General features: G+C 50.0%; 3 protein-coding genes across 7 annotated transcripts in view; 2 read left to right on the top strand and 1 right to left on the bottom strand.

Annotated features, from left to right (window-relative positions):
- SPATA2 (spermatogenesis associated 2) overlaps positions 1-7,360 on the top strand; it is an 8,804-nt gene extending 1,444 nt beyond the window's left edge. Inside the window, exons 2-3 of the mRNA XM_082065135.1 lie at positions 1,480-1,905; positions 3,658-7,360. Of these exons, the coding sequence (XP_081921261.1) occupies positions 1,588-1,905; positions 3,658-4,911 (1,572 nt within the window). The 5' untranslated portion in view covers positions 1,480-1,587 and the 3' untranslated portion in view covers positions 4,912-7,360. The remainder of the gene's footprint in view (positions 1-1,479; positions 1,906-3,657) is intronic.
- Positions 7,361-23,186: 15,826 nt separating this feature from the next.
- LOC309446069 (opsin-5-like) lies at positions 23,187-28,760 on the top strand (the record flags this gene model as incomplete). Its single annotated transcript, XM_082065470.1, has 5 exons — positions 23,187-23,274; positions 24,906-25,068; positions 25,163-25,290; positions 27,119-27,447; positions 28,206-28,760. The coding sequence occupies 5 exons, from the start codon at positions 23,187-23,189 to the stop codon at positions 28,758-28,760; spliced, it is 1,263 nt and encodes a 420-aa protein (XP_081921596.1).
- A 5,834-nt stretch (positions 28,761-34,594) lies between these two features.
- On the bottom strand, positions 34,595-55,479 carry SLC9A8 (solute carrier family 9 member A8). Of its 5 annotated transcripts, none has more exons than XM_082065691.1 (16): positions 55,439-55,479; positions 54,826-55,004; positions 53,646-53,726; positions 48,810-48,868; positions 47,085-47,168; positions 46,251-46,352; positions 45,685-45,719; positions 44,939-45,082; positions 43,535-43,673; positions 42,633-42,738; positions 41,512-41,628; positions 39,958-40,040; positions 38,193-38,304; positions 37,670-37,890; positions 36,463-36,609; positions 34,595-35,240 (listed from the first exon to the last, which is right to left on the bottom strand). In XM_082065691.1, the coding sequence occupies exons 1-16, from the start codon at positions 55,444-55,446 to the stop codon at positions 35,133-35,135; spliced, it is 1,725 nt and encodes a 574-aa protein (XP_081921817.1). In that variant the 5' UTR covers positions 55,447-55,479; the 3' UTR covers positions 34,595-35,132. The 5 variants fall into 5 exon arrangements, with proteins under 5 accessions (XP_081921817.1, XP_081921818.1, XP_081921820.1 ...); XM_082065692.1 differs by lacking the exon at positions 55,439-55,479 and adding an exon at positions 55,127-55,153; XM_082065694.1 differs by lacking the exons at positions 53,646-53,726; positions 54,826-55,004; positions 55,439-55,479 and adding exons at positions 50,028-50,271; positions 50,360-53,543.
- Between the last annotated feature and the right edge of the window lie 14,066 nt (positions 55,480-69,545).

Genomic DNA, 69,545 nt, shown 5'->3' with positions numbered 1-69,545 from the left:
TGCTAAGGAACAGACATCCTGTTGTCTTTGTCCACAGACTTCATCTTGCACAGCTTGAGGAGGAAAGATCTGGGGAGAGAGAAGGGTTTGCTCCTGTCCCTTCTGCTCAGATGTGAATTTAGAGCTCCACATTTCCTGTGATTCACAGCTTGTCTCTTGACATGGGTGCGATTTCTGATTGTGGAAGGCTCGAGAGCAGTGTGCCTTTGAGCAGACATTGAACTGCTGGTTAACTTTGCCCATGCGGGGTTGTCACTAAGTGCAGCCTTTCGTCAAGTAATATTAACTGCTAGGCTGTTGATTTTTTTGTTTGTTTGTTTTCCTGCCCTCTCGTTTGTTGGTTTGTGGTTCCTCCTCTCCCCCATGTATTTTGTGTTATGGCTCCTTTAGTTCAGTTAATTTTGCTTTTAGCAGTGATTTTCATTTGAACAGGAGTGTGTGGGGGCATTGATCAGTATTCTAGCAGCTGCAATTAGTGTTGGGTGGAAAGTCTTTTCTAAAGTGCTGTTTCAGACTGACTAGAACCGAAACAGCATTGATTTCCCCCGCCTCCCTCCCTTTGGTTCACAGTTGGGAAGTCCGTAAGGGCTAGATTGCATTTTCATTTAAAAAACAAAGCTTGTGGTCTGTGTTCTGATCGCAAGTTCCTCAGGAGATGGAGCCTGTTGGCCTGTTCACTACCTTGGTTTTGGTGAAATAGCATTAGGAGGCTTCTTTTGTCACCGCATTTTTCTTTGTAGTATGTGAGCTTGGTGAGGTAAAAAGGTAGATCAGTGAATGCATAAAAACAACTCTCCCTGCAAACAAAAATGTGCATGATGTAAAACCAGAATGGTTTTGCTCGGTTCTAATAAAGTGTTAGAAATAGAAATGCAAAGTTGATTAATCTGCTTAGTCTACTGGCAGTCATGTGCAGCTGGAGGAAAAAAGGTAGATGCTTTCCCAGGTTGAGCAAGATGAAGCTGCTTCGTGGGATCTTTTTAATCTTTGTATCACTGTGCAGGGCAAAAACCTCCAACCAACCAACCAAAAAAACCCCAAAACCAAGTCAGACAAACACCAAAAAACAGTGACTGATTAAAATAATGTCTGTGTAAGTTGTTTAAACTGAAAGGGTGAAATAAAATGCAGAGAAGCAGCTCGGAAAGCTCATGATCCTCCCTCCAGTTTTTTGCTGTGAGTTGCTTTTGCCTCGGTTCCTACACCAGCTGCTCCGTATCAAACTCTCGGTGCCTTGCTTCATGTAGGCTGGTTGTGCTGGTTTGGGCGGATAACTGGAAGGGGAGTAGAGAATGACAGCGAAAAGCAGGACAGCAGCATTTCTGTAGACTCTTGTGCTTTTTCGGAAACATAAAGAGGCTGTTCCGGGAGCTGCGGCTCCGTGAACCATTTTATAGAGTCCTGTGGAGATAGATGCTGGGGACATCTGGGATTTATGCAACTGTGATGACTTGTCTTTGTTTTCAATCTTTATTCCAGAAGAGTTGCCATTACTGAAGATTCTTAATGCCAGATAATCAACCTACTGCCGAATAACCATGAAAGGGGCGAGGTAGCTGCCCAAGTGAGAGATAAAAACTGATTTCAATGGATACAAAATACAAAGACGATTTATTTAGGAAGTATGTACAGTTTCATGAATGCAAACTGAATGCCTCTGACAACAAGCAGCGTCCTATTAACGATGAGTATCTGCGAGTGGCAGCGGCAGCCTTACTTTGCCTTCCCAAAATCGATCCCTTTTATAGATTCCGGCTGATAAAATTTTACGAGATGGCTGAAAACTCGCTGAGATCTGTGAAATCCTCAAGTTTACATTCTCTCCATAATGCATTCAGCATGCTCGAGACAGTTGGAATTAATCTCTTTCTCTACCCCTGGAAAAAGGAGTTCAAAAATATTAAGGTAAGACATTTTATGTGTGGCTATAGTGACAACATGATTGGTTTTTCTTTTAACACATTTTGTGCATGTCCTTTAAAGGCCTTTTTTTTTTTCCTTCACCTATTTGCATGATGTATGTATTTGTCCATATACAGCTGGTAAACAGAAGCCATAGGAAAGTTTCTGTATAAAATAAGTGAAGTTTGTGCTGGTGAGAGTATCCTGAGAGCAGAAGTACAAGTACTATCTGCATTTATAATGTAACCATAAAATAGAGGAAGAGCTTAGTTAAGGTTTTTGTTCAGCCTACCCTGCTACAGTGTCTTCATTTCTAATGTGAGATGCTTTCACTAGGCCCAGTGGTCAAGTTGTGTTTAAGCTCAGTCAAAATTGGATTTGTTTGTTTTGCACCAGCTGTTAATGGAGCACAAGCACTAACAACCAATGCATGCTTTCAAGTGGGTGCTTTGCCGGGGTTCCCACAAGTTATGTGATAATGGTAAAGGAGCTTCTCTGAAAGAATTGTTTCCAGAATATCTTTTATCTGCTTGTCAGTTCTCCATTAATGAAGTTTTGATTTTGATGTACTTTCAAATTATTTACCTATGCCAGGATCTCAGAGGGAAAAGTAGGAACTTGTATATTGCTCAGCTTAGGTGCTGGGAGTCAGATAGAAAAATCAACAGCACAGAACTCACTGTTTTGTCTTGTACCTGTGCTTCTGTGCTTATTCAAAACTGCTGCAGCATTTCAGTAACGAATGCTGCAGGTGCCTGACGAGAACAGGTTTGAGTCTGGCAAGCTGGATAACACCACTGCTGGTATAGGTGTCTCAAGTCATGTGCAGGTTTTGTGTGCTAGTGATGGGTGGTTTTGTTTGTTTTTCTGAAAAAGTCTCTATTTCACCATTTAGCAGAGAACTTGAACATTATTAGAACATTTGAGAGTTCTCTGTGTTTCCAAGGGGAAACTACTTTCTTTAAAATCTCTCCATCAATCTTCATCGTTATGCTTAAGTTGTGCCCTTGGGAATACTGAGTGATCCACCGAGGATGTCTCTGGGTGCGCTGCCGATCTTGGCTTTGGCTGTGCGCTGTGGGTGCAGCGCCTGCTCCGTACAGAGAGGTGATGGGCAGGCACCCCGGCTGGCACCGGGTTCAGAACGTACCTCAGGTATGCTGTGTACGAAGGATATTTCAACTCGCACAAACTCATCTTTGTTTTTGGGGACTTCTTTAGTGGAAGTTCTTCACCTAATATAAAATAAACCAGGCATAATACTGAAATGGTATAATAATAATATGCAAGAAAGTGTGCACCTCAAATACACTTGAGGCTGAGTGAGAGAGGGCCTGGGTGCTCCCGCAGTGATTGGAGTCCCTGTTCTCTCTACTTGGCCCCTGCCAGGGGCGATACATGAAATCTCTGCCTTTTTTCTTTTCATGGCACACTTACTTTTAAGTGCAAGCATGTATGCATAAAAGTAAATGTCAGTGTATAGCATAGTGATTTAAATCAACAGAGAGGATGTTATGCTAATCAGGATTTCAATTTGAATGAAAACTCTCCTACTTTGAATTTGCCTCATGTGGAATTTCCATCTGCTGAGCAGGAGGATGCAGAAATGGAGCTCATCTTGCCACAGGAGTTGCATGTGTTCACTGTCTTCTTTATTTAATTCTATAGAATATGTCACTGAATAATCTGGATGTCTAGTCCACCACTGAATTTGTAACCTAGTTTTCCTTTTATTTCCCCCCCACCCCCTCTTAGACCTACACTGGACCCTTTGTTTATTATGTAAAGTCTGCGCTAACGGAAGATGATGTAAGGCAGATTCTGAACTACATGGGCTATGTCCAAGAACTGGGAACAATGTATAAGCTCAAAGAGCAGGTTGATGCCATTCAAGTGAAAATGGTTTCATTTGAACTCTTTTTGGCCAAAGTGGAATGCGAGCAGCTTCTTGAAATTCACTTGCAAGTGAAAGATAAAGGTTATTCAGAGATTGATGTCATAAATGAACGAAAAAATAGCACTGAAGATGTTAGAGGCTGCTCAGAAGCCATGAAGCGGCGTGCAGAGTGCAAAGAAAACTTAAACACTTCCATGGCGCGAATGGTCCTCCAGAAATCAGCCAGCGAACGGGCCTCTAAAGATTATTTCAAGCCAAAGGTGAGCAAACCTTCTAAATCAGTGGACACATATGATAATTATTGGGAAAGTAAGAAACCACCTTTGATGAGCTCACTGAGTCTCAGGAAAGAGCCAATTTTAGTCGATGCAGAAGATGACATTAAAGATGAAATTATCCGTCCGTCACCCTCTCTTCTGACAATGTCGAGCTCCCCGCACGGGTGTTCAGATGAATTCTTGCCAACTTCATCTCATCACAACGGCATGCTAAGAACAAATGCCCCTTACAGCTCCTATTTTTCTCCTCAAGAGGACTTAGATTTATATACTGATCCCGATTCTAGAAGCGTGTTAAATTTTAAAAGACAAGACGCTATTAAGCCTGATGTGTGGCTGTTAAGAAATGATGCCAACCCTGTTTACCACAAACGCACCCACCTCGCCAAAGAGCCAGCTTCCCTCAAGTGCCAAAACTGTGGCGTACCTTGTGGCACTTCCCTTTGCCAAAAGTGTGACAGCCTGTTTGGCTCCAGGCAGGAATATCCAGCAGTGAAACAGAGCACCTATTCAATCAAACCGCTTCCAAACGACGGCTTGTCTCCCGCGTCTGCTCTACGGGAGAAGTCTCAGTACGCGTCACAGACTCAGAGCCAAGAGAGAGCTGCTCAGTTCAGTTCCAAATCCAAACCTTCGGGCACCTTGCGCTGCGGCTTTTGTAACCGATCCGGAGCTGCCAACACTTGCACGTTTTGCTCCAAAGTCTCATGTGACACTTGCCTCAACGCTTACTATTACGATCCCTGCTGTAGGAAAAGCGAGCTTCACAGGTTCATGCCCAACAATCAGCTAAACTATAAATCGTCCCAGCTGTCCCATGTAGTTTATAGATAGACTCGAGGAGGCTGTTTGGAGGGGAAGGGGAGGGGAGAGGAAAGGGCTATCCTAACTCATGTACTGACTCCACTGATGAGAAACTACACTGACCTCTTACAAAAACATCGTGTCCAAATATTTGGAACCATGGTCCAGTGATCAGGTGCCAGTTCTTGATTTTTTTTGTGGCTTCACAGATGCTGCAGATACATTAGATTTCATGCTGCTATAATTTAGGTAACTCCTAAATGATCGTTACTTTTCAATTTAAATGGGGGAGAAGAACACATTTTTCTTTAAAACTTGGCAGCTGTTGCATTTTAGAGAAGTGGCATTGCACATTTCTATTCCATTGCAGTCATCTCCTTGCCCAAATAGAACCATGCAAGGCTTGAAAATAACATCTAAAAACTAAGATTCTCATTTTCTATGAGTGATGAAGCCACTGCCAGTTTTTGATAAAGTATGACTTTAAATGTGACAGAAATACCTGAATGGCTTGTTTTGCCAACAAGGACTATTTTTTGGAGCGTGTCTGCATTTCTTGATCTCCAAAATGCAAACACCACAGCATCTCTTCCTTTTGTCTTTGTGTTTCTTCCTTCTCCCCTTATCTCCTGGTTGTTTATCTCAAGCTTATATGATCTGAATCTGGACAATACGTGCTTTATTTTTTTGGTGTTGCCAATATCATCCTACTGGTTTTTACTGTATGGTATTTTAAAAAGGTGAATGTGTATTCATGTCACTTCAATTATGCCTAGAGTGTTGTCCTTCCAGATGGGTACTCATTTTCTTTACTTCCCGTTGCACATGTATTAAGTACTGTTCTTTGTACTGTAAATAGGTGATTTGGAAACAGTTTATTTTTAATAAATATTTAATATGTTGAGTTCTTAAAAGTGGTAAAATCATTATAACTATGAAGTCTCTCTGGGTTTTGTGTTCAGGTGACTTTTTGTTTTTCTTTGTACTGTATTTCATAGCTTATTATGGTCACTGTGCAGACTGTTCTTGGCTCTGAGCAGTTCTTGGTTCTCAATCTGACTTTATTTTCCCCTCTGGTGAGGCTGCCACGAGCCTGAGTGGAGCCTTGTCTAAGAACGTCAGGATTTTGGTTCTCGGCGCACGCTTTTCCTTTGTGGTTATGGGAATTGTAAGTATAAATGTTACGCTTGCTTCCAAATTCACTGCAAAGTCTGTCGTGTCATCCAGCAAGTAAAGCACCGGCCTGGTTAACAATCAGAGCTCATTTGTGACTCCTGGGGCAGTAAACCCATCACTTACGGATGTGAATCAGGTGATGATATTTCTCTGTATTGGCACACAGGAGCCCCAGCCGAGAACCAGGACTCTGCGCTAAGCTCTGTACAGTTTCACCCCCAAACACCACCCCATTATGAATAGACTTTAGTTTTTTATCAAAAGGAAACCCACGAGAATCCTTCTGACTTCCTTATTCCCACTAGCTCGTTAGAACAAAGCGTCAGGCAACCTAATCTGATGTGCAGAATTAAATGTGTTTAAACTATCTGTAAAGAACTCTAGCTGAGATAGAAACTATGTAGTCCACTTTGCACTAAAACGATTCACTTAGGTTTTTGTTTTTAAACACTGTTAGAGTCTAGGCTTCTAAACTTAAATGTCCATTGATCCCTGTGTGGCAGAAACATGCATGAATGATCATTTGTCTTACATTTTTTGGGTGGGGGGAGGGCTTGAGGTGGGTAGAAGGGGAAACTATATAGGCTAACGTTGTAAAATACCTAAAATAATTTTAGCCATAAATGGGTGTCAGAAATGTTATGGAAATAAGATGAAACCGGGTCTTACAGAGGGCTGAGAACAATGAGTTACTATTCAGTTTGCACTAAGGAAAAGCGAATGGCACGTGTTTGGCCATCGGGGAAACTTCGCAATCAAGCGACAGCAACTGAACCCGATGGTACAGGCGGGTGTTGCCGTGCTGACCCTGAGCTGGGCTGGATATTGGTTGGGTGAATGATTTTAAGGTTTTCAAAATCTTGTATTTTTTTTTATAAATATATATATAAATATGACACAAATGTAGATACGTTATGTATATAGTGAAGAATTTAAAATCAATTTTAAAATACAGTCTAAGGGTGGTTTTCATTTTGGTGGTGAATTAGGTTCTGTCCATCCTCTGACGTGTGATGCCTGTTTGGCTGCTATACGGTGTATCCTCTAGTTCACGAGTTCACTTTCCATATGGCTACTCACACTACAGTGAATAACTAAAACTGTGATGCCACGTAATTTTTACGGTGAACATAGCAGGGACTATACTTGCTTTGAAAAAGAAAAGTCCTGTGTATATATGTCATGGAATACTGTAGTACGAAACTGTATTGAATTGAAGTGATACCATGCTCTATTTTTGTGTATCTTACTGTATGAGGTTGCTGTGATTGATACAGTAAAATATATGCTAATTTAAAATGCAGGTGTTTTGCATCTGATTTGTTTAAATGAATTTGTTTTGAAGGAATTGAAAAATAAAGAGGCCTTTAAGAAAAGGCTTAACTCTTTTCTTAAAGTCGCGTGCATGATGCTGTCTGTTTCCCAACGGCGTTTGGCATGCAGAAATGAGCCGGTGCCCAGAGGTGATCCTGGGGGCCAAATGGGCAAGTGTGCGTGTATCGTGAGCCTCGGCTTTATGGAATGGGATGTACTGCCTGCAGAACGCAGAGCTTAAAAACGGTGGTGTTGATGTGTTAGCAGCATGACTGGGTTTGCTGGTGAGCGCATGTCGGGCAGTATGTACGGCAGCGTGGCCGCGGGCTGCGGCGGGCTGGGCGGGGAGCAGGGGTCGCGTGCCAGGTGAGGTTCACCTGCGTTGGTTTCCAGCCTGTGCTCTCGTGTCACCCGCACTTCACCTGCTCCCTGGCGCAGCTGCATCCCGCGCGGGTGCGGACGCTCCTGCTGGGCTCTTGGCGCTTGAGTGAGGCCTCCTGGCTCCTTTTCCACCCTGTTCTCAAGTTCCAAACCAGGTTATGTGTTTGTTTGTTCTGTGTGTTAAAGCACGTCAGGTGAGTGCTTAAACACCTCAAGTGCCGTTTCTACAGATCCTCTAATCTTAGTATCGGAGATGATTATACAAATCAGGCTCAAGGTAACTAAAATATTCCTGCAGGCAGCCTTATGCTGCTCTGCCCCTTGCGCTGATGTGTTTCTGGTGTGTATAAAACCAGACTTTGCTGCCTTACACTCCTGGTTACAGACCTAGATGCGTGTCTGCTGTGTCTTTTGCTCTCAACAGAAGTTTAAAGGTTCAATACGCTGTCAAATAGTTTAGATTTGACAGTTTGAACCAACAGTTGCTTTTTTTGGTTTTTTGTTTTTTTCTGGAGGATGCCTGTGGATTCCAAGTGTTTAGTTCATGTTGCTAACTATGCTGTGGAATCTTTTTAGGGGAAGAGATTCACCTTTCTGGTATTTGTTTAGAAACAGGAGCTAATCTGAGCATGGCGATAATTGGTATGTTGCCAGAGTGACTGGGGGGAAAGCCAGGAGGTTACTGCACGTTAAGGTAACACGTCGATGTACCTGTTTGGTCTCTAATTTAGTTACTTCTCTGAAATCAGTGGGAGTTAATGAGGCCTTTTAGTATGGCCATTACTGTGGCATCTGAGCAGCAGCTGAGGTGGGCTACGAATGTTCCTGACTGTTATTTGTGAAGGATGTTGCTGCTTCATTCTGAAAATCGTGGGATGTGGTCGTGTTTGTCTAAAGATTTTAAGTATGTAAATGTCTTAGAGCTCTTCTACAAAATTAAGTAAAATTGGACATTGCAGTTACTTTTAATTACTTTTTTTCCCCAGTCGATCCTATTCTCTTGCCAGTCTCAAAGCGCAGGGGCAAGGGGTCGGTGATTAAGTAGCGTTGTGGTTTTGTGCCCCATAGCCCTGCTGTGGAATCGAGCTCCGAGGGGCTCCCTTTGTGTGGAGCCCAGCTGAGAGTGAGCGGACGAGCCGCCGGATCTGCTCGCCCGGCGCTGGAGGAAGGAGGTTGGACTCAGCTCTTTCACCCCTGCAATCCTGCGGGCACGGCACATAATTGAAGCTCTTCCATCTGAGGAGAGGTGTAGGAGAGCAGCTGCTTTGTTTGACAGGCTTGCTGTACAGATTGAATGTGCTAAGGTGCGGAAAGCAAGGCTGTTCCTCGCAGCATCGAAAGCTCTCGGTGTTGAAAATATCTGAGCGTGTTTTATAGCGGGTAATGGGTCCTCGGTTCAGACCGGAACGCAGAGCCCTGTGACGAGGTGACCGAGCGCTCGAGGCTGTGCCGACGGGCACCGCCTGCGCCAGGCTCTGTGCCGGGATCATGAGAGGCAACCGACGTCAGGCTGTCCATGTAGAGCTGTGGGGATAACCGACCTGGAACCAGGAATTCAGGGCACATAGCAGTGCCCAAAGTGGGGCAATCCTTACAGTTTTTCCCCTCCTTCACTGCTTTGACAGTGAGACATGCTGTGGGGGCTCTGGCATCGCTGTGAGTCATTGCTTTTTTTTGGGAGCAGTTGCTTTGTTGCCCTGACCCCTGCAGAAGAAAGGATCTCATCTCCCAGGGAGTCCAGTGGGCAGGGGGACGCTGCCTCGCTCAGGGACAGTCGGCTGCTGCCCGTTGGTTTCTGACCCAGGCTTTGTTCAGATTTTCAGGCAGAGTGCGTGGCCCATCTGGGCCGCACAGCCGCCTCCCTGGGGCGCCGGGCCCGCTGTTCCCGTCCCGGAGCAGCAGCAGGGTCAGAGGCTCCAGTGCCGGCCGGTCGCCGCTGCGGTCGCCTGCCCCGCTGTTCCCGTCCCGGAGCAGCAGCAGGGTCAGAGGCTCCGGTGCCGGCCGGTCACAGCTGCGGTCGCCTGCCCCGCTGCCCCTGCTCTGGGCTCGCAGCGGCGGGTCTGGCTCCCCACTGCAGAGCCAAAGCGCTTTGCCAACCTTCCTGGCGCCCGGCAGCTTCCTGTGCTGCCTGCGCTTAAAGCCGAGCGTGGACTTCACTGAACCTGGCAAGGCTTGTGCAGAAGAGAGGTGGGCAGGTGGAAATGTTCCAGATAAGCATGAAACAACCTGCTCTGATTTCTTTTTTTCCCTTAGCATCATGAAGAAATTTCTCTCCCAGCACTTGGAACCTGGGAGGCACTGAAGTCATGTTGCAGGGCACTTCGGATGAGGTTAGAGATTGGTTTCATTACTGTTGTTTCTTATGGGTGGATCCTTTCTTAGTGCTGCAGTTCCTGACTGTGAGTGGTGCTGGTCGTGGTACTTCTGTTCAACCCGGGCTCTCTCGTAGCCATTCTTGCTTTGACATGAGAGTGTGAAATAGCTTCTCACTTGGTTAATAGCACCCGTTCGTTTTTCCTCTCTTATACTGGGCTTCTAGTGGACTCCGCGTTGTGCAGGTCGCTGCGCTGAAGACAAGGTCCAAGCTCCAAGGAGCTCCAAGGAGCGCAGGATCAGACCTGCAGCGTGTGGCTGGCAACTTGCATGTGGCAGCTGCTTGTGCTGCGGTGGGTGTGGGGCTGTCATGCTTCCTGCTTTAGAAATCTTTCTCATGATAGTCATACTGTTCTGAGAGGGTTTTTTTTCATCATCAACCTGCTTTAAAAAAAGAAAAACAAAATTCAACCCACAACTGCTCATCAGCTCCTTAGTGAAGAATGTTGCTTTCCCCCAGAGTAAGTAAAATCTGGTTTGTGGCTTTGTGTGCAGCACGCTCTGGTTTAACTGTCTTACCTGCATTTTTCCCAGACCAGCTCCCGAAAGCACGGACAGTACTGGTGAACTGTTGTCACCTAAGCACCGATCTCTGCGCATCCCTCCGTCCTTGCACAACTGTGAACTCTGTCCACACGTCACCTTCTAGCTCAGCAACAGTGAGCTGCTGTAGTGACCCAGCTGTGGATCTGTGCCAGTGGTGTGTGTAAACCCCGAACCCTAATCAATGAGCTGTTAATCAAAATAGATGCTGCCAACTAGCAGGTCTAAAAAGGAGCAGCTTGTTTGCGTGTCTTAGTGCGCCTGTGCCGACTGCTGCATTTGTGGTGAACCTTTCCACGAGGCCTCTCTGTGGAGGAGAGGAGAGGAGAGGAGAGGAGAGGAGAGGAGAGGAGAGGAGAGGAGAGGAGAGGAGAGGAGAGGAGAGGAGAGGAGAGGAGAGGAGAGGAGAGGAGAGGAGAGGAGAGGAGAGGAGAGGAGAGGAGAGGAGAGGAGAGGAGAGGAGAGGAGAGCGGCCCCTTGCCCTGCTCTGCGCACCCTGGGAGCGGCGGGTCCCACTGTGGGAGCTGGTGGAGGCTCACTGACTAATAACCAGAATCTGTGTGGTCCCTCCAAGGGTGCAGAGGAGCCCCATTAAACACCCACATTAGCACAGAGTATCTTCTGGAGAGCTGAGCCCTGGCATGAAGATCCACTCTGTGTTCCTAGGTGGAGCATGGCTGGCTGGCAATGTGAACACAGCCCCTGGAAATAGCTGCGGAACTGCTCCCCGGGTGTTTGTGACACTGGAAGCCAGCAGACACCTGACAGCGCTTTTCTGGCTTGATCAGGGTGTGTGGGTGGGCTTGTCTAACTCTGAAGCGATGGGTTTTTTGTTGGGCTGGGGGTTTTTGGCCGTGTTCTGCGATACAGCCAAGCGCGCAGTGGGGGCTGTGGGTGCTGCCGTGGGGAGGGCTGAGCTGTGGGGGCTGTGGGTGCTGCCGTGGGGAGGGCTGAGCTGTGGGGACTGTGGGTACTGCCGTGGGGAGGGCTGAGCTGTGGGGACTGTGGGTGCTGCCGTGGGGAGGGCTGAGCTGTGGGGACTGTGGGTGCTGCCGTGGGGAGGGCTGAGCTGTGACCCGCGGGTGGCGGAGGGAAGGGGCACAGAGCGCCGAGGGTGTGCGGGAGGAGGCGGCTGCTGGACTCACTGGCCACTGCGACTCCGTGGCAGAAGCAGAAGGGGACAGGGACGCCATCTGCCACATCACCTGCTCGGAACCTGTTTCTTCAGGCGGCGTTGCTGGGTCAGCTCAGCACCGCTGTGAAATGCCCCCAGGAACCTGCTTGCCCTCGGGAGGAGCGGGTGGAGGTGGCTCATTCTCAGACCTGGGACGTGCGCGGGGGAAACGCCATTTCCATCTCTTTGCTTTGTGCTTAGTTCCCGGCCCTAAGAATGCAGACCCAACCCGTTCTAGCATCTTTTCACACAGTGTTCAATGAGAAGATGTATTCTTGTTGCTGTAACAAGCCTGTTTTGTAAGCTGGCTTTGGGCCACCTCAGCAGAAATCAGTGGGCTGGATGCATATGCTCTGCCTCTCCTTTCTAGAGGAGCGCGGGGAGAGGGGCTTTGTCCCCCACGCTCTGCCTCTCACTCTGCAAGGAGCGAAGCCCCTCTTAGGGCAGCTACTGTTAAATCTTTTGCTACGATTAGATTCTCTTATCTCCAAACCTGCCCGTTTCATGCGAGAGGACACAGCACAGGGGGGCTCTGTCTGGGGAGACCAAGGCTGGCTTGGCCGGCTCCTGAGAGAAGATGTCTGCACAGCTGCTGCAGCGAACACGCGGTGCGAGCAAGGCTATAGTTAAGGGTAGAAATCAAGTGTAACGAATAAGGCGAAGCCCGGTGGCAGAACAGCATCATGCTGTAGAAATCCTGTTTCCTGCTCTACAGATTTCTATAGATAGTGCTTCCATGTAGGTGATCTGGCATTTTGGGTCTTGTGTTGATGAGGATTTAAGGAAACTTTGTACCTCGTTTAAGGGGACGTTTTACTCACTGTCAGGCTTTTCCAGCCAGAATTATTCTATAGGGCGGTGTTAGCAGAACAGAGGATGCTGGTAAGGTTGGTTTCCCACTCCTAGGTGTCCAGATGAGAATTTCAACCTGAGAGCACAAAACCTCTTCATGTAAATCAGTAATAGGAATAAGATCTAGAGGGGGTGAGTACTCAAAGGGGTGTGTGTTTGTTCTGTGCGCGGCCCTTGGCCGGCCGGGAGGGTCTCGCCTCCTCAGAGCCTGTTCAGACCGTGCGCTCAGTCTCGGGGATCCCTGTCCTTCCCGTTCTCACGTTTCAGTGGTCAGGCAGGTTCATTTGAATTGCAGTGCAGCTGCGGGGGTGTCCGCATTTACCCGCCCCCCATGAGCTGTAGCTGGAGGGGTTTCTCCTCGGTTCGCCCGTGTGCTGACAGGCAGCACTTTGCGCAGGGCAGCCTGGTTTCCAGCTCTGTTCAGCCAGCACCTCTCCTATCACCAGCCAACAAAGAGGTTTCTAAGTGGGTTTGCGATTAGGGAAAATTGCCTGCTAGAAACCCGATTGAGACGCGGGACTTGCTTGTGTATCAGTTGCTAAGGCGCTGTCTCTTGATCGTGACTGACACGGGTTTATATTGAAAACAAAGCCTGACCCGGTAATCTTCGCTGTGGTTTTGTGCCAGTGGGGACCACTGGTGACAACGTGGTTAACCTGACCTGTGCAACAGGGAGAGGAACTGAAGGGACAGAATTAATATGAGATAAAACCACAGGCATGAAAGGCTCATTAAAAACTATCAAGCCATGAAGTAAAGAAATGTAGGAAGGAAATTATACCCGTGCCAAAGAGCAGCGTGAAGATAAGGGGAGAAGTTATTGGCCCAACAGTCCTTCAGAGAGGAGGAGAAAAAATGGGCTTTAAAACTCAGCCTGATAACGAAGTGATATCTAATGACTCTACACGCAAAAGTGACTTTTCTTGAAATGCTGGTTTTGTATTCTAATGGAGAAAAGCTGGGTAGCAGCAAAGGGAGTTGATAGATTTCAATGGGAATATTAATCAGCAACAATTTGAAAGTCCTGCCAAAGATCTATTTAAACTGATGCATTTCTAATGGGAATGAATCTGCCATGTGTTTTCCTAAAATAAAATAACTCGATAAGATATTAAGTCTGCATGTGTTCGAAGTGGACTTTGAACATTAGAAACGAACAAGACGAAGATGAGAGGGACTCGCCACGGCGTGCGATGGCTGCTGTGCGGGGGCCGGTGGGCGCCAGCCGTCCCGCAGCGCTGCTCGGCGCTGGACACACGGACGGCTGGCTGGGACGCACGGGCGGCTCGCTGGGACACAGGGGCGGCTCGCTGGGACACACGGGCGGCTCGCTGGGACGCACGGGCAGCTCGCGGGGACGCACGGGCGGCTCGCGGGGACGCACGGGCGGCTCGCTGGGGCACACGGACGGCTCGCTGGGACGGCTCCTGCCCTCCCACCCTGTTTTGAGCAGCTCAGGTTTGCTGAAGAGCTGTGGCAGGGCTGAGGTGAGCTCTTGGCTGCAGGCGAGAGCAGCAGCCCCGGCATCGCGCGGGATCCGGCTCCTGGGGACACTGGGGAGCATCCTGGGGACACTGGGGAGCATCCCACCCAGGGCTGTGGGGCTGGACAGGGCTGAGCTGGAGACAAACGGGAGAGTGAAGGGTTAAACTCTGGCCAGCTGGACTTGGAGCAGCAGGCAGCATTCGAGGTACAGAGGACAAGTGGGATGTGAGAAGCCGGGATATTCAGGCACTGGGAATTGTGGGTGGCACTGAAAAGCCAAATACAAGAACAGAAACATATATTCTAATATATATTTCCATTACAGTCACAAGCACAAATTGTGAGGGGGGGGAAGTGCATCTCAAGAGCAACATATGTGTTATCTCATGCCTCCATCTAAGTATACAAGCATGGGGTTTGTGTCTATTTAACATAAAGCTGGAAGTTTGGTGTACAGATGGTTTGAAGTTGGGCAACAGCATGTGTAGCTTGTAGCATAGGTCTGTCTTAAATGAATGCCATCACCTAGCGTCGTTCCTAGCCTGCAGATTTCGGAGCCGTGCAGGCAGGTAACAAGCAGAATCTCATATCACACTGGGGCAGAAATAAATACTATTAATGCTGTTTGCAGGTGGGGAAACTGAGGCCCAGTGAGATGGTTCATCAAAACAGGACTAAAGCAATGCTTTCCAGAGTAATCTGGTTAGGATGATGTGCTGTGAGTGTTTTGGTCATCCCTGCTCCAGCCAGGTTGCGGGTACTGGGGGGGGATGAGGCTCTACAGAGACCTTCACTCAAATTTCAGGCTATTTTGCTTCAGAATTTGTTCTGAATTTTTTGTGACACCTGCTGCCTCGGTGGTGGATCAGTAACAAGGAAAAGCCCAATAGCATTTTTATGTAGCCGAAGCAGCTTGTGGATGTTTGTAGCACATCCAGAGAGCTTTCTGTCCAAAAGGCAGAAGCCAAACCTCAGCCTTGGCCATTAAACCACCAGGATGGACTAGACGGGCTGGGTGATTCCGTCTCCCCGCAGCACAGCCCGTAGAGGATCCTGTGTGGCTACGGGTCCCCCGGGTTGTCACCGGTGCCGGCGCAGCCGCCTCGCCAGGGCCGTGGGCCGCTTGGCCGCGGGTGTTCGCGCTGAGCATGGACCGGCTGGGCCTCCGAGCGGGACTGGATCCGGGCTGAGGATGGTGAGCGGGACGCCCCAGGGGCGCTGGATGGGGACGGCTCAGGTCTGGTTGAAGGACCATCTCTGTGTGACAGTGACTCCGTTCGACCTTGTTTATGTGGCCTTTGGTGAAGACCAAGGTATGAATAAGGGTTTAAAGATTCAAGCTTTAGGGGCAAAGCGCACAGTTCATGCCGCCTTCCCAGGGATGTTGGTTTAGTTAGACCTGGCTGTGGTCATGGCAGGTGGTCTGGACTTTTATGTTATTGAGGAAATAAATGGCTAATTAAAAATTCTTCAGTTAGATTAGTAGCAGATGTTTCACAAAGCACTGTTCTGAACATCTGTCCAGCTGCCTTAGCAGAATCCGGTTTGATAATGCAGAGTCCTACTGGTCTTCAGCTTGAGAAAACATACTTGACAAAGTTTTCAGTTTTGGATCAAGTTTATGTAAATATTTAAAGATTTAAAGGATTAATAGGACTCTGCATAGCTCCAGAAGCACTCCTCCACTTCACAAGTACAAGTGGTGTCTTTCAATGCACAGCAGCAGCCTCTGAAGGTGGATGACAGCTCTCGGTTTGTCAATTACGTGTTTATACTCTGTTTGACAGATAATTTTTTCATCATGATTTACTCTTCCTCATAATTAGACACAGCAATTAGAATATCTTGTGTGTTATGCTGGAGTTTCCTTCCCATGGCGCTGTGGCTGGATGGTCTCTCGGACACCTGCCCCCCGCAGGGGGAGCACGGGAATTAACCCTCCCCCGCACCGATCTGCTTGTCTCCCTCCTGCCCCCCACTTTGAATCATTTCAGTCTCCTGGTATTGGGGAACTTCACTGTTTTCCCAGGGCATTCCCTATTCTGAGTTGATGTTTGTCTTAAGTTACTCCCTCACAGATCCGACCAGCTGGCTTGCTGTCCTTTGTGGGCAGCAGCATCCCTCCTCCTTTGTCTCAGATGCTCTGCTGTGTCTCTTTGGTACCCCCAGGAACGCTTTTTCATTTCAATATCAATGCAAAGAAATGGCCAGAGATGGAAGAAACACAGAGAGAACAGAGCCCCTGGCAGCACTGCCCGCAGCTCCATGTCCTCTTGTCCTTGGCCTCTTCAAACGCGCCTTCCCCGCTCGCTCCCGCAGAGCCCGCGAGGCTGCGCCCCGGCCAGCGGCTGCTGCTGGGACGGCGTCGGGCACCTGGGTTGACGCGGAAGGGGCCTGGCTGTGCGTCTGCTTTCCAGGTACAGTTATTACAGCACTAAATTAACTGTAAACACATCTCTCTAATGGACGCTTGTGTCAAAATGCCCCGTTTGCATGTTGTAGTATTGCACACGGAGATGAGGTGCACAGTTATGTAGTTTAAGTGACTGAACGCACTGGTAGGCTTACAAATCCTTGCGGTCAGTGTGGTCCAGCACAGGGCAGGACCACGGGGAAGGATGTCGAAACACAGCCAGGCTGGTGGTTCTCAGTCTCATCTCCTTATCTCCAATACTATCAGAGCTGCGCTGCCAGCGTTTTAATGGGAAAGGGCCCCGTGTCTGGCGGCGAGCTGGTGGATTCTAAAAGTCAGAGGGAGCTGAGTTTCAGGTTACTTCCCATTTGCAGAGATGTGAAGCTGATGCTGGGAAGGACACGGTGCTGCAGAGCTCCTCGCTCGGGTGGCAGCTGGGCCGCCCTGTCCCTTTGTCACCTGTGCCGCAGTGACCCGGCGGGCTCGCCGGGCCAGCTGGGGAGCGCCGGAGCTGCTGTGCGGGGAGAGCAATTATGCTGCAGATTGTGCAGTTGTATGCTTAAAAACCCAGGTGTTTAACTACGTGGAAAGCCCTGTTTGATTTGGTCAGCACAGACTTACAAAAGCACCTAGAGAAAGTGTCCTCCCCCAAGGAAGCTGTTCTTGACAGAAGAGCAGGGTTAAACAGGCGCTTAAGCCCTGCTCTGTTCTTGGGCCGTAGCTGAAACCGAGACCTTAGACCAACAGATCTGCTGGACAAAGCCACCTCAGCTGCTGCAAACGGGCTCCAGTGGGTCAGGAGAAAAAGCAAACAGTCTCGACTGTTAACACAGGCGGTGTGGATGTCCTCGGGATGTATCCACAGAGGAATGAATAATTTCTGGTGGCCGCCGCCTGTGCGGCAGAGGGAGAGGCAGACACGCGAGGCAGGTGACAGTCCCGGTGCTGCGAGCGCTGTCGGTGTCGAAGGGGAGCAGGGGGCTCTGGGTGGCCTGTCGGGGCACCGGCTGCGACCTGCTTGGCGAGGCTGCTCCACTTCAGGCTCTCCCAGCCGGCAACCAGAAATATTAGATCTGGGACAGATGACATTGTGTAGGTTTGACATATTTCTTCTGTTGTCTTTGTAGCTCTGCCAGCATCCTGTGGTCGTTTGCTGTCGACTGGGCTCTGGTTCCTTTGGGGAACAGGGAGCTTGAATATTCATTCTTTCTGGTTGTTTTTTGAGGGACAGAGGGAGGAAGAAGGGAGAGCTTAGAGACAAAAATGAGGTGGCTGAGATAACACAGGCTATACCAAAATCTCAAGGATTCACAGCAAAGAATAATGCTTCAGGTCAATTTTGATTTGTAGAAATCAAGCTGTTGGTTAAATCCCAGTTCAAAAGTACTCCTCTAAAGACTTGCCATAAAAAAGCAATGTTGAAAGTGCGTGGTAGGTCCCAGTCTAAGCATGGCTCATCGTGTGCTCAGGCTTCGAGAAAAGAGCTGTTCCACCCCTGAACTTTGGTTTTCTGTCCTGTCGCCTCCACAACCCCGGGCTCCTCCACCTCTCTCGAGGAATCTCTTGCAGACAAGAAAGGACTAAATAATCTCAAAGAATTCAATCCCTTTTCCAAATCGGGTGAGAAGGGCTGGATGAATGAAGCGCTGTCGGGGAGCAGCAGTGTGGCTGAGGGAAGACAGACTGAGCTGGAGGGCTGTTTCCCACAGAAACTGCTTAAAAAATAGTGCAATTGTGCAAACGTGCCCACCAAGTCCAATAACTGTTTGCAGCCCCGTGCACGGCGCGGCGCGGGAAGTGCCGCTGCTCCCGTTCGGGCTCGTGACCCTGCTGAGGACCCTGTGCGTCCCATGTCACCGAGCGCCGTGCCCCGGGTCCGTCCCAGCCGAAAGGCGGAAAACGGGCACGTTCCCGAGGGATGTCGGGCTCTTTGGGTCAGCGCTGGCCATGCGGGGGGCTGCACAACGGCGCCTCAGACTTGGCTGAGGCCTTTGTGTTTCTGGAACACAAACAACAACTAACTTTGTTTGTAATGATCTCGGTATGTATCTATTTACATAGCTGTTTAGTGCATAAATGTTTCTCATGAGCGTTCTTTCCAAAGTACAGTACGTAAAGCTATTAATGTGCTATTGCTGTCCATTTCTCCAGCTTCGGGGTTCCTTGCTGAAGCAAATTTGAGCACCCAAATCCAAGCTAATCGGTTCCTGACAATATTTGGAGCCCTAAAAATGAGCACTAGGGTATTTTGTATGATTGCCATTTCTAACTGTCAACCAAGGGACAGGTCTTGGTGTGGAGCTATTTAACGGAACGTGTGGTTAAGTGATGTTGTAACTCGTGTTTTGCCAAGCAGAGACAGGTCGAATTATTTAGGTGGAAAACAACCCCCAGCTCGGATTGGCAGCAGGCTCAGCACGGCCATCCCCACCTCCTCGTCTCCTCTGTCACTCCAGCATGTCCTTGGAGCACCTCACGGCACAGCATGGGATCGTGCAGGGCGGCCAGCCCGATCTTCAGGGAGAGGTGAGTGAATTGCCACCCGTGCCCCTTGGGGAGGGGAGCGATGGCCGGGAGGAGCCAAGAGAGCACCTGGGGATGCTGAGCCCGTGGGGTGATGCTTTAAACTGCACTCCCGGTGCCTCAGTTTCCCTTGCTGTGAAAATAGCGGCTCTGATGTGGTAGCGGGATGTGCGGCTGGGGCGGGGGTGCCTGAGCGGGGGGCTGGGGAAGGAGGGTGCCCGGGCCGAGCTGGCCCTGCGGCACAAGAGCTGCCCGGGCTGCGGTCCCGGTGCGGGCAGAGCCCGGGCAGCGCGCGGCGGAGCGGAGCTGTCCGCCGTGCCGCTCCGCCGTGCCGCTCCGCCGTGCCGCTCCGCCGTGCCGCTCCGCGGTGCCGACCCCCGGTGGCAGCCGCCGCGCTCCCGCGGCCGCGGACCTTGCGCTCCCCTCCCGCCGCCGCGGAGCTGCCGGGGGAGCGCTGGAAGTTTGTGCCGGCGGAGAGCGGGGCGGGCTGCGCCGGGGGCTCCTCCGGGAAAGGTGAGGGGGGCCCGGCCGGGGCGGCGCTGACCCGGGCACCCCGGCACTGGTGTGGGGAGGACGCGGTCCCCGTGGGGTCTGCAGGTGCAGAGGGCAGCGAGCACGGCCCCGCTGCGGTCCCGGGGCTGAGCGCCTCGCTTCCCTGGGGGGGTGACGGAGCGCAACACCGGGACAGTGCATGTGGGCATGGGGGACCCGCAGTGCTGCCTCTGCTCCCCGCGCGGGCAGCCTTGGGCACTGGTGCGTGTGTGACACATCTCACCGAGAGCTTTAGGGTGTGCATGGGGTTGCACCCCCTCTCAAAGGGGTGGCTGACGGGGGTGGCAGAAAACAGGCTCGTTCTGGCTGTAACCGATGGGGTCGCACAGCCCTGGCACAGGAAAACTCTGTATTCTCCAAAGTGATTTCTGGGAGCAGACTGAGGGCTGCCTTTCCTTACACTGCGACCTGTCCTTCAGACACCGAGCCGTCCCTCAGTGATGCTCCTTTGCTCTCCTGTGGCTTTTCAAGGCTTGCTTTGTTTGCTAGGCTGGCAGCGGTGTCTAAGCTTCCCTGTGCTGGGAATCGCAGAAATCGATTCCTGCTATTTACTATTGAAAGGGACAGAAGGTCGGCTGAGTTACCAGGCTCATCAGGTTTCCTCCTCTTCTCCAAGAAAGGCTCTGGCTTTGTGGTACGTAGGCTGAAGAAAAGCAGCTGTCCAAGTCTGGACGGGAAAAGGGCAAAACCGACAATCACACAAAATAAAATGCAGAGTTTTTGAGGTAGACAGAGCGCATGTGATCAGTCCAGCCATGCTGGTGCCCTCCCAGGTGCCAGATATGCACCTTGATTCTTCCTGTGAACACAATAATAGGGTCTGGGATGCACAAGATGAGGGTTTCCTGGTAATGTACCTGTGGCAGCAGCTGCTTGGAAAACTTTATCTCATTTTGAACTCTGATTGAATTGAGGGGAAAGGAGCTTTCACAGTCTGTCTCTTCTCAGAACACAGTCTGAGCACTGGAGCTTAAATCAAATTCAACAGCAGCTCTGTATGCCCAAAGACTACGTGGCCAAGCAGTTGATTTTAAAGAGCCGCACTGTGCTGGCTGGGCAGCCCCAGATGAGACATTCTTGTCTGAAGTCCCTCCCAGGGGAGTTACAGGTTTAGTTTTAATTGAGCATAGTCATGTTTTTGAAATGTTTTTGAGTTGGAAGAAAACTCCAGCAGCTGTTTCTGTCAGAAACGAGTGTGAATGTGTTTCGTACCCGCACTGGTGCTGCTGCAGCTTGTGCTCTCCATTGAACTCGACAGCGCAGGGCAAGGCTGGCTGGGGCAGGGGGGCCCGTGGGCGGGTTCCAGCAGGAAAGCGCGACCAGAGCAGTTTGTGAATTGGCGGGGGAGCAGGTTACTCACCGGCTCGTTTCCCTGTAAGTGTCTCCCGGGATGAGGAGGTCCCGGCGTCCCCTCCCAGCGGAGCTCAGGGAAGCGCAGGGGAAGGGCTGAGGGTGCGGAGCGGTGTTTGTGCTGATCCTCGTTTGCTTGCCTGTGTGCCGCACAGAGCTACGGTAGGTTCACAGGATCGAGTTTATGATTTACTTTCAGCCACAAAAATGATAGCGCTCCATGTTTCTATGGAACTGATTTATCATTCGTGTGTCAATGACATCATATCTATCAGTGCAAGAGATGAATTTTTATCATTTTCTGTATTACACTGAGAGATGTGCACTTTACAAATAGCTCCAGCACAGCCATAAAAACAAGGCCTATCCCAAGTAATATGTCAGAAATAGAAGTTCCTCTGCCCTGGCTTATTGCTACTTTTTGCCAGCTTGATCTCACTGGACACTTGTAGCTCCCCTGCCGTGTCGCAGGATGGAGACCGGCCAGGGATCTGAAGGCAATGAAGTCCTGCGAGCTTTGCCCGTTCTCTCCTTCCTTTGCTGTGTGCGCACGGGAGAGCAGGAACAAGTCCTCCCAGACCGTTGGTGCTGGGCCCGTCCCTGTGTCACCACAGTGCGGCTGTGTGACCGCAGTCCCTCCTCTTTCCCGGGCTACATGTTCTCAACACACGGATGCTTTGCTGAAGCATCTTGGAGAGGTCGTGGGCATGTGCCCTGTTCAGAGTATCTGCTTCCAAGAGCTCTTGAGGAAGAAAGAAATATGGCCTAGGGGAGAACTATGCATTATGAGAACCTCTGGAATGATCTGCTCAGCCCTTAATAAAGGTTGTTTCCAATGAGGTTAATGAAGGACCTCATTTTCATGGCCAGAGTTGCTCAGTCTTCTGCAGGGAGGTATAAATTACCTGTCCCTGTACCGTGGACACTGTGTCACTGTGTGCCACGTCCCTGTGCCGCTGGTGAGGGTCACACAGTGCCCTTGCTGTCCCCAGCTGTGCCGCCGCTGTCCCCAGCCCCGCAGGGCTCCCCCCGCTCCCCGCAGTGTGCAGGTGGGACGCTGGGGAAGGCGGCAGGAACGCTGTGTGCATTAAACATCCCAGCCAGCAAGCTCACAGCTATCGAAACACATAATTAAACCATTCTTTTCTCTCGCCCCCTGTCCTCCTTTTTCATCACCTGAACAAAATATTTTTCCATTTATTTGTTATCAGTGAAGGGAATGAATATAGCAAAACGTGTCTGCTGTTCTGCTCCACTACCCCCTATTAACTTCCCAAGCACTTGGGAACCTTTGGCTCAGCTGCACAAAATAACAGGGAAATGAATTAGGGCAATAAGACTCCACGACTGAGTCAGGCAGCCCAAGAAAGGGAAGGACTTTTTACTGTTTTTTTTGTTAATACCTGTGTTCAGCTCCGAGTTCCTCAGCTCCTGCCCAGCGGGCAGCACGGGTCACATCGAGCTGCAGCTGAAGAAGGCAGGTCCCAGCAGGGCTCAGTGATCGGGGTGACGGTTCCTTTCTGTCCCCAGCTGTGGGGTGTCCTGGGCCGGGGTTGGATGAGCAGCTTGTTCCAAGTCCCTTTGTCCTCACCAGCCCTCCCCGGCACACGCTGTGCTGGTCTCGCGGCAGAGGCAATTAATATGCTGCTGGAATGGCCCGTGGACAGGTCTTGGCTGCATCGCAAGGACAATGTGGGCCAAGTCTCTCTGCTGATGTGGACACAGGGACAGGCAGAGGCACACAAAGGACGGTGCAAGCCTGGAGGACACAGGGGAACTTTGCCAAACCCAAAGCTTCCAGCTCTGAGCAGCCGGTCCTGTGTCCCAACACGCAGCCCCTGCTGCCGTCTGCGCGTTCCTGAGACTCGCAAAGAAAATTGAGATCCAAAGGCTAATGCACCAGTAAAATCTGTAACTGACGAAACGGTAATCAAGGGAGCTGAGCAGCCTGGCCCTACGGTTGTCCCCAGCGCTGCACGCAGCGTTACCGAAGCGGGTCCCGCAGCGGTGGGGCCGGGGGTCACACGGGGGCGGATGCTGCTGGCCTGGCCGTGGCGCTGTGCCAGACCTGGGTGACGGAGCTGTCCCCCCGCAGCTGGGGACCGAGCGCTCCTTCCTCAGCCAAGATTCGCTCTCACTTGTATTTGTATCTCGTATCTTGCTTTGCAGATGGGAAGTACGTCCAACACCTCTGTGTTCATCTCCACCTTGTCAGAGAGAGAAGACCTGATTTTTGGCACGCTCTATTTAGTCTTCGGTAAGGAAAGATGGGCTGTTTTAGCCGTGTCCCCGCTGCAGCAGCCCAGGTGCCTCCGGAGACATTCCAGCCTTCTGCAGTCACTGATGCTCCCAGATGTGGTCACTCATTAGCAGAATAATCCAACCGGCCCTTCCCACGTCAGCCCTCCCCACGTTACTCAAAGGGATGGATGATCTGGCCAAGGCTTGGGGGCTGCATTCCCCTCTCAGGGGAACTGCAGGTACCTGCTATGCTTTTAAATATTTGGAAAGTTGACAAACAAACTTTGAGGAACGTGTTGTAACTTCTACTGCAGCCAGATGAGGTGGGACGGGCTGGGACTGTGTGTCAGCATTGCCAGCTTCATGGCTGCTTCATGGTTCGGACCTCCAGCTGGCCCTCGCTCTCCACAGAAGATGCTGGTCCATGTCCTGTGGTTTGCCCTTGGCACTGAAAAGCCAGTGGGCAAACCTGAGGGGTTGGATCCTGCTCTGTGGTGGCTTGGTCCTGGTTGATGGGGCCAGAAGGGAGTGGTGGGCAAAGAACAGCCAACTTTCTGAGCCCTGAGCACATTGTTTCCCAAATGCTGGAGGTTTTCATGCCTGCGAACTCGGGGAACCCAAGGGGTGCTCACCCCCCTGGGGCTGCCAGGAGTCCTATAGGCACCTCCGGCTGCCGGGAATTCATAAAGCTCATCAAATGTACGCAGCACAGATGTGAGAGCAGCTCTGTGGGAAAAGCTCCTCGTGAGGCTGGGAACAAGGACACACAGCTCAGTTCTCCACCCTCCAGCAGCCCCAAAGCCTGGATCTGGCTGGGTCTTGCGTGGGAATCCTGTTCCTGAGAGGAACTTTAGTGTTGGCCGTTCAGCGGCTTTGGAAGCTGGTTCTTACCATGCTGTTTAATTTACAGCCTAATCCGTTAGGGAGAAACTCTTGTCCTACCCAGCCTGCTCCAAAAGAAGCAAAGATTCCCCTTCTGAGGACACTGAAACCTCTTTTCAATGAAAGGACAATTATGTAATTAAAAAAAGAAGAGAGATAGCCCTTGTTATAAAATTTTAATCACCACTGTTGTTTTAAATGCACTAACAACAAACAAAGAGCCTTTTTTGTTTAGTCTGGATTTTCCTTGATCTCTATAATGCCTTTCTTCTTGTTTATTTGGTTACCGTGATAGTGGACAACACGTATTCACAGGAGTGACACTGCCAGGAAGAAATGAAAAAGGCGGAGGAGCCCGGCGCCTTGGCCTCACATCAGAGGAGCAATCGCACAAAGCTCCCGTTATTTATCCTGCTGGAAGGAAGTTCCCTCTGGCTCCTTCCAGCTGGAAGAAGTGGCTCTGGCCAGGTCCTGCACCCGCAGCCCGGTGCAGTCGCATCCCGTCGCTGCCCTCCTGCCGAACACCTCTGCAGGAGCTCGGGAAGGGGAAGGGAGCAGATTGGATGTAAAGCAGCTCCAGATGTGCTCTCGGAGCTCTGCAGCTCCCGTGGGCTCCCCTGCTCAGCCCACTCTGGACAGGGGAGCCTGGAGCCCTTTCCACCCTCTGTAGACATCTCCGGTGTGTGCTTCCAACCATCTCAAGATGATTCTGGCTCCTTTCGTGGCTCTGTTACGTACAGCACCGTTCCTCTGCCTTCTCCGCAGGCATCATGTCCCTCTCCGGGAACTCGCTGCTGCTGCTGGTGGCCTATCGGAAGAGGTCCGTGCTGAAGCCTGCCGAGTTCTTCATCGTCAACCTGGCCGTCAGTGACCTGAGCATGACAGTGACGCTCTTCCCCTTGGCCGCCTCCTCCTTCTTTGCGCACAGGTACCCGTGGAAGCGGCTCTGGCGCGGGCGCTGGCCCCGGGCGCGGGTTGCAGGCGCCGTGGCTCGGAGGTGGCAGCCGGGCTTTCCCTCGCAGGTGGCTCTTCACGCCGGCGGTCTGCACCCTGTACGCCTTCTGCGGGGTCCTGTTCGGGCTGTGCAGCCTCGCCAGCCTGACGGTGCTCAGCGCCGTTTGCTGCCTGAAGGTCTGTTACCCAGCATACGGTAGGTGCTGGGATGTGTTATCTGATCTGTACTTACACCCCTCTCTGTTAAAATAACAGGTTTTTTCTTTCCTTACGGGCCAGATCCACCTGTTCTGGGAAAGCTTTGCCGCAGGGCAGCCTGTTCCCTGTCAGTACACGGTGCCGCAGACTCTGGAGGTTTTTGTCACTTGTGTATCCAGCCCCTTCCACCCGCACGGGGCTCAGGAGCCCCAGCACGCTGTGCCCGTGTCCCGTGCGTGCGTCTCAGCCATCCCTGCCTCCAGAGCCGGCTCCGCTCCAGGCTCAGGAGCGTCGTCCAGAAAAGAATCAAGGGGGGAGTCCTGCCCCTGTAGAAAAGTGCCAGGGGCTGTGTCCCAGCAGGTCACAGGGCTCTGGACACCCACACACAGCCCTGAGCTCAGGCCAGCGCAGACTCTGCACCTGCGAAGCCGCAAGCTCTGGCAGCGCGAGGAAGAGCCGCCCTCCCTTGTCCCTGCTGGGAGAGCCACAGGCCAAATGTATTTAATTCACTAAATAATTAATGCAAGAGGGCTGAGTCTGCAGCGTTGTAGCTAATTTCTGTAGCCCTATTTTCACCCGGACTTCCTCCGCAGAGCTGATGTGAATGTTTGCAGCTCTAGGCTTGGGCACCAGCTCTTTGTAGAGGGCATGGAGTGCAGGGAGCACTCGAGGAAGTGAGGGGACCCGGGGTGTCCCCTACACAGGTACAGCTCCTCCTGTTTGGAGTTGCTTCTTTATTTCCTCAGCTCAGATCCTAATCCTCTATCTAGCATGTATCTTCAGAGTAGACTCTGGATTAGAGACCAAAAATAGAAATTAAATATGAAATCACAGATATTAGTTTGATGTGCAGACCTGCACCCCAGGGTGCATGCTCACCCCCGGGCCCGCTGCCGTCTGCCCGCAGCCAACACGCTTTGTCCTGCGCCGCTGACAGTGTCTCAAGGACGATGCCAGAGCAGAGTCACCTTGGTTATGTGCCAGCACAACAGCTCAGGAGATGGCTAAAAAGGTGGAAGGAAAGATAAAGATAAAAGTGGGCTGTTCAAAGGCAGCCCAGGTACCGGTGGCTTTTCCATGTGCAGGTTCTGCTCTCGAGATCAGGCAGCACCCGGCAGCCGGGTAGGCTGAGCTTATCTCCCCGTGACACCCCAGCCCATTTTCCATGAGGAAATGTCTAATCGCAATGTGCTTTTAATTGCTTAATTTCAAAGAAAAACGTTACTTCTGTGTATGGCTGAAGATTTAGCACTTTATACTGAGCTCTTAGAAGTTTTAGATTGGATGTGGGATGGGACTAAAAGGACAATAAACCACCTCCCCCAGTGCTTCAGCCAGACAGAGGAAAAGGTCCTTCAGGTGGCAGTGTCTGGGAAGGCTCGGGGCCGTTCTGGAGCCGCCGTCCTGGAGCCACCGCTCTGCCCGTACGGGGCTGCTGCAGCCGGGCAGCCTCCGGCCCCTCTGTCCCGAGGGTGCTGCCATGTCCCCGAGGGGACCATGTCCCCCCCATGCCACCAGCAGCCACCTGAAGCTGAGCGAGGCTGCGTGGCTGATCCTGCTGCTTGCTGCCCAGACTGGTGCAAACCCTGACATTTCTTGGAGCTCCTTGCTCTGGGTGCCCGGCCAAGTGGGACAGGAGGATGTCCGTGTGTCCTGGGCCGGGGGATGAGCGCTGGCACAGCTCTGCTGGCTCCAGGGCTGTGCTGTGGCCATGCTGTGTGTGCAGCACGGGCACCTGGCCGTGTCCCCAGTGCCTGGAGCTGTGGGTCACAGCCCCTCTCTCCACTCCCACGGGAACCGTCCTCACCACGATCCCTCTGCCACAGGCAACAGGTTCTCGCCGTGCCACGCCGCAGTGCTGCTGCTGTGCGTCTGGGCGTACGCCCTGGTGTTCGCCGCGGCCCCCTTGGCCGAGTGGGGCAGCTACGGCCCCGAGCCCTACGGAACAGCCTGCTGCATCTCGTGGGAAACCTCCAGCAGGGAGGCCACGCTCTACATCCTCGCCCTCTTCATCTTCTGCTACCTCCTGCCCTGCCTCCTCATCCTCGCCTCCTACTCGCTGATCCTCTGGACGGTGCGGGTGTCCGGCAGAGCGCTCCGGCAGCGCAGGTCGCCGCGGCGCGCCGCCCGCAGCGTGCACGGCCTGCTCCTGAAGGTAGGGGGGCCGGGGGCTCGGGCGCCCCCGCCCCAGCCACCGCCCCGCGGGCAGGGACGCGGCGGGACTCGCATCCAGGGTGTTTGCTGCTCCCAATGGATGCTCCAGGTGTTTGTATCAGTGCGGGTAATAGCACATTTCTCCTCGTTTAAAGCCATCAGCTGGAGGAGTTTTCATTTTAAATTACATTGGAAAAGATCACAAAAGGAGCCTGCATGAGTCATTGTTCCCCAGACTATAAGCTAATACTATAATTTACCAAGGATATGTCAGAAAAAAAAAAAGTGGATACCCTTAAAAAAATAAAAAGAAACCAGCTTTCAAAGCTGGTCTCAAAGGAAACATTGGTGTGTGCTTAGAGGAGGAGAGTCTGGGCACGGTCTGTCCCCAAAGCCGCTCGGTCGGGCTGCTCAGCAGCACACAGGTGGCTGGGGGGGCTTTGGTCCCAGCGGGGCCGCCGGCTGGCTTGTACCTTCACTGCCGTGGCGGAGGTGGTTCCTGAGTTTCTCGGTGGGACAGGGTGTCGGGCACCTGCAGCGCGTTCAGGTTGGCGTGCTCACGTGGGACATGCTCAGTTGCTGCCCTGATGTCTGACACCCCGGTCTCCAGTGGAACGGGGCCAGAAGGATGAACCCCTTTCCCTGGGGATGTGACCGGCTGCTCGGGGCCATGCTGCACATGGCTGAGGTTTTTTGGGGGCTCAGCATCCCGTGTGTGCCACAGGAGGCTCACGTCATCTCCATCTCCTCCTCCCTCAGCTGAGCATCGCCGTGTGCCTGGGGTTCCTGGCTGCCTGGACCCCTTATGCCGTCGTCGCCCTGTGGGCCGTCCTCGGCGGCACCAGCCAGGTGCCAGCACTGGCCTTCGTGCTGTCGGCCGTCTTCGCCAAGTCCTCGACGCTCTACAACCCCCTGGTGTACCTGCTCTTCAAGCCCAACTTCCAGAAGTTCCTCTCCAAGGACGTGGTGCTCGCCCCGGCCGTCCGCGCCCTGCTGTGCTGTGCCGGCCCGCGCGCCGCGCTCCGGCCCGGCCCGCCCGCGGGCGGCAGCGACCGCCCCGGCACCTGCAGGAGCTGCAGCGACGCCTTTGAGTGTTTCAGCAGCTACCCCAAGTGCTGCAGCCCGGCGCAGGCGCCCGGCAGCTCGCCCCGGCGCGCTCCCCGGGCCGGCCAGGCCAACGGAGCCGCTCGCCGGCCGGGGCTGAAGGGGACGGTGCAGGTGATGGTGCTCGTCACACGGAGAAGGTCGGGCCTGGGCGCTGTGAACGTGGTGGGGGAAGCTCTGCCGTCCGATACGGTGAAAGAGCTTCTCTGAGCCCGCCGTGCCCCTACCAGCGCACTGGAAAACAAACTCAAACGCAACATTTCTCTCACCTACGTATCCAATGGGTCCCCAGCATGTTCTGCAGATGAAGTGACATGAAAACTTTAGACCGACCTTGTCTCCTCCTCGGGTTTGGCTCTTACAGCTCTGAGCCTTGTCTTTGCACTTGAGAAAAAACAAACAGATCCCCAGTGCCTGAAATCTGAGCAGGGTGCACATCCAGGGCGCAGTTTCTCCTGCGGCTTGTTCTCTGGGCCCTTGACCTTTGTTTTTCCATCCTGGTGCTCTGATGACCAAGAGGAACTTGGTTGTCTCAAGAAACTGTGCCTGGCAGGGCAGGCTGGGGGCAACGAGGCCCCTAGAGGCAGCTCCTGTTGACCACGTCCTTCCCCGCTGGGAAGGGCCACACGCTCAGCTACCTCACCTGGGATTACAAAGCATCTTTATGTACCTCTCAAGAGACTCTGCAGGCTGGGTTACAGCCCTCCCTTGATTTGAATGCACACCCACCACCATCCTATAGATTGAAATGGGGTCTTTGGTGTAAGGACTTGGGGTTGAAATAATCCTGGTGCCAGTACCAGCCCCCCCAGGTCGTGCTCCCCAGGCGCCCGGGGCTGAGCTCGGGGGTCTCTGTCCCAGCTGCTCGTGGGCACAGTGGGGCTGGCTCTGCTTTGCAGAGGCTGAATAACACGGTGCTGCGAGAGCTTGGTCATGCCCCCAGAAATTAAAAGATGCATTCAAAGTGATGAGAAGAGTCAGTAGCAGAGGTGGGAGCCGTGCTGCCAAAACCACAACCCCTCGCCAGAGCTGCAGCGTTAAATTACGGGCTTGCTAAATGGAGATGGTGAAACACCTTCTGCACCGAGCGCTGAGAATCAGGCGCTGCCGCGGCGCTGCCGCTGGTTGTGCTCAGCCCGCCGGCTCCGCCAGCCGACCCCGCGCTCCGCCACCTCCCTTTGCTCTCCAGATACAGATACTGCTATTTTTAGTAGTCGCTCCCAGAACTGGGGTGTATTGCTGCTTTTTCTTAGTGCCGCTACAGCAGCCTCTTCCTCTCCATCTCCTCTCCATCTCCTCTCCATCTATCTCCTCTCCATCTCCTCATCTCCTCTCCCCCAGCACAGACCCCCGTGTCTGCAGGGATATGGGGGGCTGAAGGGGCTTCCCAGGGGGCAGATGGCAGGAGATGCCCAAAATAAGTCATTTAAGCTACAAACACGCACTGCTGAACCTGGGCATTAAAAATGTCAATGTTTTTGGCCTCGCCGTTATGTCCCAGTTCTGGCGCAGGTGGCGGTGGGGCCGGTGCGAGCCCTGCGGTGGGGAGGGCGCCCAGCGAAGTGCTGGGGTGCTGGAGTCCTGCCCTCGCTGTCCCCCCGTGTGCCATCGTTACCCGCTGCTGCTGCACGGCTCAATTAGCGCACGACAGCATGGCCGTCGTGGCTCTTGCTGTGTCCCTTGGTCATTTCATAGAGTCGTAGAATGTCCTGAGCTGGAAGGGACACACAGGGATCATCAAATCCAACTCCTGTCCCTGCACAGCCCCCAAATTCACACCATGATTTCCACTTTAACTGGCAGTTCCACTGTGACAGGAGAGGGTTGTCAATACCCATGGGGTGCACTTGCACCTTCTCGGGATGGTTTTGCCCACGTGTGATACCTGCAGGTGCAGGTTTTTGGGGCAGGGCAGGATTTATGCACAAGAGCCAAGTAATAACTGAAAGGCCACGCAAGGCACAAACCCTCCTGCCTTTGCTTCCCACTCCTGCTCTACAAACCTCCCCCACACCCCAAAGATGTGCAACGTTTGCAAAACGCTGCAAACAAACAAAGAAAAACCAGGGCAGCCGGTGAAGAGAGGGGACGGAGTTTGCAAGGGGGTGCAGGTTTCCAGGAGGCCAGCAGGGCTGCGGGGCCCCGTCCCACGCGCAGCCGGGGCTCCCACGAGCGCCGTCCCAGGCGCTGCGGCACACGGGGGTCACAAGCGCTTGGCGTCTCTGCTGGTTGGCCATCGTGTTTCAGAAACTGTGCATTTTTAAAGTAAATTCACTCATGCAAAACTGCCATTTGACTTGGTTCGCTTCTGTGTTAGTGGGATAAACGGTGACATCGCTGCTGCGCCGCGGGCAGGAGCGCGGGGCCATGGCAGCGGGGGGCGTGGGGGCCTGGGGCCAGCAGGGCTCCCTGCCCAGCGGCTGAGCCGTTGTCCTGCGGGGCAGGGACGGGGCGCCGGGCTGGGCTGTGCCCTTGAGCCGCCACCCCGGCCCAGCCCCAGCTGTGCCCGCTGCCCATCGCCCCCCGCGAGCACAGGAGCCCGAGGGGAGGCCAGGGGCTGCTGTCCCACCGGGGGACTGGAGCACGAGGGGCCGCTGCCGCCTCCTGGGGACACGGACACCCCGGGGGAGCCGAGGGGCCAAGGCTGTGACCGCGGCCGGGCTGGTGCTTCGGGCTGTGATGGGCTCAGGTGCAGCCCAGCGCTGGGTCCCGGCTCTGCTCAGCAGCCCCCCCGCCTGCTGCTTTGTCCAGCGCAGCCCAGTCATCACCCGAAGGACACAGGGAAAAACAATCTGCAAGTCCCTCAAGTCCTTCGTTACTCCAGGAACGCCCCAGATCAGCGTTTTCATCTTTAGTTTGGTGTGAGAGTGCATAATATCGAGAGCATGTAACACTGACTACGCTTCCATCGACATCCATGCGGAACACTCGTGCTGCGGGGAGCCCGGGCAGCCGCTCAGCACAACCAAGACCCATTAACAACGGCCGTGCACCGTGCCCAGGCCAAGCAGCAGCTCCAGGGTCCCTCCCCGGCACCACCCGGGGCTGCCCCGACCCAGATACACCTGTGAGGCTGGGCCTGTGCCCCGGGCCACCCCAGCTGCTGCTGATTTAATCAGCATCCCCAGCTGGGGATGGTGCCATCAGCTGCCACCAATTACCCAGTACAAGAGGCCGCCCCTCCCTCCAGGCTCCGGTTCCGTGGTGGTTGCTGGGGTGAGCCTGTGAGGAGGATGGAGGCATCGTCATCGTCCCTTGGGGCTGAGGTAGGGTCTGCGCTGGTTGTTGTGGTGGGTTGGGGTCTGGGCGGTGGTTGCTGGTGGTGAGAACTGGTTTCCTTAGCTTGGGGTGCTGCTGCAGCCTGGCCCCCGCCCTGCGACTGTCTCGGTGCCCACAGATGTCACTGTGGGGACAGGGGTGGTGATGAGCCTGCAGGACAGGCTGGAGCCCCATCGCGTGCTCTGTCGTGTCCTGTGGGTGAGACCTGGTGGGAAAACGGAGGCAGAAACTGGGTTTGTGAGCTGGCAGTGACGCAGCGGAGCGGGTTTGCTGCCCTGGGAACGGGATGGGAAATAACTTCTGGGAGTGCGTGAGCGGCCCCAAGCCGAGCTCTGGGCTCCCCGGCTGCCCCTTGTGTGGGTCCTCGTGTCCAGAGAAACAGCCCCGGATCTGCTGGTGGAACCCGGGGCTCTGTAATTAGCAACATCTGCATTGTACCTCCTGCTGGCTCCAAAGTGAAGAGAGCATAATAAACCTCAAGCTTACTCTTGCACAAGTTTGCAGATTACGCTAAGTTAGGACAGAGCTCTTAGTGTTTGTGGAAAGAGGATTAGAGCTTAATATTGGCCTGATACAATAGGAAACGGACTCTCCCTGCAGTAACTTTAGATAATCAGGAGACAGATGAGTTTTGGTGTCTAAGCATGTAACGTTATACGAAGAAATCCGAACAGTGAAATGGCTGTCACAGGAAAGTCGATGTATTGATAAACGAGTATGAAAACTGGTCAGTGAAGTAATGGTAAAAGCTTCTCCTGGTTCCAGTTGGTTAGTGTCTGTTTTGAGAGGGACCAAAGCTGTCGTAATTCCAAGTTTTGACAAATGTAATATTTCTGTAGATTTTAGAACAGTTGCTTTTAAATTAAACCATCCAAATTTTCTTCAATTTAATTGCTTCAAAGTGACTTCATTAGTTCTAGCCGTATCATTTAATTGCTCCCATTTAATGTGTAAAATCGTTCCCAGCAGATTAGCGGCCGGAGCGCTGTCGCTAATTGCCGGCAGAGGGCGGGGAGCGACCAGCTGGCCGCGCTGGCGCTGCGGGTGGGGCGGCGCTGCGGGTGGGGCGGCGCTGCGGGTGGGGCGGCGCTGCGGGTGGGGCGGCGCTGCGGGTGGGGCGGCGCTGCGGGTGGGGCGGCGCTGCGGGTCGGGCGGCGCTGCGGGTCGGGCGGCGCTGCGGGTCGGGCGGCGCTGCGGGTCGGGCGGCGCTGCGGGTCGGGCGGCGCTGCGGGTCGGGCGGCGCTGCGGGTCGGGCGGCGCTGCGGGTCGGGCGGCGCTGCGGGTCGGGCGGCGCTGCGGGTCGGGCGGCGCTGCGGGTCGGGCGGCGCTGCGGGTCGGGCGGCGCTGCGGGTCGGGCGGCGCTGCGGGTCGGGCGGCGCTGCGGGTCGGGCGGCGCTGCGGGTCCGGCCCCCGGGGGCTCCGCAGGTGACCCGTTCTGCCGGAATAACACTAGAAACCAGCGGCTATTGAATATTTCGGCGTGACTCCGGTGCAACACGGAACCCCGTGGAGCAGCACCCGGTGCGTGTCCTGTGCCAGCAGGAGCTCACAGGGACCGTCCAGCGGCTCCGGGGCTGCGGTGTTCAGACTGAGGGACAGTGATTGATGGGAAGCGCCAATGTAATTAAGTCTCGAAGGGTGAAGGAAAAGTCCTATTTATTTTGGTTTTTAATACACATCCTCTCCTAAACACGAACAAGCACTGATTTCTTCCTGACTGACACCAGGAGCCGAGTTCATGCCCATTCAAAGCCCACCCCGGTGCGTTTTGGCTCCAGGATGAGAAGCTCTTTGCACTAACGGGGTGGGGAAAGGGGCAACAGGAGCCCTGGAGGAAGTTGTGATACTGTGAAAAACTGCTCAGACAACATGAGGTTGGGATTCTAAATACATTCTCCAACTTTTATTCGTCCCGGTGGGTAAGTGGTGGATTAAAAACCTTGGTAGCAAAACCAGACCAAAAAATATATAAGGCTCCTGCTTCCAGAAACAACCGCGTGCGCTTGCGTGTCAGATTAACATGTGGAATTATGGTTCACGTTTCGACAGTTACTGTTCCTCATGAGGAATTTGGGTTGGCAGTGAGAGGGACGCGCTGCGTGTGTAACCATGGCAAGTGTGCAACAAACACCGTGTGTGTTTAGGTGTGCGCAATTCTGAGCGAACGGCCGCGTACAAAACGTGAGACGATGCTGATGATTCTTGAAACAGTGTAAGCAGAGGAGACAAACCCTATTAATAAACAGGATAGCTTAACGAAAGCTGTTTGGCATTTCCCAACATTCACCAATGTGCAATATTAACCCTTCTGTACCTGGATTAGATTTTTGTGGAGTCGTCTTCCTCATGTCCACGTTTAGTTTAACAAGTGAATAATATGGAAAACGCTGCATTTGTTTCCGCTGGAACTCGGAAATTCCGCGAGTGAATTCTGGGGTGTTAGGGACACATCACCAACCAGGCGAAACAAAAGCTCCCATTCTCTAAGGTTTGAAGCCAAAGTGCAACCGCCCATCACAGAAACCAACTGCAACCGGCTTTAGCCAAAGAAAAACCACCATCAAAACTAGAATTTCAAATGCAGTTCTGTACTATGTCATACACCCCCATTCCCCCAAACCTTAATCAGTACTGTGGATTAGATACTTCAGTATAAAATAAAATCCCATCAAACAGAAATTAAGGATTCAAGGGACCAAAGCAGCAGTTTCCAGAGGTGCCTCCGTGTGTGTGCAGTGCAGCTCCTCTGACCCACCGTGTGCAAATCCCATCAATAGCAGATTTATTCCAGTCTGATTCACTTAGCAGTGCTGAAACAAATTCACAGTATAAACTGTCAAGACTCTTCATGCTGTGAATGTGTATGTATATATATTATATATATATATATATAAAAACCTAAAGTGCAATTCATTCTGTCTTGCAGAGTCATACAACTCTGTACTTCAGCGCATGTTTACAGCAGATTTCGTAACAGAAAGAAGACCCCCCCGCTTAAACAACATAATCATTTCATGGCAGATGTTTCTGCTTTTCAATAGGCTGCATTAAATTTGCTTTACTGTACAATCTGAACAAAAGGTTATTTGTTCAGTCCAGTGTCTGACACTTCTGGTTTCCATCGCCAACTGGTAATATCGAGCACAGAACATCTGCAGTTTTACACCTAAACGTGTAGCACAAGACGTGTCTGAAATCAAAGTTCATTCGTAGTTTTCCAGCTTTTGTGCAGTCAGACTCTTGATACTTAAATCCTCCTCCTGACGCTCTAATGATACCCTGGTCGCGCTTTTCCCTGCTCTGCTATAGCAGCTCTTGCTCATCATCTTCAGAGCCCGAGGGTCCTTGTCGTACCTCCTCGTACCACTTGTTGGTGAGGGTTTTCATCTGGATGCGCCCGTGATGCAAGTCCTGAGGCAAAAACAAACCGGAAAAGTTTGTCGTGTAGCTACAACACTACTCAGAGCAAAACAGAAAGAGTAGTTTAGTGCGTTCCTTAGGAAATAATCCACTCCTGGTGTCTAGGCATGCAAAGCAATTCTTTCCTACCAGAAAATATTTATCAAGTGTTCAATCAGTAATTATTTGCACAAAGTTTGTGATGGTGGGTATCTTACCGCGTGTTTTCCAGCCGGTGCAGCCCCTGGGGGATTCTCAGCAGCCCGGGGGGGTCTCAGCAGCCTTGTGGCCGTGTGGCCAGCCCAGCTCTGACCTCCGTGCCCGGGGACACTGGGGAGTCTGTGCCCCACAACCTGCTGTTCGAGCCTTTGGTTGCCATCCGATGGCAGCCGTGCTTTCGGCTACCAACTATGAATCGGATGCTTACTCTGGTTTCTTGTTCCTTTTTGGATTTTCAAAAAATGCCTTTTGTGGGAAAGTGCTGAAAAGCATTCTTATGAAAAAAAAAGATACAAAATAAGAGGAAAAATAGTATGTTTGTGCAGGCTAGGAAGATGGAATGTGCAAACTTTACATAAAGTGATCAACTCCGCAGGAAAAGTGCTTAATTCTATGGCAAATTGAAAAAAAACAACAACTATATGGCCAATGAGTGTCAGGTTTCTGAGGTGCGGAGTGGAACAGGCACAGCACTGACGCCTCCGAGCCGCTCGTGTTGGGCTGCGTGTTCAGCCAGGTGTCATTTTGCATTTGCAGCTTCAAGTCTTGGTCTCCCAGTGAAGTCTTAAAAGGGAAGGCTGCAATTCTGCTGCGTGTTTGCAAGATAAAACCTGCACTCTGCAGAAAACGGCAGCTCCAGAGCTGACAGACCGTGCACAGCAAAAGGCACCAGCTTGGGGTGGCAGCACTTTAGAAACTCTGCATGAGTTGCAGCAGTTTTCTAGTTGTAACTAATAACTCCTGATACTCTGCAAGATTAGAGGGGAGTTCAATAAATCCATACACCTTTTAAAGTTTAATTGTGCCCTGAGAGATGCTCATTTAATCAAACCTGCAATTTTCCAGTGCAGCTTTTCATTACAGCTGCTCTACATATGCACAAGTAACATATTAGATGGTTTGCTGTTCCTCATGTAGAGGCTGCCTGGCTACATTATGAGCTTCAAATGGTACAGATAGAAGTGACAATTGTACCACAGAGTCCCTTTTCTTCAAGAGAACGAGATGGACTTACTTCTTGTGTGAGTCTTCTGGTAAAGAAAGGATTCAAATACTTGGCATCAAACCACATAAAGCCTTTGAGGTCCTGGCGCTTTATGTACTGGGCTTCATATTCCTCCTCTGTGAGCTCCGATAAATGTTCGGATTCTATGGTATTTCCCTAAAAAGATCACAAATATTAGAATAATGTGAGAAATATGGTGGTGATCCCTCCCGCTCGCTCCAGCCCCTGCTCTGCGTTCTCCCTTCGCACAACCAGTTCCCATGCTGGAACAAACTGGCAGTTATCACCCAGTGTCCCAGGGCTGCATCCATCTGCCCAGCTGCTGATTCCCAGAGCCACCTGGCTTCCCTTTTCATGCTGAAAGTTGAAAGACTTCCAATGCTCTCTATTTTGTATTGTTACTATTGCTGAGAACAGATATCTAATGTGCAGGTTTTCTTTTGTGAGCTGGATTTTATCCAGCAAGCAACAGTCTAATGTCTTTGTCTCACTAAAAATAAGCCCTGTATCAGAACACACCTGATCTGCGCTCTTCCTGTACGCACCTCCCTGCTTGGACAGAGCGAGTTAATTCTGAAGACTGCGAGCTCTCTGAAACCTCATGCCCAGAGGAGCTGTTCTTCAGACCTTCCAGAATGACACCCCGTGTGTGTCGCTCGATGGTCCAGGGAAATCCAGGCAAATGCTCTGGACACTGTTACTTCAGCCTCTTGCGCGTGAGGTTCCAGACTGGCTGCGGGTTTTCTTCAGTATCCTGCTTAGCCAGAAATTGCTTTAAAATAAAACCCAGACAGGGGGTGCTGTTGTTACCACCTTCTCGTGGCCTTTGCTTTGGCTTTTTCAAAATAATTCCCATCTGCCTTTTCTGATTAATTCATGACTCACACTGTACCAGCTACTTTCCCTTTGTATGTGACTCAATCCTCTATCATCTGCTTTATGCTTTTGCAGGGGTTACTTTAATTTGTATGGATCAATTTATAATTAGATTATGTTAAGAGACTTCATTTCTCCTCCCTTTGTCCAAACAGTTATTTGTGTAAACACTAACCAAGCTCTGTTTTCAAGATCTTTTAAAAGAATATTGCTTGGCTTCTTCCCACTACACTTTGATGGCCTTAGTTCTAGTTTTTAGTAAAAAATACTGTACTAGTCTTTCCTCAAAAAATGTACAAATTTAAAAAAGTGATAATCGGACTAGAAACTGCAAACGAACCATCTTCTCTGTCTTGCTGAGATTAATATCCTTCTTGTTCCTCTTGCGTGCTTTGGAGTCCTCGATGTCAATGAGCCTGATGAGGGGCATGGTTCCCCCCCCCAGCAGCAGGATGGTGAACAGCACGATGATGATGGTGCTTGTCCCGATGAGCTGGCGCTTCTCGATTGGTTCCAAGCCCAAATGGAGGCTGAGAGCGTAGGGAATTGCACCACGTAAACCTTATCAGAGAGAACAGCAAATCAGTTAAGATCCTGATAACTCAACAGGAATCCTCTATCTTTAGAAAATTTATGATCCTATACTATTCCATATCTCTCATTTGGTTACTACCAAATCAATCTGAGCTCTGCTGGTCGTCCAGCACAAAGGGCAGAGAACACACCTACTGCACTTGGCTCTGAGAACGGTGCAAACGTTGACTTTTGCTCCATAATGGAAACCGATTCCTCCCAGAACAGCCCACACAATGAACACGATATAACATTTTTTCCAGTCTTCCGTACTTTGAGCTTTAACTTACCACTAAACCACATGATAAACATCATTTTGGGGGTGATTTTATGATCACGGAAAAAGTTGAGTAAGTAGGAGAGTGGGAAAATATTCACTGCTCTACCAAACAGAACAAGTACCTGGAAAAAACAGAGAAAAAGCAGAAGATGATTTGATGTGTCACGTTCGTGTAGGTCCCACTTGCACCCTTTTCACTCCAAGTCTTCCAAGTCAGTGAGCTGCCAAACAGAGAAATCTCAGCAGACATCGACGTGGAATTTAACTGTTTAGCGCTTCGTCTGTTTAACTGAAACCACACCCGACTTGTCACTGACAAAGGTCCGATACAATAAATAAATCAGAACTCAAGAGGCGTTCTGGGGAGACCGAGAGTTGCTTTCAGCAGAAGTTCTCAGTTCACTCCTTTAACCGCTCCCTTGGCACAGCAGCCCGGAGGCAGCAAGATGGTTCTCGTCTCCCCACAGACCTGTTCCTCAGAGAAAAAGGCCAGAAGCCAAACTAATAGCATATAATTGAGTTCCTTGACTCTTCCGTGGGTATGGTTATAAAATATATGACGCATTGAAGCAACATTTTGAGAGAGAAAATGGATGAAATGGCAGACGATGCACAAATCCAGTGAAGAGTGTAGCTCAGAAAAGCAGGGGTTTGCACAAGGGCATTGCTTCTAAACTCCACCACAAACAGAGCTTGGTGAGATAAATATCCCAGAGTTAGTCAGCAGGGTCCCTGAAGGGCTGTGCCGTTTTCCTTTATGAATCACCCCAAAATTATGTCATTTGCGTTACGCCCGTGAGGGCAATGCTACACAGAAGGAAGTGTCACACCTTGGGTATGTATTAGATAAGGAAGTTGGGTGTAATGCAGTGAGAGCAGTTCCCCAGATATCATCCCTATCTGTAAATTGCAGAAAACGATTCTCCCCTCGAACCATGAACTAAAATGAGCTAGTATGTGTCGCTGTATGTGACTGGAAATGGATTCACATTTCCCTCTTTCTGACTCTGCGAAGAGAACCTGCTTTTCAGGTCTCTATGAAACAATTCTACCAGCAGCAGGTGTAGTAACCCCTGTGAAACATAAAGTGCCAGTACATAGAGCTACACTGAAATACAGAATGAAAGAAAAAGAATGAAGAATTGAGTCAGAATGAATACACGCTGGAAAAGGTTTGAGTAAGGAGGAGGTGAGCTCAGAGTGGAAGGTGATGGATGGACTGAACTGGTTGATGTAAACGAACTGCAACAACAGATGAGATTCGAAAGCTGTAGTCCTGGCGTGAAGAAACGGAGCAGAGTTTGGGATCAGTTTGAAACTGCAGTTTCTACAAACTGCCCGTTCACACGAATGATTCATATGAAGCTAAAGATAAAACCTCAAGGTTATCTCCCAGGAAAACAGGTTCTGGAATAAAGTGGCATGTATAATAATCTCAACATCTTTGGAGATTAATTTGATTTTAATAAATCTAAGAGGGTCCAACCAAGCAGGGTTCTTTTCCTTATTTTTAAGAGTCTTATAGAGAAGGGCTTCAAAATACCAGCAAACTGGAATTCCTTAAAGAACGCCGATGTATATGTACACCAAAGCACTGAGAACAAGAATATTTTCATGCTTTTAGAGTCAACTTTGTGCAATATAGAAAAATATAGAATGATTTTCATATAACATAACAAATTTGTTCAAATATTTTAACTGTAAGGTATTTTCCCTTCCCTCCTCCCAATATCTAAACTGCATGTGAACAAGGTTGGAAGGAACTCAATACCTACTATGCACCAGATGACAAAGGACATTTCAAACTTGTGGGGAAAACTGAAAATGGACAGTCCGAGGAACGCGAACACACACGTTTCTGAAAAAGAGAAATCGCGTCTTAAATAAATGACTCTCAAACCTTTTTTACTCCTATTATAAGTTACTACATGTGGTACATAAAGTATGTATTTCCTGACTTCTGAATGCACAAAATAGGCACAAAGGCCGGGTTCTCCTGCTCCTGCTGCCACAGACGCTTCTCCCAGCTGAAAATTCCTGATGTGTGTGAACAAAGCTGGCAAAAGCTTGTCCTAAAGACTGAGTCGTTTTTCACTTGAACGTGGGACACACTGCAGAACACAAACTGCAGGAGTGACCGATGACTTCTGGAGCTTTGAATCAGATTCCCTATAAAACTGAAATGTCGAGCACGATCTTGTATGTTGCAAGCTGAACACTTATAAAGTATTTGAGAAGTTAAATTCTTATAAGCAGCAACAGTTAATTACTTTCTCTGTAATAAAATACTGCACTGTATGATCTAACAACCCTTGTATATTCTCTAGAAGTGATGCTTGCAAATCTGAAGTAGTATCAGCACTGCACAATGACTCGAGTAATGCAAACCTCCTATTTCCACAGCACCAACCCATAACCATCAGAGAACCGAAGAGTGAGGCCGTTCCGTCAGGCCCTGCTGTGCCAGCAAGGTGAGCTCCGTATCGGAAAGGTGGTTAAAAACAGGAGGGTGTTGGACAGACAGCAGCAATATCTGAGTTACTGTGGTATAAGATATTGTTTGTTCATGCTCTGGGTATTGACTACTTACATTTGCATGTTCAAAACCTGCTGCAAACATGGACAAAATTACACGCTATCTTAAATAATGTCTTTACAGTGACTTGAATGAATATGCGACTTTTTTAGCTTTTGTAATAGATTGAGACCAAACCCTGCTGAGTTACTGGTGCTCAGGTAATGAGTGGTTTAGTTTCCAGCAAGGCCACTCCCTGACAATGCTCCAAATGCATCTTTCTGCAAACAATACAGAACAGATTCATGCCATCCCCTGAAAAACAGGGGTGTATTTGTAATACAGAAGCGCGTCATTTCTTCACAAGCTGGGCTTGTAATAGGAAACGGAAATGCTATGGGACTCTGTTTGTATTACTACTTCCATAAACTTCTCAGTTTGTGAAGCTGTTGTTTATATAAGTAGCTTTTTATGTCTCAAACCTTTTTAAAAAAATACGGCTAAAAATCCATATGATACTGGAGGAATATACCAGAGATCTCGGTTCAGTTATCAGCCTTGTGGCAAATCTGAGCAGGAGCTTGAAGGACGGGGAGGGAGATGTACTGTACGTTTTATCCAGTGCGGTGGGAAAGGTGCCTTGGGATTGCATTCCAGCCCCCGCGGTCGGGAGTTCTGCTCTTACAGACACATTCTGCTGATACAAATGACTAGAACAAAATCCACACCTCTGCTGCTCCCATCAGAATCACCACGTCAGGCAAACACAATTATAGACTATTACTATTAGATATATACTAAAGGTAGCACCTACCGCACATGAAAGCAACAGTTCTCAGTGTCTGTTGCATTAAAATCTGTGTCACCGGGGACAGGTTATGGTGTGTGTAGTGAGACATCACGATGCCAGAGAAGAGAATTGCCATGATACCTGTAGATACCAATGTGGCAGTCAACAGAAGAACAGCTCACGCTGGGCAAATATTTGTGTTCACAGCCCTTAGTAACGCAAAAGTTTACAAAGCAGCAGGCGGGGTTTCCACTACCATTGTTACTCACGCTGGTCTCATTCCATTCAGCATATTCAATCCTGGGAGGTTAAGTATGGGTCACTTGCAAGCTAGAATAAATCCCTCTTATGGCATATTTTCCCACGAAAGTGAGGGAAATAAAAAGCTGACTCTTGAGTGTTTTTCTTGCTTTTCACAGATAGAGAGGTGAGAGCAAAAGAATAAATACAATTTGAGAATAGAGAGGGTAGAGAGGTGTATGGACCAGCCCTCCTGAAGAGCAGCGTTCTGTCCCAGCCGTGGCCGGCCAGGCCCACCCGCTGCACCAGCCGGGACAGCGCACCCCATCTTACACCATAAGAACTTAGGAACGAGCAGCACACACAGGCCTATCCCCCATTTTCTATCAATCTGTGAATCACAAAAGCCATTGAGACTTCAGAATCCAGGGCAAAAATTACCTTTGTAAGAAGGTACAGCAGCCGATATGGGAGGCCAGAACAGCTACCTCAGATTCCACTGTATTTCACGAACCCTCGATTTTGTGCTAGGGATTTTTCCATCTACTCTGCTTCCCAGCTCTTGGTTATTTAGGGGAAGAATCTGAATTCTGACCTATTCCGCTAGCTGCTCAAGACGTATCAGAGGCTGGATAAGTTAGCTAATTTGGCTGAGATTACCACGTGCAGCTGCAATTTGAATTCTGTTAGAGGTTACTGGGGACAATACTGGTATTTAATTCTTATGAAAACTGCAATTACTTTTTCTACACTTTTATAACATGAAGTAGAGAATCAGTTTCTTTAAGTCAGGAGCACAAGTTAAATGAGAAAACATGTAAACAAAACCAGGGGCCATCTTACGCACAAATAATACCTCTCTAAATTCATCAAAGAAATGTGCACATGCTAGTTTTGCTACTCGCCTGAGAGTGAGATGCCTTCTGCGAGTCCATAAGGAAGGTAAGCGAAGATAATCATCATCCCAAACTCCAGGGAGGGCGTCTTCCTTAAATCAATGTGCTTCAGCACGTGAATGGGAAAAGGTTACGGAAAAACTACGTAAAACGAAATCCAAAGAAAAGTTGAAACCTGTGTGATTCCATTACAAAGCAATGATTATGTTTAATGAACACCTGGCTCCCTCAGACAGTGTGAAAAACTGTTGTACGAGCCTCACACAAAGGATTATCTACAGCAAAGTCAGTGTAACATGGAACAAGCTCTGAAGAGTAACAAAGGTGTCTGACTTACAACAAAGATCCTTCCTTATCTCAGCAGAGAAGCTTCTGGGTTGTTTAGCAACCAATTCATGGAAGAGGCAAAATAGAACTCCATGTAAATCCAAACGGAACGGTTTCTGAATTCAGCTGCCTGAGTACGACACACAGGGACAGATGAGCTGGTCTGACCCAAAAGCCCTTGGGAAAAGCAGCTTGTTTTTTTCTTTTTAATTAACTGGTTTATGTATATAAAAAAGGAGCCATATGCTTGTAAAAATGGATTGCTATTGAAATGGAATTAATACATTTTGAATTTACAAAGCAATTACCATATTGTATAGCGCTCCAATGCACATAATCTAAGCTACTATACAGCATTTCAGACCTTAATTATATTCATAAAAATTTGATGCAACTCTTCAATACAAACCCATGCACGCGAATGTAAAAACAAAATGAGCATTAGAAAAATCCTTGGCTGACAAAATAACGTCTTATAAGAAATATCCCCTAAGAAATGCTGGAGAAGATGGGGAGAAAAATCCCTTTACAATGTTAAAGTTCAGCAGTTTCACACGTGTATCAGCGAAGCTCAGAAAGGATATTAATGCGGAGATGAGCCCAGTAAGGGTGCCCAGAGCTGCAGAGCCGAAGAACATCTTAAGGAAGTACCCCAGTGCCTGCAGAAAGGTTTGCCAGCCGCTTACATCTGACATATTTTCTCTTGTCAAACCTTCTGCTGTGCTAGATATAATTAAAAAATAAACACAAAGGAACGGTTATAAATTCTAAGCCTGGCTCCAAAAATACCAAACGTCTTTTGAGAACGACAACAACAAAGACTTCCATTTCTCTGCTGCCACCACTCTTAAAAGGCTTTTACTGTGATACATGTAACAAGAGGGATGTCAAAAGATGTTAAATCAAGTCTCAGTGTAATCCCCAAAGGGAAACCTAATTCTGCTAAGAATCTGGAAATCCAGCATTGCTCTTCTGAAGAATCCCCGGAATGGCGTAAATGGGCTGTGATAATGCTCAGCATTACAAAACTACTCTCAAACTTGGAAAATGCATTAAGAACTCTGGGTATGAGAAGGAAAAGAGATGGATGGTGTGATCCTTGGAGAAGAACAAATGAACAGAAAGACCGACCATCGAATATTCAGGAGTGGATGAGAAACAAGGAGGTCACTGCAGAAAACAAAGCAGCTCCCAGGAGGAAAGGGGAGCAATCTCCTTGAATTTCAGGAATGTATTTCATAGAATCCTGCGCACAGAAGACACGGATTTTAACCAGCGCTCCTTCCGGCTGCTGCTGGCTTGTGTGGGCTGCCATAGAAGAACCGCAACTGTATTAAAAGCAATTAATTAACCGAAAAATGACTCTAACTTCACTACTTTCTCAGGATAGCTACTCCTCCTATACATCTGTAATCATGTATGTTGACTTCAGAAATAAAATGAGGACTTTTTTACTTTCAGTCCCCCAAAATTATCATGGGCAAAAGATAAGGCTGTTGGATGTTGTTCTTCCCCACGACAGCACCAAGATAAAGACAAAACTATTGCACATATGTCAATGTATCCCCCAAATTGAAGTGTGATTGTGGGTGCACGCAAATGATCCAGGAGATGCAGCTGTGGATTTAGCAAGGACAATATTTCTGTGCAAGCCTGAAGGGACACGCGTTGGTCCTCAGTTGTAAGGACCCTCAGGTGGAAAGGAGCTGGTAATGGGATGGACTTGGAAAGCAACCAATTATCTGGGGCCAAGGAGAGGAGGCACTGAGGTAGTGTTAATTAACATCCATTTACTGTCTTCTGCCTATACGGTTTGTGTGATTGGTTGGTTTTACTAAAGAAGGATCACACAAAATTCAGCTTTACACCAGAAAGATGTGATTTGTTCCAAATAGAGATAGAAGAATTACTGTATAACTGAATAACTAATGATCAGACGATGAAGTGGCTGCTGTTTCCATAAACACGTGTAGCTCAAATGCACTCACTTGGTCAGGACAATAGAGACTGCGTCGTTGAGAATGCTTTCTCCAAAAACCAGCATGTTAAGTACGGGATCCACGTTGAGAGCATTGAAGATGGCAATAGTAGCCACGGGGTCAACTGCGGATATTAAAGAGCCGAATGCAAAACTGGGAGAACACAGAACAAAAACGAAAACCAGGTGAAAGAAATATATGTACCTAGTAAGCTCATATGAACAACTAGTAAACACATTTTACTTGTTGTTTTTCGCTTGCCACCCAATTTATTTATGGATTTTAATAGAAAACTGCTGTGCTTGCTGTACAATAGACAAACAAAAACACCCAAATAAACCAGGAATGAAGTTCATGTGAAGGTAGGGTGGTGTACTCCTAAAAACCAGATTAGATCCCTTGCCAAGTTGTGGAAAAGTCTACATTATTGATACTGAAAAACTTATTCTGTCTTTTACGAGAAGATCTGGATGAGGAAGTTATACCTTTCCCATGCATACTAAGAACACCAGCTTTAAAGGTTGGTTAAAAAAACTGTTATCTTTTCTGTCTAGAAAATCACTGAGCGCTATTAGGAAATAAGGGTGTGATATATAGGGTTTAGAAGTGTTTGATCTATTTATTAGTTTCATACACCTTGTTGAACCTCAGCAATCTAAACAATAAGCAGAAGAGCTGGCCAAATACAGTGCATTCCCACTGCCAGGTGTCTTGAAGAATGTTTCATACACTGCACCACTTCCCCAAGAGCTTACCTGTCTGTCATGTTGAGTTTATAAATTACATCAGCCTGAAAGAACAGGTAAAACATAAAAAAAATCACAGTCAACTGTGTTTTTCTGCTGTTTTCAAAAATTGAAGCTATTTATCAAATCCTAAGTTCGTTATCATGAAAGCAATCACAGTAGTGCTGTTAAGCAGTCTAACAGTGCTGCCTCTGCCACCCCAAATCAGAAAGAGCAGCTGAAGCTGGAGCAGACGCGGGTGAGCAGAGTCACCGGGCACTCACAGCAGCAGGAACCTGAGCAGCACAGGCAACTCTGAATTGTTTGGCCTAGCAGAACCAAGTCTGAGAGAAAATACTATTATGTATGTCTATATCTAATCAATACAAAAACACTAAAACTCAACTCTAGTCTTAATTGCTTTTAACACGGAACATGCTGTATTTATGGAAGGGGTTCTCTAATGTTGCCTCTGATAGCAGAGCTGGACTTTGGGACCCAGGAATTTGCTTTCACTATATATGTCTGCTCTTGAAAAATGGACTTGTAAAGAGCAAGCTGGATAAACCTAAGTGCTTCAAAGCAGTTATTCTTACCTGGCCCAGGAAATAAATTCCTCCACCTACAATGAAAGCTGATATTGCAGTGCCAAATACAGAAAAGAGAGTGATGGAACCAATGTTCTGAAAAAAATTACCCTGGAACACAATAATACAGTAAATTAGTAAATTCTCTGAGTAAATGATCCGAGGGAAAATTCATGTTAGGATTTGCATCTCAACTAGATTCTGATGCGCAATGCCGTTTCCAATAACAAAGCTTCATTAGTTTGGTTCCCCGTACCCCCGGATACACACCCCCACCACCTGCCTCAGGATCCTGCTCCCTCCCAGTCACTCGTCCGTATCTTAGGCTGTGATTTTGTACGAAAGAGTCGTCAGTGTTGGTACCAGTTCACGGTATCACTATCGCCCACTGCCCGTCCCTCTCCTGCAGCACCCAGGGAGGACCAGAACCACTTAAGCTGGGACTAGAGCTGTGAGAAATGCCCATGGAAACACAGGCACAGGGTGAAACCCTGGTCAACGTCTTCCTCTTCTCCAGGCGTGGAGTCACCCCACCTTTCCCACTGCTGACCCTACTCCTTCCTATTTGGCTCCTCCACATCAGCCCTGAGGAGGTAAGAACCTCTCCAACCAAGAACAACCTCTGCGTAGCACCCACCACCTCACCAACATTCACTCAACAACAACAAGTCACATTCCCTGCACGCTGGGCTGAAGAGGCTTAAATTTTGCATTCTCAATTCCCCAATGATTAATATGATGGAATTTAATGCAATTATTCTAAACTTTATGAAGATAGCTAAGAGCAGAACGTGTTCCAAACAAAACCTCAACACGGAAAATGGGTGTTTGGCAGTGGCTGACCTTGTGCAACGAATATCCGGATTCAAATATAATAGGTGGAAGCAAAAGCAGAAAAAACATATTTGGACGAAACATTTCTTCTTCCTGCAAAACAAAAATGTACCATTTCAAGGATATAATAATTATTGAAATAACACCAGATTTTCCAAAACGGAAATGATTGAAAAAAGTTGGCAATTAAAATGGCGTTGATCCTTCTCCCTTCTTATCACAAAAACAAAGACTGAAGAATAGCAAACTACTCCAGGGCTGCTACATCTCTTGTTGTATGGGGGGGTTTAATGCAGTGACAGAATCTACATGTTACTTATTTTAAATTACTGTCTCCAAATTAGCTGCACAGCAAACAGGTCATTTGTGGCACAGGAGAACTCGGTCTGTTTCCACCAGAATTATTCCCATTTTATCTCACAAAGTCTGCAAGGACTGTGAAGGAACCTTTTTGGCCGCTGGTTGGAATATGACTGTGACCGAGTGCAGCTTCCCTAGAAAACTCACCACCTGACAAGAAGAAATCAGATCATCTTCATACACTTGCAAGTGAACAGGCTCAAGATATATACCAAGAGTCTGAGGCTTGACTCCTTCTGGCAAATGTAGTTTATGCCTGTAATTTAATGGTACTACTCTGATGGTTTCTTTTTACCATCAGAGTGATATCAATGAAACCTACTGTGAAGAAAGGTGCTGGTTTTTGGTGACCTTACTCTGTGTCGCCTCTCTCATCGCTTGGCTCCGGCTGCTTGACGGAGCTGTACCCAAGGGGCGCAGCCTCCTGTCTTCTGCGGGCAGACCAAGCGCAGGAGGCTGGGCCCCACAGCTCCCAATACAGCAGGACTCGCCCCCTTTGTAAGCAACAATTAATTTGTTAAAATCCAGGTTAAACAGCCGATTGACTGTTCCATTAAAACACTGGTTTTCAAAAAAGAAGCACTCATCTCTTTAAAGTCTCATTCCTGCTGGTACCAGCGATAATCATCTTAAAGGATTGGGGGGCTTAGGAAATAAAACTCATCCTTTATACTGAAATGCTCTGGTCCATTGTTCCATGTGCACAGTTCTGCGTGTCGATGGCTCACACCATTTCGTTTCCATCAACACAGTAACTGCGCGAGACCAAAAACCCACGTACCTGGGTAATTACACTGTTCAAAAGCCCTTAAAGCAGAGCTGGACAAGAATTAGGCACAAATTAGGAATGAAAAAACACAACCCAGTGCACCACCCACTGTTTCTAATAAGTAAATATGTAAAAATGAAATATCACAACATGACTCTAGAACTCTGTAATTGCTTAAATGAATGTACACGGGATTAGTGTAGTTAGTTGACAAAAATAAAGAAGTATAATATCTAATTTAAAAGCTACATCTGATTGTTAAAATACATGAAAATGCATAGGTTTCCAAAGGAGAAAAATATCTTCCTTTAGGAAAATAACTGCCAAGAAATATTAAGCTGCAAGCTAGGATTAAAATTCACTACTCAGACCAAGATTTTGAGCTTGCAAAGGCAAATCCTGTTTGAAACTGGCAATTCAAACCACTGTGATTTCTATCAGTACATGGATCTAATCCTAATGAACTGTTTGATCCTATGAAACAAAAATCACAATTTAACTACTGCAAGGTTTTAAATTAAAGCGGGAATAGTGAAGAGTTTCTTGCTTTGATTATGTGGATAAACAGTCTTATTTAAAATGTTTAAGGATTGCTTTGAATATACCTTCCAGTTGGCCAGCTTTTGAGCCTCTATGATTTTGATAAATGCTCCCATAAGGATACCTAGGAGAGAAGGAGAGAACATCCTGAGAGAGTCACAAAACACAGCGCTGGTTCCAGCAGCAAGTCTTTCATTCCTAAATCACAAAAACCACAGAATGGGTTTGGGTCAGATAAGGCCAGTTTCCAAACGGTACATCATGACATAGCTCCTGCACAGCAGCTCGTCACTTGGGCTGTCCAAACACCGAACACACGTATCGAGAGCGCTGTGTTCGCTGGCTCGGCAAGGTAACGGGTTTAACTACTCAAAAGTGCTTCTCATCTAAGTCGCATTCAAACAAAATTCCACCTTTCGTACTAACGAAGCAGGAAGCTGTGAGCCAGCCATCCGTGTGAGAGCACGAAACCCTCATGTCACTTCAATGCTATTTGCAGCCCTGACACAGCTCAAGCACGATCTGTCTGCTCCGGGGGGGCGAATTGTGTCTCAATGAAATCACAGCATTACTGGCAATGAAGGAGGCAACAAATTCTGATCAGGGTGGAGACACTGGCAGAACTGTTTCCCCAATGAATTACTCATATTTTAGGTCATGTAGAAACACTAATCTGAGCATAAAAACTTTATTGAGTGCTGCAAAGTCAATGGTGAAAGGTTATTGTGCTCTTTCCTCCTATGCATCTTCATACAGATAAGACAGAAAACTCCACACTAACAAGATTTCTTCTGGAAGTCATGAAGATAATTCATGAATTGTCATTAATTGCTTTCAAGGAGTTATGAGGAATTTGTCTTTAGTCAGATTCCAGATCTGTGTTTGTGCATAGCTGTGTTGTATTATTCACAGAATGGAGACTCCACCGTTAAACACTGGGATGCAGAAGCAAAATACGCTGAATGAAATGCAAAAAGTGGCTGAAAAGCTTCAAGTTTGCTTTCCTGGAACTCACATGTTTTGATTCTCTCATGCTGTAGCTATCAAAAGACTCTCACAAATAGCATCACGTGGATTACTGCTGATGCATGCGTCATACACACAAAGCTATGAGGCTTAAGCCTTCTTTCATACAAAAATATGTGAAGGCATCGGTCCCAGAGGATAGAAATAACAGTTCCATGAAACGATTTATGTGGAAAGGAAGAGCAAATCGTTAGTGACCGAACATCAAAGGCCTGCTGCTCTTTGAAGGAGGACGGAATGCAGATACAGCCACTCACATGCCACAGAAATGCAGGTCTCAGTGCTACCAGTCAGCCGTTCGTTCTGTGATGGAAGCTGCATCAGATGCCAAGGCCTACAACACTTCCAGTCTTTGCAGAGCGGCAACATTGTCTTCAGCTGGTACAGGCAGTCCTCATATCACTTAACCAGATGTTTTTTGTGGGAAAAAAACAAACCACAACAAGCAGAGTCTATATATCTGAAAGCGCAGACTTCAGGAAGTGTACTTCCTGTAAAAAGCTTTCAGTATTTCATGAATTAGTATCGAGAGCCCTCACATAAACATATTTCGAGGGGATTTAACAGAAAAGAGAATCCCTGAGCTCACTTGAGCTGCAGCGGAAGGGCTCCAGGGTGACTCCTGCAGGGATGGCAGCCACGCTGCTGGCCTGCGGGCCGGGCACCCCGGCCTACTGCTCAGGAGGCTGAAGCAAACGGCTGCTCTCAAGTCTTCAGAGGCAGAGCTGACCCAACCAACAGCACAGACAGAACAGGTCCCTTCGTGATATCAAAAGTTAAGTGAACAACGATACAATTGAAAGGCAACAGCAGAGGTTAAGGGAAACGGATGAGCCTGAATCGTACGATTTACACCTTTGCACAGCACAAGTTACTTCTAGCTGCATTTTCTACACAACAGTGCTACTAAACTAAGATCGTGCTAAGCAAAGTCATCAAACAGAGCTCCACAAAATAATGCACCACCAAGAGGGTTTAATAGCAGCCGAATCAAACTTTTACACTGGTTTTTAAAACTTGCCCCGCACATCCTTACAAACTACTCTTCTTTTATTACTAGATTAATGAAGGCAGGTTTTATTCAGCTGGTTCCATCTATTAAATCAGGCATGTCAGTTTTGTCAAGGGACTAATTGGAAAGCCAAGTCTGTACGAGTTAATCTAAGCCTCATTCTTTTGAAAATGTTACAGGAATTTTCTTATTACAACCAACCTTTATTTTCTCCTGAGAACAAGTTAAAAATCAGTAACAAATCAAAGAGAAAAACTTTTCTGGCAACTATTTTTACCAATTCCAGTAACTTTTATGGATGAAGATCAAAATCCAGCCTTAATGCGCTCCCGCCCTGTCTACCAGGAGAGTAACGTGCCCTAAAAACTAAACCAGAAGCTTCTGAGCAGCTTCGACAATAGGAGGAAATACAGCTGTGAAAATCATCCTTATCTTCTCTGCTGCCGTATTTATTAGCTTTCAATGACTGCCTGAGAATGTTTGCTTGATTTACAAATGAAAATGGGACACACCTCACTGCTGGCACTGCTAGCAAAACCGGATACTTGGAACTCAAGCTGTGCTCTTGCAGCTGTGCAGATCATCACCAGTAACAGAGGTTCACGGAGCAGCAATTAGCTGGCAATTCCAACGATGATACAGATGCCGTGTCCTGTCAACTGAGCTGACAGTAGTTTAAAGATGGCTGAGTCAATAAACTAAATAAATAAGGATTAAGTGACACAGGACATCTGTTAGTTGGGTTGCTACACTCTCTTGACTTAGTGGAATTGCATTTGCTGGTATCATCTTGTCTGGTTTGGGAGACAGGCTGCAGCTACGCTGTGGTTTACACCGAAAACCGACCTGTCCAAGTTTCCCATACGCCCGTATGAAAACACAAGAGATGAAATGCTGCTCCTTCCTACCCATCTTGAGGAGCGGTGACCACCCCAGCACAAAAACTACCAGTTCAATGAACAAGCTTTTGTTGGGACTTGTCCTGCTGCTGAGATGTCAAGAACAAGAAACAGAAAGAGAAGGTCTGTATGGCTGTGCCTCTGCTGTTGTGTGCACAGCTCAGCAGGAGGGTGACACCAGCTTGCCTAACAGCTCAGCTCAGCACTGCCCAGGGCTTGCTTGGGGCAGAATATGAGGAACAACAGTCAAGAAAATCCAAAACTATGCCAGCGAGAGCAATCAATTTACTGCTGCATTTTAAGTTGGTGATTATGTGTAAATTTAGGTTAGCTATTTAATAACAATGGTAACCGACCTGATTAGAAGCCAAATAAACACCCTTCACCTGGATTTTTCATACAAAGAGGAAGGATACTGAAGGAATAGTAATGTCCTTTTGGAACCTTTCAAGACACCGGAAGACACACTACACAAGGCATCTCAACTGTCCACGGCAATAACGTAAGAGGGAAGGAAAGAGAAGTGTGTCAGTAGTGACTCAAACACCGCTCGGCTCCTGTGGGATGACACAGTCAGCACGATGCGCAGCAGCTCTGATCTTTGTGTGTCACACTGCGGCAGACACAGGGTTAAACACACCAGAGCTGGCTGGACCCTGCTCCGATAAAGACCAGGTGTGCGTGCAATATGCAGGAAACCCATCCCAGCACTACCGCAGATTTCTTACAATTCTATATGGTGTTCAGCTGCACAGAAATACTGAAACTCAAACAGAGCCTTGCAAGCAAGCGTCTCTTTAAGCTCCAATAACTTCCACTGTGCCAGTTATGTGATGCGGTCTGCATCAAACAGTTATGTAAAACTTGAGGGAGTCACACCTGCAGGAAAGTATGTTTGTCTTTCTGCTAAGTAACAGCTCAAAGATTTTCTCAATCTAGCACCCCAGATGCAAGAAGCTCCTTGTTTTCCAGAAAGCATAAGGTACTGACAAGCACCACAGCGCTCACTTCCCATCCAGAAAGTGGCTGAAAATACAGTCACGAAATATGAGAGAAGGCACCAATAAAGTAAAAACTCTACCTGCTCATCAAGTATTACACTTCCCCACGCCACATCAGGATTATAGCTAAGCATCTTTCTCTTTCCGTTGTATTTTTAGAATGGCTGTCGGTGAAAGTGTCACTAGTAATAGAAGCAAAAATATCACGGATTCTTGTAAACAAGTTACAGAGACAGCTGAAAAGCTGTTGCTGGGACTAGTTAGATCAGGTTCTTTAAATATTATGTTAGACAGTACGCAAATAACAAATGTATCTGGCCTGATTTCCTCCTCATTTACACATTAATAAATCAGGAACAACAGCTTACAAATAAACAAAATTGCCCTAACATAAAACTACAGGTTTAGGAATACTCCAAATTTAATTCAAATTAATTAAGCACTTGATCTTCATTAAGGGTGCCATTCTTACAGCTCAAGTCACAGGAAGAGCTCTTGTCATGGTACTACAGGGACCGTTAAGCAACTGGCAGTCCAGGCAGGTTTTCAGAAACAACTACAGTCTCCACCAAGATTAAAATCACATATGCAGACGGGATTCTACCAAAACTAACGCAAACACATGTAGCACTTTGAAGGGAAGGCCAGAGCCTTGCTGCCAGGGAGGGAGCGCTGCAGGGTCTTGTCCTCCAGTGGGACGCAAACATAGAGCAAACTACCAAAGTACGTAGGTGACCTCCCTATAGTGCCTGTATGCGTCAGGATTTGGCCGGGCTCTGCTCATATGCTCGCTTCTTGGTTTTCTTCCATGAATTTGATGAATTGGTTGTTTTCTTCACTGCATCCAGTTTTCTGCATCTCTCTATTGACGGTTAACACACAACAGAGCATTATTTCAAATACAGACTAGTGAGAATCCCTGAATTAACACAAATCCAACATAAAAATGTCATCGTTACTCACCTAAAGAAACAACGGCCACACTCTCTGGTAAAAAATGAAGTCGGTATCTTATCAGTAAATGCACCAATATGATGCAGATAGCTGTGAAGGAAAAAAAAATTGTAGATTTAGAAACGTCAGAAGAGAATAAAATATACTTTAAAGTAGTATTTCTAAAATATAAGCAGCAAAACATCTCCTAATGGTGTAGCAGACATCCACTAATGCAAGTAAACAAATTTTAGTTCAACCTAATTCTCACTGAAGTACATAAAGGCACCTACAAATGACCGAAAATAACTAAGGCAAATTTTAGGAGTTAAGATTATGTTCTAAAAATACCAAAAAAATACACAAATGATTTGCAGAAGTTTGTGAAGTGCTATCAACTCCAAACCTATTGTTTTTGGCTACTGGAAAGAGTAACCACTTAGAAGACAGGTCTCTCCATGCAGCTTGCTTTGGAGGAACCAAGGACACACACACACACACACAAAGGAAAACATACAAACCCTTAACCAGCCACTGAAGTTTTGTTTTTGCTACAGTTTTGACTACAGCGTTACTCTACGCAGATGCCAAGAGATAACTACAGCCTACTAAGAAAGAAAACAGCCCAGACTTAGCCAGAAGTTGGGCATACATGAGCCATTCAAAACACCTGTGTAGGTACAATGTTGATATAATTATGGCAATCTGCATGATATTATCGCACTCCTGTAGGAATGTAAGAAAGTAAGGAAAGCCAGAAAAATAGGTACTGAACTTTAGTACCTGTGCATGGAAATGTGACTGCCTTCTGTTGGCTTATATAACAAAATATCTGAGCGCTAGAATTGATATCTGTCTAGTACGCGGCCCTCAAAGACAGCGACAAGCACCACGGGGTACTCTGACAGTGTCTTTTTCATACATGAACACGTGCCATGTGCTTGTTAAAGAGGGTGAAGCCAATTAAACATGTTGTTTGCACTTTGAGACCATGGTGAAAAGGTTTGCAATGGTCCTCAGCTTTCCACAGGTTTGGGAGGTTCAGGCAGTTTTATACCCAACTTTCTAAATCCCTGTGCCTGTATAATATTCCACTTCACAGAGAGAAAGCCAGAGAACTAAAATGCTTAATGATTTTGATAGCTTGCCTGTGTCCTCAGATACAGAATACGATTAACAGATGTTAAAAGACTTGCAGCTTATCATTCACCTAATACAAGAAGACTAAAAAAAATGGTCATGCCACTGGATTGCTCCTCTTGCTGCGCCTGGACGCCCGTCTGCACCGGCAGGATGGGTCTGGCAGGTGTAGGTACCACCAGTCTGGTGGTGGCAGCCACTGTAGTGCGCAGGGTGACATTGATGGCTTCATGGGTGGTATTTGCAGACCTGTCAGGATAACATAAGATGTGATTACACTGGATGGCAGAAGCATGATAAAGACAGCCTACTGAAGACATGCACACATGATACAACCACCAGATCACACTGAATTTGTACTAGCGACTAACATGCTACAGTAGCTTTTTCAAAGCAGTGTCTGATCACAGATAAACACTGGAAGTCCAGACCCACGGAGCTGATTAAAGCCGAGTACCCTGATCCACTGCAGGCACCAGACACCGCGCTGCAGCTCGGGAACGGCTGACACAGGGAATGTCAACCTGTCGGGTTACCAAACACTGCCCCCCACCCCGCCAGCCCCGCGGAGGGGAAGGGCCCCCCGCCGGGCACACGGCAGCGCGGCGCTGCCCCGGGGGAGCGTTTCCCGCCAGCAGGCTCCGGGGAACGGGCCACCCCGGCCCGCCCGCCGCCACACTCACTCCGCCATCTTGCCGCCCGCCCGCAGCCACTTCCGGGAGGCTCCTCGGCGGCGCTCTAGCGAGCGCGTCCGCGAACTCTATGGTCGGTCCGCATGTGTGCGCGTGATCGCGGGGGGGGCGGAGAGGGACGTTGTCACGTGAGACTGTCCTGCTGTCGCGTGATGAGGCGATGTCGTCATGCCCTGGCGTGACGTCATCTGTCCCATCGCCCGGCGGCCCCGTGTCCCCCAAGTGCCACCAGCCCGGGTCATCAGCCACCCCGTGTCCCCCAAGTGCCGCCAGCCCGGATCATCAGCCACCCCGTGTCCCCCAAGTGCCGCCAGCCCGGATCATCAGCCACCCCGTGTCCCCCAGGTGCCACCAGCCCGGGTCATCAGCCACCCCGTGTCCCCCAGGTGCCACCAGCCCGGGTCATCAGCCACCCCGTGTGCTCGGGTGGAGCCCGAGGCCACAGTGGCGCAGGGCCGTTGCTGCAGAAGGTGATGACTGCAGGCGGGCGCCCGAGTGTCACATCAAAATGTCCCATGTTGCGTGAAACAAATCCCGCTGCTTTACACGAGACGCGCCCAACGCGCGGCGTCCCGGGAAGGGCACGGCTGGGCCGCGGTCGGCTTTCACTGCTCGACCGAAACCGAGAACCGAGCCTGCAGAAAAGCAAAAAGTGTCAAACAAACGTTTTTCCAGCCAGCATTGAGCTGAATCACAGACCCACTGCCTTAAAATCAGTGTCAAAGTGCTCTTGGATTCAATGTCCTCCAGCTGTCGGCCTTTCCCGGCGCAGGTTTCACGTGCCCTCCTCTGGCACAGGCTGTTGTGACTTGGGTCTGAACTCTCCCACGCATCAGCTCTTACCTGCGAACAGGGCTAATTAGCACCTCCCGGCTTACGGAGACGCTTACGGACACGCACAGGTCCAGTCTCCGAAGGTCTGAGGTGCAGGAGTGACGGGCACGATGGAAACAAACAGTGTGACAGCAGCACCTGCATTTCTGTTCACTTCTGGTTTGACTTTCTGAAGAAAAAAGAGGGTTTTGTGCAAACAGCCGTGTTGGTCTGTGTACCTCAGGGTATTCTGAAGGCCCTTTGGAATATCAGCCGTGCGCTTTAGTCAAAATAAGGTTGTAGACTCGTGGCACAGACACACTGACACTGGTGTGAACCATTGTCATGAAAGCAAAAGCCATTCCAGTAGATACGGACATGTCAGACCTGTAAAGGAACAGTGAGCCCTGGCAGCAGCTGTTGGGGTGTGCGTCACCGGGACGGAGCCGAGCGCGGCTGGTTCTGCGGTGAGACGGAGCCCACACCTCCTCCTCCGCTCTCGCCTTCTGATGTGGTTTTGTGGTGACCTACTTAGATAGTCTTACAGTTAGAACCATCTTTTTTTTTTTTTCCACACTGGCTCATTTCTGACAACCTGTTAATTTCCATCTGCTTGAACTCATTCTCTCCGTTCAGTAGCGTTTGGGGGTGCGTGACTTCCCCCCAACACACATCATGGGCAACTTAGAGCTCGCCGGTGCCGGTGGGGCGAGGGTGGCACGAGCTGGTTCCCAGAGGTGACGTGACCTTACTCCGTGTGGAATCGGGGGGGCCTGTGGCTGCGGCACTGCTGCTCTTTGATTTTAAGCTCGTGATGCTCTGGAGTGGGGATCAGGAACAACACTTCATCCATAAATAACGAAGCTTGATCCATAAAGAGGATGAAACACGGGAAATTTCTTTGTGAACTTCCTTTTTTTTAATTTTGTTTCCGTGCAAAAATATAAATTCAAAGTTTTCCAAACCTTGGCCGATCTCAGGGTTTCTGAGGTGCTCCGATTGTGCTGTGTCACAGCACCAGAGGGGTATGGAGGGTCGCTTCAGTACGAGCAGAGACTGGTGCAGGTCGTTCCACACGGCTGGAAGCGCTAAAAGTGAACTACCAGCGTTTCCCTTGAGAACATATCTAAAAAGAAATTCATCTTCTGCAAATTTGCATGGTTTTTAGTTCATAATAACTTCGGGGGTTTTTCTTTTGCTTTTCTGGGCAGGCCAGTGAAAACGCAAGAAGTCAAATTGAAAGGGCTTGAGGGAGAAAAGAGGTGGGAATGTGGCTGAGAAGGGCAGCGGGGCCACGTGCATCTCTGCTCCGCACAGTGCGGCTCGTGCTCCGGGGCACACGGGACGATGGAGCTCCCCTGCTCTGCAGCCCGGTCTTCCCTCCTGATCCTTATCTTGTTCACCTGGAAACCAGGGAAAAAATCTGGCTTGTCTTCCCTTCTTCCACATCTTACACCTGTGCTGCTGCAGGTTGACAGGAGCAGCTGCATCCGGCTGCAAGGGCGCAGTTTCTCCAAAGCCAGTCAGTAAATGGTGGCAGAAGAGCCACTGCAGCAGCGCGGGTCGGGGCAGGGGGTCCCGCGGGACCCTCACCGGCTGCCATGGGCTGCTGCGGTTGTTCCACAGTGATGGTCAGTTCTGTACCGCACTGGTGCAGGGAAAAATCTTACCGCTGTCTTTTCTAGTCCCTGGAGCTCTGCTTGGCGCGCAGAGCAGGTCATCTGCCGAGCAACGAAGGCCAGAACTTTTAACTGTTTTGCCTTTCCTTTGCTTTTGTTTTGGTTTGGGGATTTTTGGTTTGGCCTCGGCCTCATTTTTTCTCGCTTGTTTTTTGTTCCCTAAATCTTTCAGCTGGCATGATCAGGAAACTCCGCGCTTGCGTTGTTTTACTGGCCTTGTAGCCGTCATGTGCTTTTAATCATGAGGGCCGGTGCTGGAAAGGGATGACTGCGGCATAGTCAGTCAGGATGTGCGCTGACCTGCTCCCCCCGCGCCTGCTGCCCTGGCCGGGGGAGCCACACACGGGGGTCGGGGCCGTGGGGAGGGAAGGAGGACGGAGCCAGGAAAGGGGAGCCCTGGGAACCTAGAGAAAAAACCCAGGGCTGAACCTCCCAAAACACAGGATCTGAAGGAGAAAGAAAGAAAAAAGGGCAAAGGGAGGAGGATCAGAGCAGCTGGAGGATCAAGGGTTGCTGGGTCAAGCGACTGCGGGAGAACAGAAGCCCCAGGTACCAGGAGGTGCAGTTGGTCAGCTACTGGAAATGGTCACATTTCTACCGAAATGAAGTGTCAGCCCTCGGAGCAGCACGCTCTGAAGTAACCACAAGTGATCAAATTATAATGTCTAAAAGGTTCTGCATGAAGAGACGGTGATTTTCATGTCTCACCTCTGACTCATCAGCAGGAAATACCACTGCTTGCTTGACCTGCTGTTGCCATTGAGCAGGGCTAGGCAGGCTCAGCACCACCGAGATAACCGCTGAGCCAGCGCCGGCCTGGCACCACTGTACGGATGGTTCTCCAAGGACTTGGTAGCAATAGAAAGGAATCATTTTGGCAGGAGGCCTTTCACCTTGCTTCTCACTTGTGGTTTTCTGATGCACAGCTACTGAGCACCTGTTGATTAACATGTGCAATGAATGCTGCTTTTAATAGATCACAGGAACTTCACAGTTGTTTAAGCTCATCTAAGATGATGTGGCTGTAGGTAGCATAGTGTTTAGTTTTAATTCTTAAATTATACGGAGCAGCTGAGGTAGATAGCTATGTGGAACACTGAGGGCAGGCGCAGATGAGTGACCAGCTGTAACCTTGTGCTGGGAACGCGGGGCAAGGTGCTAATTTACAGGCACAGGACTTTGTTCTCTCTTACAAGTGCAGGCTCTAAAGAGCAAGGGCACGCCAGACTGGCTCTAGGGAGTGGGCTGAGCAGTTATGGCAGCCTGTGGCCTTGGAGAGGCCTGGGATAGCTTGTGTATTATCTGTCAACACTGTGGTGATCTCAGGGCGGTTGAACAGTCACCTTGATTCAAGTCCTTGTCCTGAGATCGAGAGCACGGAGCTTCCTCCTGCAGCGCTGGGCAGGCGGCCGAGGGGGCTGCCAGCTATTGCAGGGAGGGTGGGTGTGCTTCACCCGGACTTACTGTACAACCGTCCTGCAAGTATTTACATGTGCCACTCACCTTCATAGCTTGGCTTTACAGTAAAAAAATTCCCAAGGTGTGGAGAGGGGTTCAGCTCTCAGCTCACCTGAAGGTTCTGATTCTGGCACAGAATATAGTATGGGCCAAACAGTGAGATGAACCTGGGGTTTCAAAGAGATCGGGCAAACTTAGTACCATCAACAATACCACAGTCAGCAGTGGCCTTGAAATGTCAGTATCTGTGGGTTGCATGTGAGGAAATGCCTGTGGTACAGCACCACAGTGACAACAGGGTGCTTATTGCCTTTTGAGGGCTCCATCACCCCCTGAGCAGCCGCTCCTGAGGATGCTGGCAGATGTGGAGCAGCCGCTGGCAGATGTGGGTGCTGGGAGCCCCCCTGGAGCAGCCGCTGGCAGATGTGGGTGCTGGGAGCCCCCCTGGAGCAGCCGCTGGCAGATGTGGGTGCTGGGAGCCCGAAACAGCCTCTGTGCAAAGACATCTCCTGCTCCATTCTCTCAGTTTTCCTGCGCTCCAGTATGAGACCCAGAAAGAGAGAGCTGGTTGTACTTTAAAGGGAAGGATGAATGATCCCTGTTATCAAACTCAGGACGTTTGTTTATTGTACAGGCGAAGGTCAAGCACGCTGCTAAGAAGGTAGGGAAAGAGTCAGTCGTGTAATTCACTTGCTTTATTGCTTTTGGGCAGGTGGGAAGGATTCTCTCAGGCTGACTGATGAAATGCTGCAAATTGTTTTAAAACCTTCACTATAGAGATTGTTTTTAATATCTTCTTAACGTGTCTCAGTATATATAGCACCTTATTCTCTTGCTTTCTAGATATATAGAGCAGGCATATGCCTGTGTGCATACATGTACACACTTCTATCTATAAATATAAACAAATATATATAGAGGCAAATTCCAGGCATGAGTTCTCAGCAGATAATGTCTCTCCCGTTGCTTTGGTATTTGTTGTTCAAAACTGTTGGATGCTTGGTTTGTTTGCTTTTCATTTCATGTTTTGTCTGGTTTTGACATGCTAAATCTGGAGTTTACCCGGGAGGAAGCGGCGGCACAGGGAGCACATCGCAGGGCTCCAGCCCGTGCCCAGCAAGATGTGCTGTCGCCCATTGCCAGAGATCTGCCCGAAATGCAAACGAACGAGATCAGACCTTGGGAGCAGGGACCCGGAGGGCAGCAGGAGGGGATACTCCCAAGGACACTGTCATGTCACCTGCTGTCACCGCTGGTCAAGTGGCTGAATTCAGGGACTGAGGACACTGAACTCCCTTGCACTGGACATGGGGCCGGTGTGCGGAGAGCCTTGTCAAGAAGCGGCGGCTGACTTCTGCAGCCCTCCTTGCTCTCCAGGGAAACGCTGCCCCCGACCCCAACCTCATGTCCTTGTTTTGGGCACCAGATGCTTGTCCGTGCTGGCTTGTGCCCTGCCACGCACCCACAGCCGCTCTGCGGGCAGGGGCCGGGGGACAGTCCCCATCCCAGAGCTCAGCAGCTTCCCGACAGGCAGGCTCTGCGGGGTGAGTGTCCCAGCGCTGTCCAACGGGGACGGGAGGTGCTGCCCCGGAGACAGGACGCGGGGGAACTGTCCTCCCTTGGTTTTGCTTTTAAACGGTGATTTTTTTCTGCTTTGAGAACTCGGGCATTCCATGTGTTTGAGAGCTGGTGCTGTGCTTGTGCGCCATGACTCATCCGAGCCTGCTCTCGCAGCAGCGTGTGACAGTCCTTCTGTCCCAAGATGTGACTCTCCCGGCGCGGATGGGTTGTGCTCGGTGACAGCTTTTGGCAGGAGGCAGTTGCTGTTTCACAAATGCCTGAACTGAGGCGCAGAGAGGCTGGAGAAACAGCCCCGACACGTACCACAAGCCAGCGGGTGAGCCGGGAAGCACATCCCGCAGGGTCTCCTGCCCCCAGCAGCGCTTTGTCTCGAGACCCGCAAAGACGGGGGAATCTGCCCTCACTTTTTCACCCCCGTGTCCCCCATACGTGTTTCTGATTACCGGCACAGGCAGCTCTCACTAACATCGTTATCTGACCGCCCTGGCCGCTGCAGGCCAGCACCGCATGGGCTGGCGGCACCGCGAGCTGCAGCCCCGCGCGATGCGGCTCCGTCGTGTCTCCCGCCAGGCCCGGGGATGCGCCCGCGCTGTGTCGGGCCGGCAGGTTCTGCAGGCCCCGGGGTTTTTCCCACAGGGGCCTCTGAACGCTTCTGCGTGCTCAGAAAATGAGTCGGGAGGAGGCAGTGATGGCAATAGCACCTTTTCCATTCCTTCCTGAATGCCTTCCCAAGTCAATCTAGTTTCTTCTTTAAAGGGCTGTTCAGTGTTTAATTTCAAACAAGCCTCCCGCAGCTTGTCATAGGTGTGATTTCTGGATTGTATCTATATATTTGGTGCATATGTATCCATCCTAGAATTTGACGGCACTTTGTTTGGTTATATAGAGGGGATAACAGGGAAAGAAGGTGCCAGCAATAGAAACCATCATTTGTAAATGAAGAAAAACAAACAAAATAACCAAGAATGGAAGAATCGGTTACGTTCCGCCTTGAATTAGAATTTAAACCAACAACAGCCCCCTCCTTTTCCCTACAAAAAGCCAGCGGAGTCTGTAAGCAAACATCTCGAGAGCCAACGAGCAGGGCGAGCAGATGCAGCCCTGCTCCCGATAGCCTCTCCAGCTACTCTTCAGTATATTGAAATAATGGAAATGTAGGGTGTACTGCTCGCATGGGGCTGCGGCAGAGCCAGCAGCAGCCCCGGCCGCGGGTCTGTGTGCGCTGGGGACCGTGGGCACCGGCTCTGCCTCTGCCCTCGGTGTCCGGGCCGCAGCTGCACGGGAGCCGCTCACCGCCCGGGTGACAGGCGGACAGGGCTGCGGGCGGCCTGGCCGTGCCCGCCCCTCCCTCCCAGTCCTGCCCCTCCGCCGGGGCTGCTTGGAACGCCGCATACCTTTTTATTGAGGGCAGTGTTTAGTTATTCTCTGGGTTGCGTTGTTGTTGGCATATAAATTAAAAGTTCTTGCTCCTTCCTTATTACAGGCTACGCTTTCTGTCAGTGGGAATTAACAAATCTTTGTGACAGCTCCGATAAACGGAGTGTGTTGTTAGCTGGATCGCAGTTTCTGGTACCAGCCCCAAATGAGTCCAAATATCCATTGTGCTGGTGAGAAGCCTCTGCTGTGACATGTCTACAAACAAACGGCAAAGGAAACGAGGACGGCTGTACAAACACCCGCGTTTCTCGCTCGGGGCGGTAGCCTGGAGCTGCCGGGCGCTCCCCGGGCTTGTCACCTCACGCTCACTCGAGCCGCCTCCTCGGAGCTGCTCCAAAAGCTGCCAGCCCTTGCGGAGGCAACGCAGGGCCCTGCGAGAGGACGCAGCCTCGCCTGCCCTGTGCCGGTAACGGGCTGGGACGGCACAGCAGCGGGGCCACGGGGCGGCACCCGGCTGGGTGCTCCTGGTGTAAGGACACGTGCACACAGGTTTCCTCCCAGCTGGTCTCGCCAGCCCCAGCCGCTCCTGCCCAGCAGCCCTGCTGCACCCACAAGGACCTCAGCATTGTGCGGGGTGGTGGGAACCCAAGCGCAGGACCTGGGTTTTGTGTAGGCTCCCTTACCCTGCCCACGCTGCCTCTGCTGGGAGGGAGAAGTTCCACAGCTGAAATGATGCAGGTATCCAATTCCACACCCCCCGAAGTGGTAGCAGAGAGGAAAACAGCAATGTGAATGTGCTGAGTCCTGCTCTGGGTGGCAGGCCATGCTTCCTCTCCTGTGTCCTTTCCCTCTGGTGGTTTTTACGGGCATTCCTCTGCAGCGTCTTCCTGGAAGGATGTTCTGCTGCTCCTGTTATCTCTGTAATGCCTCATCATGACAGCAATTGTATTGTTGATAAAGCACAGCTCCTGTTCACACCTACTCCACAAATGAGTTGTGACACACAACACACAGAGGGACATCGCTTCCCGTGGCCGTATGGCATTTCCAGCCCTGGGTAGAGCAGCATTGCTGCTGCAGCCTGGAGCAGAGATGAGCAGCACAGATTTAAGAGAGGCAACGTGAAAAAGCAACAATCACAAAGATTTAACACTGGAAAGATCGGTAACTATCTCGTAGGAAAGAGGGGATATATAACAAAAGAAACGGAAAGAATGAATGGAAGGAAACCTGTCTAGCTGGGGTGGGTTGCTAAGCCCCCACCCAGTCACTTGTGCACAACCCTCCAGTGGGATGGAGGAGAAACTCAGAATGGCAAAAAGGAGAAAAAATTAATGAGTCGTGATAAGGGCAGTTTAATAAGTGAAGCAAAGCTGCACGAGCAAGCAAAGGAAACCAAGGAATTCATTCACTGCTTCCCGTTGGCAGGCAGTGTTCGCCTGTTCCCAGGGACACACGGGGGTTACCCGGGAAGACAAACACACACCACAACCCCGAGAATCCTCCCTTCTTTCTGTCCCTTTTATCTTGTGGGAAGAAGAAAAGGCCTTGATGCCGTGCCAGCCCTCCTCAGCAGCAGCCGAAACGTCGGGGTGTTATCAGCACCGGTTCGGTCACAGATCCAAACCACAGCTCCCTCCCGGTGCCTCTGAGGAACCCCGCTCCCCGGCGCCGGAGGAGAGCTGCGGAAGAACCGCGGGAGCCGAGGGCAGGGGATTCGCTCTTGCCTTGGCCAGGCTGCTCCCCTTGGGTCCCCCTCCTTCTCCAAGAAGAGCTGAGCTCTGGCAGACTCGTTTCACCCCTGCAATGACTCTTCCAGCAGACCCAGCGCTGCCTCCCCCGCCGCCTCCGTCCAGCCGCGGCGCAGGCGCTGCAGCGGTGCCTTGGCCACAGCGCTGCCCGGGCTCTCCCGGCGGGGGGCGGGTGAAGCTGTAAGCCAGCAGCTCCCCCTGCTCCGAGAGCCAAGGCGAAGCCTTTGGCTGGCACTCACTCCAACTAATTCCAGGGATGCTGCCAGAAAAATGGCTGCGTGATCTCAGGGTTTCGACTGGGACGTGTAACGTCTCCTCCTTCCATCCCAGCGAAGCGGTGCTGGCCCAAAGCGCTCAGCGCTATGCTGAACTGAGAAACCTGCAGTGTTAGTGAAAACGTTAACAAAAAGCTGTTTGTTTAGTTTAAAATACCCTTACAAACTAAACAGCTTAGATCCAGGTTGTGTGCAGTGAACTGTATGCTGTAATATTTTTCTCTTGGTTTATCTGAGAAAAATATGCCCATGGCGCAGCCCAGCCTGGTTTGTTGTTGTAACCAGGCACCCTCCTCAGCAAACTGGCTGCTGTGGCTGCACTCAGCTGTTGTGAATGGCTAATGGGGTTGCACAAGATGAGAAACCCTGCGAACCCGGCGGCAAGCGGCGGCCGCGCCGGCGCTGCGGGAGCACCGCTCTGCCCCCCGAGCCGTGGGGCACCGGGTGTTCGGGTACACGGGGCAGCTGGGGCCGGCAGACCCACCGCGTCATCGCACAGGCCACCTCTGCATCACAGGCCACGTAGTGTTGTCTGTAAGACCCTGTTGTGAACCCCGTAGCTTGTGTTTCAGGAAGGCAGGGTGTGCGGCTGACACGTACATTCCGGAGAATTCTACTCCTTTAACGGGATGACATTAGGAAATGAAGAAACTATCACTTCCACTTTTGATCTTACAAAATTCAACCTGATTTCTAATTAGAATATTTCTGGCTGCAGTTACTGCTCTGCCTTTCCTGCCTGCCCTGGGCGCCGGGGTCGCTCTGCACCCCCAGACCCTGGTGTGGGCTCAGATCTTGGGCTCAGATCTTGAGCTCCCCACCTGATGGCGACCGCAGCGTGTTGCTGCTGTTCAGATGGTGCACAGCACCCGCAGCCACAGGCGCCAGCACCAAATCTGGCTGGCAGCACGAATGGTGCCATGTCACGGTATCCGGGCTGGAACAAACAAAACCCATCACACCAGAAACGTGTCCGTCAGGAAGCGCTCTGCCTCTTCCAGGGCCCACCCTGCCACAGCTGCTGTGGGTGGACGCGATCGCTGGTGTCTTTCTTTGTGGCTTTCCTGGGCAGATGGTTTGTACGCGCTCAGCAGATCCATCGCGCTCGAAAGGTGCTGATCCATCACACGCACGCACGCAGCTGCGCGGCACCTCCACAACAAATCTGATGCTTCCAGAAGGCGTTGGTCTTGCCGCACGCTCGCTGTGTGATGAGCAGAAAAATGCTGTGCTGCTTCTTTGTGGTTTTTGCTGTGCGTGGCAGCGCGGCCGGGGCTGCGTACAGCGCTGCCCGCCAGCCCGCGCATCCCTCGCTGCTGCAGATAACTCTTGTCTCCAGGTACAGCGTCTGGGCTGAAAAAGAGCACGTGTCTGGGGAGACGCAGGCAGGCAGTGAGGGAGCCTGGGGACGGCTGCGGTCCTGAAATAACCCGCTTCCAGGTGCCTTAGGATCCCCTGCACTGGGGACATTAAATCAATACCTATTTCACTCCTATAGGCAGGGTCCTGTTCACATCAACAGCTGATGCTTCAAAGCTTTGAGTAATTACGAAAATGAACTGCCCCGTGGTGAGAGTGAGGATCTATTTAGACCAGATTGTTGTGACTGATGCTGTGCAAACCTCTGAGGCCACTCGAGAGATACTTTGCCCTTGAATAGTGTGGAGCACGGACAAGGGATGTGTGTGGCACCGCCTGGCCGTGCAGGGAGGTCATCGGAGAGATGACTCCGGGGAGCCTTGTCCAGGATCCAAAGAGGGGACACAGCAGGCGAGCCGCGGTGCGAGAGCTCCGGTGCGGGAACTCCGGTGCGGGAGCCGCGGTGCGGGACTCCAGTGCGGGACTCCGGTGCGGGTCCTGCCCGTGGCGCAGCTCAGCTCTTTGCCGCCAGCCCCGCACTGTTGAAATGGCCTGTTTACCTTCTTGTGCTCAGCAGCTCAAGCGGACACGCTGTGCCCAGCCCGGGCCCTTGCGTCGCCCTGGACTACACCAGCAGCGGGGGCCATAGAGCCCTGAGCGCCAAGGGCCTGGGGCGGCCTGTGTTTGTAGTTTGCGACTCCATATTCAGAGTCCTGCTGGTTTAGCTGTTACAAACCACCCTGCATTCAAACCAACTGGCCCTGAGTTTCATTTTCTGCTCCACGCTGGGAAATTTCTGGTTGTTAATTTTTCAGAGGCACCCAGCGAAGCTGAGTAATTTGGGGAAGCAGCCTCGACCGCCTGAGCGTGCGGTACGTTACACATTTGGCATTCGAGAAAATGTATGCAAATAGCTTTTCCAAGGCGTTCTCATCACCATCCATGTTGAAAGCAATTAAACCTCCCTCAGAGTGACACTTCCATGCAAAAAACATTATACAGCATGTTGCCAAACTTGAACGCAGCCAAATAAATCATTGGAGGCAACAACTGCGGGCTCTGAACTGTTGTTCTCCAGATGAGGTAAAAATCAGTTGCAGCAGCAAGAGCAGCAGCTGTTTTTAGAGCCGGTGAAGGTCTTTAGCTTGACTTCACCTTTCCTGCTCTGGCCGTGCCTGCTCCTGCAAAGGCTCCAGAGTCAGATATTTATAGAGCGACAGGAGTCCCACTGCCAGCAGGAACAAAAATCAAGGATGAAAGGAAATCATTAGGATTTCTTCAGACTAAAATAAATACAATAAAGGTGCAAATGCTCCTTCGGGGAAAAATAAAAGCATATGGCACAAATGGTGCTAGTGCCAAAAGCAGGAGGTAATTAAGCCGAGAGGAGAGGGAACCCGAAAGGGCGGTGTTGATGGTTCTAGCAGATCACTCGCCAGGCTGAGCTGCTTCCTCAGCCTTGATTCAGCACTCTGAGCCCTGCTGGTCGGTGCCTTTTAACAAGGTATTTGGTGACTTTTAAGAAGGTGTCTGTTGAACTGCAGGTTACAGGAAGGGAAGAGGGAGCGTGGCTGAAACGAGAACCTCTGTCACTCGTTGCTGTCACCACATCGGCGCTCGGTGCAGGAGTCCTGCCCGGTGCCCCCCGTGCCGCAGCCGCCCCTCGTCAGGCCAACGTGAGCGGGAACCCCTCCGTGCAGTGTTAGCTGTGCTGCTTCTGAGTGGCGAACCCCAAAACAGAGCCCAAAACAGTGTGCGTTTTAGAGAAATGAAAGGCTCCACATGTTTTAAGAACATTCTACAAGCCTTTTCCTTGTACATCAAAGGGCAACGAATACAGAAGCAATGCCCGGGTGGACAAGAGGTTTAGCTCTGCCTTTCTAATTAAATATTTATTCCAGTTAATCAGAATACAAGCTGAGAAGAAGGTTAAGACGTCTGGAAGCCTTTATACTTTCCTCCAGCAAATATTCTGAATATATTCACAGAATGAATTAGGATTCAGCTGTGTGGCTGGAAGGACAAGGGGGTGTCTGGAATGGAATGGGGCTGTTCCACGGGGTCACCCGGGTAGTTTGGCACCAGTCGAGAGGAAATGGTTCAAACACCCTTGGTTGTACCTACTGAAGGTAACGAGCATTTTGTGCTGCATAGTAGAAGAATTTACATTCTCTATTTGAAACACCATATCTAATGTAGCTGTGGAAGGTTCTTATTCACCACACAAATGTCTTCCCCGCTTGGAAATCCAATTACGCCGTTGGCCTTTGTGAGTTAATTTTGCATTATGTAATTATGAGTTAATGGAAAGCAATCTCCTCTGAAATATTCTTTCGTTCCTGGTTGTCCTTGTCCCCAGATTTCCGGAAGGCAGACGCATTTCAACATGGTGTGAAGTCTTGAAGTCCTGTACACAGGTGGCTTCAACGTAGGCAGAACTTCATCCCGCTTTTTCGCCTCCGCTGTTAGTTTTGAAATCCAGCTGTGTGTCCGAAATCCAGCTGTGCGCGCCTCCTCACCACCCGGAGCACGGCTGCGCCCACCGGACAACTCCTGGCATCGCCGGCCGGGCCTCCGGCTGTGCTGGAAATGGCCTGTTTGTCCTCTGACTCACAGACAGTTCGGGCTGCTTAGCAGGATTGTAGCCCAGCCATCCCTGTAGCTTTTTAAGAGGAACTTTGGTAAGTGGTATTTTAAAATCTGGATACATTACTTGCACGATAATTTTATCTCTTGTCTGCCGAAGTTTCCTTCCTTGCGAAATTTTGGAAAGTACAGCCTGATGTGTTCCCTCGACAGAATATTTAGATCTCAAAGGCATTTTATGAGTCCTTGCGCAAGCCCGTTTTGACTGGGATGGATCAGCAGCCTCCAGAGTTGAGCTGACACAGAGACAACCAAACCAGGTGAATCTCTGCAAAGTGCCACGACAAGCTGACGATTTTAGCCTGGTTTTTGATGGCAGCCACCTTGCAGGGGAGCGCAGAGCTCTGCAGTCATCTCTGTCCATATTGCCTCCTTTGGGGAGCTCTGACACATCTCTCGACCGGCAGAACGAGCCATCCCCACAGCCAGGCACATGTACAGGTGCTATTAACATCAGAGCCCTAATAACCTTGTTAGAAAGTGTAGTGGGTGGCATAATCTGAGAACTGGTCTCCAGCAACCCTGCTCGCAAGGAGCACCGTGCAGTGCTTGGTGGAGTTTTTCCATCTTAACAAGCAAATTTCTGCCTTTGGTTTCCTTTCTGCTACTGCTGACACATCGATGCGAGATAAAATAGCAGCACCCGTGGGTGGCAGTGGTCTAATACCCAGCCGAAAACGCCGGGGCCACTTAGGTGTGCTCTTATTGCCAAATCAAATACACGCCCTGTTGTGTCTTTCTGAAAACCTGCTGCATCGATAATTATGCCTATGATCCGGCACACAGCAAACGATAGGCTGAGTATTTATTGCATACATTGTGTCTGTGGGTGTACAGGTAGAAAATATTTACATTCCTACTATACTCTGTGTCCTGCTCATGCTCAAAGCCGGTGATGACACAGTGTTGGCTTTAAATGGAGCTGGAGCAAGCCCCGTGTTGCAAAGAGATCTGTATTGAAAAGCAGAGGGAGCACATGGCGCTTGCGAAGCCGAGAGCCGCTCAGCATCCAGCCCACCCGCGTCTCCGTCTTTCTCTCTGAGTGACACAGCTCAGGTTCCCACTTTGCTCACAGACCGTCTGGCAGCAGAAACTCCAGGGCAGACCCGAAGCAAACAGCAGAGCCAAGCAGCTGGGGCTGGCACGGTGCGGCGCTGTC

Source organism: Streptopelia decaocto (assembly GCF_964273445.1).
Source record: "Streptopelia decaocto genome assembly, chromosome: 14".
In the NCBI taxonomy this organism is placed as follows: Eukaryota; Metazoa; Chordata; class Aves; order Columbiformes; family Columbidae; genus Streptopelia; species Streptopelia decaocto.
The sequence above is the reverse complement of the archived record's forward strand: the minus strand, read 5'-3'. Positions and strand labels throughout refer to the sequence as shown.

Bases quoted from the DNA above. Each gene is read 5' to 3' on its own strand.
- SLC9A8 (XM_082065691.1), bottom strand. The intron at 45,720-46,250 runs GTAAGAATAACT...CTGTTCTTTCAG, and splicing joins GAATTTATTTCCTGGGCCAG to GCTGATGTAATTTATAAACT. The intron at 42,739-43,534 runs ATATCCTTTCTG...TTTCCCATTCAC, and splicing joins CTGGGCTCATCTCCGCATTA to GTGCTGAAGCACATTGATTT.